This window comes from Actinia tenebrosa, unplaced genomic scaffold, assembly GCF_029948245.1.
Source record: "Actinia tenebrosa isolate PJP-AT-01 unplaced genomic scaffold, QUT_ActTen_1.0 PGA_scaffold16__25_contigs__length_10494907, whole genome shotgun sequence".
Lineage (NCBI taxonomy): Eukaryota > Metazoa > Cnidaria > Anthozoa > Actiniaria > Actiniidae > Actinia > Actinia tenebrosa.
The window spans coordinates 5,459,019-5,519,966 of NW_028292576.1; the positions used below are offsets into that span (position 1 = coordinate 5,459,019).

At 35.6% G+C, this 60,948-nt stretch overlaps 6 protein-coding genes across 8 annotated transcripts; 2 read left to right on the plus strand and 4 right to left on the minus strand.

Annotated features, from left to right (window-relative positions):
* Positions 1–7,075: 7,075 nt before the first annotated feature.
* On the minus strand, positions 7,076–14,756 carry LOC116298542 (uncharacterized). Of its 2 annotated transcripts, none has more exons than XM_031707039.2 (7): positions 14,222–14,756; positions 12,648–12,722; positions 11,735–11,957; positions 10,860–11,017; positions 10,002–10,214; positions 9,006–9,287; positions 7,076–8,558 (listed from the first exon to the last, which is right to left on the minus strand). In XM_031707039.2, exons 1-7 carry the CDS (start codon positions 14,571–14,573, stop codon positions 8,122–8,124), a joined length of 1,740 nt encoding a protein of 579 aa, XP_031562899.1. In that variant the 5' UTR covers positions 14,574–14,756; the 3' UTR covers positions 7,076–8,121. The 2 variants fall into 2 exon arrangements, with proteins under 2 accessions (XP_031562899.1, XP_031562898.1); XM_031707038.2 differs by having other exon boundaries at positions 14,168–14,756.
* Positions 14,757–15,940: 1,184 nt separating this feature from the next.
* LOC116298539 (non-selective voltage-gated ion channel VDAC2) lies at positions 15,941–24,969 on the minus strand. Its single transcript, XM_031707035.1, has 11 exons — positions 24,901–24,969; positions 22,574–22,648; positions 22,171–22,220; positions 21,837–21,921; positions 21,107–21,174; positions 20,731–20,783; positions 20,092–20,202; positions 18,889–19,005; positions 18,198–18,237; positions 17,218–17,328; positions 15,941–16,352 (listed from the first exon to the last, which is right to left on the minus strand). Exons 2-11 carry the CDS (start codon positions 22,641–22,643, stop codon positions 16,203–16,205), a joined length of 855 nt encoding a protein of 284 aa, XP_031562895.1. The 5' UTR covers positions 22,644–22,648; positions 24,901–24,969; the 3' UTR covers positions 15,941–16,202.
* Positions 24,970–25,431: 462 nt separating this feature from the next.
* Positions 25,432–31,408, plus strand: LOC116298540 (uncharacterized). Its single transcript, XM_031707036.2, has 8 exons — positions 25,432–25,541; positions 26,195–26,310; positions 26,694–26,726; positions 27,062–27,133; positions 27,965–28,023; positions 28,099–28,139; positions 29,020–29,215; positions 29,510–31,408. The coding sequence occupies exons 1-8, from the start codon at positions 25,433–25,435 to the stop codon at positions 29,535–29,537; spliced, it is 654 nt and encodes a 217-aa protein (XP_031562896.1). The 5' UTR covers position 25,432; the 3' UTR covers positions 29,538–31,408.
* Positions 30,385–43,463, minus strand: LOC116298537 (AN1-type zinc finger protein 4). The gene is made up of 12 exons (XM_089031110.1): positions 43,067–43,463; positions 40,472–40,547; positions 40,037–40,104; positions 39,402–39,456; positions 38,871–39,008; positions 37,717–37,780; positions 37,319–37,399; positions 35,963–36,030; positions 34,212–34,899; positions 32,738–32,777; positions 32,517–32,640; positions 30,385–31,788 (listed from the first exon to the last, which is right to left on the minus strand). The coding sequence occupies exons 1-12, from the start codon at positions 43,167–43,169 to the stop codon at positions 31,653–31,655; spliced, it is 1,641 nt and encodes a 546-aa protein (XP_088887236.1). The 5' UTR covers positions 43,170–43,463; the 3' UTR covers positions 30,385–31,652.
* Positions 43,464–44,326: 863 nt separating this feature from the next.
* Positions 44,327–53,999, minus strand: LOC116298541 (uncharacterized). 2 transcript variants are annotated; one of them, XM_031707037.1, is made up of 13 exons: positions 53,917–53,999; positions 52,846–52,920; positions 52,676–52,729; positions 50,655–50,733; positions 50,177–50,222; positions 49,518–49,641; positions 48,880–48,985; positions 48,343–48,411; positions 47,085–47,186; positions 46,744–46,779; positions 45,600–45,714; positions 44,656–44,742; positions 44,327–44,512 (listed from the first exon to the last, which is right to left on the minus strand). In XM_031707037.1, exons 1-13 carry the CDS (start codon positions 53,952–53,954, stop codon positions 44,388–44,390), a joined length of 1,056 nt encoding a protein of 351 aa, XP_031562897.1. In that variant the 5' UTR covers positions 53,955–53,999; the 3' UTR covers positions 44,327–44,387. The 2 variants fall into 2 exon arrangements, with proteins under 2 accessions (XP_031562897.1, XP_088887239.1); XM_089031113.1 differs by lacking the exons at positions 44,327–44,512; positions 44,656–44,742 and adding an exon at positions 44,836–44,927.
* Positions 54,000–55,137: 1,138 nt separating this feature from the next.
* Positions 55,138–60,655, plus strand: LOC116298536 (ubiquitin-conjugating enzyme E2-17 kDa). The gene is made up of 6 exons (XM_031707032.2): positions 55,138–55,271; positions 55,522–55,585; positions 55,826–55,857; positions 55,965–56,042; positions 57,597–57,702; positions 58,981–60,655. Exons 1-6 carry the CDS (start codon positions 55,248–55,250, stop codon positions 59,118–59,120), a joined length of 444 nt encoding a protein of 147 aa, XP_031562892.1. The 5' UTR covers positions 55,138–55,247; the 3' UTR covers positions 59,121–60,655.
* Positions 60,656–60,948: the final 293 nt, after the last annotated feature.

A 60,948-nucleotide genomic window follows, 5' to 3' on the forward strand; every position in this document is an offset into this window, starting at 1 on the left:
GGCTAACTTTTGGTTGAAAATCGTTTTTTCTAAAAATCTGGAAATCAGTTTATATATGGATATGTAGATATACTTGACTTTTACAAAATTTTTGCAAAGGGCTGTATATATATATATATATCATTGTAATTATCAATTCAATTTTTTTTTCTTTATTGTTTTCTTGTAGTGATGTGTGTGAAGAATAAAAACTCTAAGTTTGAAGTGTTTTATAGGGATGTAGATAACAACCAGGAGAAGAGAAAAATTCCTGGCTGTCTACTGAATTTTCCCATCTGAAAATCTACATGTAAAATAAATTAAGCTAAGCTTCATTAAAAGAAAACTGTTATTGTTCCTATTATCAGTTTTTCTTTTTATATACAATTACATATATGTTCATATATATTCTTTTTTTTATTCGTTTCACTCGTTTGTCTAATGTACCTCTCTCTCTTTTTTTTTTTTGTTCGTTTTTGTTCCATATTGCTAATTGTTTCTAAATTTTCCATGAATTTTTAAATTTCTATATGCATCCTAATTAATTTATTAGATGAGGCGGTAAGCCGTGTGGGATGGGCTCAGATATCATATAAAAACATACAAGGAGTTGCCTTATGTTGTTTTTTTTCATTTTCTATAGTCTATCCTTATATATAACTAGCTTATAAATTACTTTTTCTTTATACTGTCTATTTTTTTGTGGCATGTCTGCAAAGTAGCCTTTAGCTAAGTACACTGATTGACCATGTTAAATAAAGGTTATTATTATTATCATTATCATTATTATCATCATTATTATTATTGTTATTATTATTATTCCTATTTAAATGATATGGAATCACTTTGAATGAGTTTATTACCAAAATTAAGTAAACAGCATTTCTAAGAGGTTAGATTTTTAAAATTACTTTGAGTCCTGCCACCAAACCCTCCTAGCTAGTTGGATTTACCTTGTGGAACAATAAACATGCTTTTGGCCCATTACCCACCTATTATTGAAGTAACAATTTTCATCTGTAAAATTGTTTAGTTACATCCCTGCACACATCTTTATTTTGCAGGGGGTGGGTTGTTTGTAGTTCCTGCAGGGAAACTTGGAGTGTTTTTTTCCACCTCACTTTATACTGGGCCAGCAGAAAAAGAGCTCCTTCAAATCCAGATTTACCCCCCCCCCCCCCTCCTTTATGTTATGACCAGTCTCTTAACATTTACCCAACTTACCAGAACGTGCTCTAAAAAAAACTTGTTTGCAAGGTATTTTTTGTCTCTGTTAAGATTCAGTGATCTATCTCTTATAGATAGATGTCTAACTCATTGACTTTAAAATTGCGAATAAGCACTACTACTGAATTGCAACTTTGTCTAGAGTCATTTTGAAATCAGGCAGTTTTACAATCCAGTTGTCCCTGTGTGGAGGGATTTTAAGACTGTTCTAGCGAATTAGTAACACAGTTTTTTAGAATGGTCCTATACTAATTCTATGACTTGTAATCCCACTAAATGTAAGGAACAGTACGCTTTAATTAGTGAAAAAGGGCAATGTAGAGAACTTTGATAAATTGCTAGAATACCTCAGGTAAAGGAACTTGTTCTGTTTGGTGTCACCTTCCAGTCACACACTAGATTTACTAGTTATATGAAGAGCAAACTAACATAAGCAAACAAGTGCCTACATGTACTTAGAATACTTAGAGAAGAAGGGTACAATCAAACAGTTATTGATGATTTATTCAATACCATTGTATTACCTAATATTTTATATGGGTTCGCAGTGCATGGGGCCGCTAAAACTGAAGGTAAAACAGCGATTCAGAGTTTTTTTTGGAAAGATGCAAGAAACATAGGTACATCTCAAATAGTATTATAGACATTCATAAACTCCTTCAAAAACAATGTGTAGTTCCAAAAATAATCCATACCCCCCTCACAGAGGACTTTTTTTAAGACACCCCCCTACCCCCGGAAATTCCAATTTTCTTCCATACAAACTCAGTAATTTTTGTTCTTTCTCTGACCCCCCCCCCCCCCCCCCTCCCCTACTCATGGGAAATTCCTCTGTGGGGTGGGTATGGATGATTTCTGGAAACTGCACAAATTAGGTTACATTGTAAACAATCCCTGTGAGCAGGGTAAACTGGGATACCTGGAAGCTCTAAGAATCTAAAGGAGAAGTAAAATTAAGTCGCAAAATTTCAAATGACAGTGTTGAAAGCCGTTTGAGGCAGAGCGTTTATGCCACACTCATCAAAGTCATAGAATAACTCAACTCAATCTTGAACTCCAATTCCAGTTCTGGTCCAGATTTTGGCATACGAAAATTCGCACGGGAATTGGATGGCTCACTTTAAAATCAAAAATCTTCATTTAAAACGTAAATACATGTTAATATTTGCTCAAGACCTCTCTCATAATTGCTTTACAATTTATAATTTTATAATTTATCGATATTTTTTAATGAATCACCATTTTTTGAAGAAAAATTAAAGGAGATCATATACGCTTCAAACGGCAAAGATCAAACCATGGAATGTGCGTAGCAAATTATTTATCTTGCATCTTTAATCAAATAGAATCTTAAAATAAATATTGCTATGTACCTCATGTTCCTTCGTGAATAGACTTTGAAGCCAACAGTTAATATAGCTACATAAATATAGGCTACAAGAATATCTATATTGTCAAGTTCAATAGAATATAACGAAAATAATAAAATAAAAACTAACAATAATATAACAATAAAAACTAACTTTGGTAAGTTCTCATTAAAATTTTCAGGACCAAAAATTTGGAGTTCAATAATTAAGCAATAGAAAACTTTTTCCGTGTTTACATAGCCTGATAGCAACACGAGGGGAGGTTGGGAGAATTCGAGACAGTTATACAAACCCGAGACGTAGTCGAGGGCTTGCATAACTGTCGAGAATTCTCCCAACCCCCCGAGTGTTGCTATCAGGCTATGTAAACACAGAGAAAAAAGTTTTCTATTGCTTTTATAAAATAAATACTAAGGGAAAACATTACCACTTGCAAGAAAATAAATCTTTATTTGAATTTGATTCTCATATCAAAATACAAATTCTCCATACATCACGAACTTCGATCGTTAGCCAATCAAATTTTGTGTAATAAACGCCAAGGAGGCAAATGTGAAGCAAGAAAAAATCGCTAGCTATTTTAAACATTTATCATTCTAAAACTTTAAAACAAATACAAAGAAATGTCCAAAGATTGAATAGAAATCTTAATAAAAGATTTCAGAATTGATTATCTTTACGAAAATGATCAAAAGTGGATAACAAGTGTCACTGTGAATGGAATTCTCGGTTGAAAGAAACGTGGTTTTGCTCAATTTGCGCCAGCGAGAAAACATGGCAGCGAAGTTGATTGTTTCGTCTTGCCTCGAGAAGATATTTTGTGGAGCTGAAGAGCTATCGCTGGAAAAAGTTTGAAGCTGCTGACTGTTTCCTTGAAATACTTGTATTCTTTATCGAGCGGTGCATTTAAATCATGAGAAAGCTCGTCGCTGAACAACCGCAGCAGTTCTGACGAAGGACGTGTGTTGTAACTCCTGAGGGAATTCTCTTTGCGGTGACTAACGAGAGATCGTCATGATATTACGATCAGAAAGACCTGCATGAGACCATAGGGTTATGCCTGTGGCCCTGACACAAGTCAAAATTTGGAACTTCGTCTTCAAAATACATTTTTGGGGGCGTTTTTTCCCTCGAAAGAAACTGTAAATTTTTAATTTTTGAACTTGTACCGGGAAGACACGAAAGTTGTGACGTCACAACTGTGTTTACATATTCTCATGCAAACATGGCTATCAACCAATCACAGCGTGCGTACTATTTAATTTATTTTATAAAATTGCGAATACAAAACGGCTCTCACGATCACTGTTTTCTAAAACTTTGAAAAATAACTGTTTGGATTCATATGACTAATTCTGTATATCTCTTTCATTTTACTAAAGCAATTCGCGTATCTGTATATCATATTTAATATTGTCATTTATAAGTGAATGATGGGGAGCTGGCTTTGAAAACTTTTGTTACTTCAGCTCCCCAGCACCTCATAATTTTTTTCTCACTATCTATATTTTACGTGTTAATTTATCATCTATTTTGTTATTGTAAAGTATAAAGTATATCATGAGTGCAAATAAAGAAAGAAAGTCGTGCTGAATGAATTTGTTTCTGTTCTCCTTATTGATCTTCGCTTGTTCGTGCAGAAAATACTGCTCGAGGAGAAGAATCATTAATAGTTAACCAAAAATCGCTTCGCTATCGTCTCGGCTTGAAATCACACGACAATGATAAGGGATGATGTAATGCCACAGGAGCCCCAAAAACTCGATAACATACACAAGAACTCGACCGATCGAACTCAACCGAAACCTAAACTCGTGCCCCCCGAGCACGAGTAATAATCGATGGGTTAAATTTTGTGGTTGCTATATACGTAGCCGGCAGTCGGTGTATAAAATATAAAAGAAATATTCAAAAAACCGTGAAGAAATTTACCTACCTTTTAATAACAATAACAATGACACTGTAGTTTTCTTCTTCTCTCGTGTTTTGTTTGCCCCCAGCTGAGTGGACTGGTCAATCTCATCATCCAGCACGATCAGAGTCTTAGCAAAGTGAAAGTGAAAGGAAAAATATGAGGCCTTCTTTTCGTAAACCCTTTGAGAAAATAAACCGAAAAGAAGAAAATAATATTACTAGATATCCAGTGTGTGAAGTTACAAAGTTTGACTGGCAAGCGATAAGAGGAAGAGCGACAAACTCCAGATAAATGTATTGTTTGATGGCGATTTTGGGGTCGAAGCTTCCAGCCTTTGAGCATTTCTCACAAAGAAAAAGCATATCGAATGTGCGTTTCGCAAACAAACAAAAAAAAAAAAACAAGATTAAACAATTAAAGACAGCGGATTTCCGTGTTTCTATGCTCTAGCCGACTCTAGCTTGAATATTTTGTACGATTTTTTGATGGTAATCATAATAGGTATGAACATTCTACACTATAACTCATCGTCAAATAAATAGATCGCTTGCTCTGCAACAATTTGCACTTAATACAGACTATTGTAAACTGACAATAGCCAACAATAAATGAAAATGTAACCTTTTCGTTCACATATTTGCCTTCATCTTCTAGCAGACTGAGGAGACCTTTTCAAGAATTGCAAACTTTCAAAACGACATCCCGAAAATAACGTCACCTTCGTGTTCCCGACGGAATGATTGTCTCGATTAGTGAAGCTACCGGAAACACGTCACGAGTCGGTACACGGAACGAATCCGTCGGAACACGAAGGTGACGTCATTTTCGGGATGTCGTTTTGAGTCTTGCGAAATAGCCTCTACCGACACTGATGAAAAACGCACTGCGCATGCGTTGGGAGAAAAAACAAAATGGCGGACAATAACAATTGATCACATCTACAGGGCTATTTTTTAAATATTCGTTTTGAAATTTTACAGATATTTTTGAATTTCTTTACATAGAATCCGACTATGTGATTATCTTCAAATTAGCAATGCTGGATGTCGTCGTCGGGCCGCGAGTGGCGGCATTTTCAAATGATTATTTTTGCTTTGTATAAACAAAAGTTTTTTTGTATAAATCAGCAGTGTATCACAATCGAAATTATCTTGCTATTGCGAAAAGGACAACCTTAAGTTTTCAGTATTTTTCTTAAGTTTTGCGATTTTGTAAAATAATCAAAACACCGGCATCAAAAAATATAAGTTGCCCTTAGTTACGCTACGCCATCTCCGAGCGTGCGCAGTGCGTTTTTCACCAGTGTCGCCTCTACCCTTTAAGAAGTTCTTAGTTGCTGGCCACAGGCAGCCCAAGCTCTGTACTTCTATGCTTAATGTATGGGGACTTTTTGGATTGTATTTTATATAGATATATAACAATAAAATGCATTAACCTTAGTTTGATATCTTTATGCTTTTGGGTTTTATGCCCTGTGCCTTTTTTGTTCATTTTATCCCATTCTCTAATTTCACATCCCCATAATACTTTGCGTCTTTTTTGGGGGGGGGAGGAGGTCGGGGGTTACCAGAGGGTAAAAACGTAAAAACCCACTTATTTTGCTGAAGGCTGATCAGACAATGTTGACAATACCTTGCTTTGTATCCAAAAATAAAATGAAGTAAAAAAAAAAAAAAAAAAAAAAACAGAAAAAGATAAAAGCTTGAAGATGTTTAAGGTAAATTTAAAAAAAATTATTCTTAAGTCAATACATTTTCTGTAAGACCAAAACTCTTGATGTTCTGTACACGTAAAAATAACTTAGAATAAACTGATAGTATTGTACAGATAAAAGCAGGCATAGTATAAATTCAATTAAGAAACCTTTCGATTTGGGACAGTTTTTTGATTGGTTACCCTCCAAAGATGCAAGGCATTATGGGGATGTGAAAGTAGAGAATAAACAAAAACGATCGAAATCGCGTGGGGGAAAAAACAACATTCCAACGTCTTGTTGTGAAATTGTTTTTCACTGCCGCCAGTCAAGAGCATAAAAGGTTACCGAGTGACTTTTTTAATGACAAAAAAAATTTTGGAATGGAAACATTCCGCGTGTTTGTTTTAACTGTCTCCGCCCCCTAACAACATGCAGTTGTTTGACATTCAACTTAACAACGATACGATCAAACATCCAAAACAAACACGCAAAGGTTTTAGGGTGGTTTTTGAACGATCGTTTTTGATCACTGACACAAAATGGTAAGCCTGTGTACACGCTGTGTCAGTCAAACAATTTCAATGTTTCGAAAACTGCTTGAACCCCAAACTTCACGCAAACATACAGGGTTTGATTTTGTTCAAACAAAACATGACTAAGCTCGAAATATAGCTTAGAAAACTGAAAAATCGGTTCGAGGAGTGCAATAGCAGTGCATGTCCCTCCAATCTGCCTAGTTTACGCTAGGTTTTTGCTTCCAAAAGTCTAGTTGTAGTACCAAACCCCTTGGGTGAGGGGGAGGTGTGTGTAATGGCGTACAATTGGCTTGCGTGTTGATACTTTTAAAGCTTGTAAAACCATTACTTTTTAAGAGAAAAGCAAAACAAGTTACGCCATAGACACCTTTTTTTGCTCTTTTAGATATGATTTGGTAGTTTTAGTCTTTCAAGCGCTTCAGGATGAGACTACGCGCAGTTAAACAAAGGTTTTTCTTCTCATGAGGTCCATTGACGAATCTGTGACTACTGAGCCAAGTGTTTCACGACTTGTACTTTTGTCCATCATGACCCTTCTTGTTCAATCGGGTCCTGTTCGATCATTAACTACTCATGATAGATGTGTTGATCAGCACAGTGAATGAGCGATCTAAGCGAACGCTGTACAGAAAGACTTGAAAAAATGATTTCAAGCTTCAACGGGAATCGAACCCATGACCTCCGCGATGCCGGTGTGATGCTCATCTTTGACTATACTCATCTTTGACTACTGAGCCAGACACGAGTGAAAAACGTCTGCGCATGCTCTGATCCGTATGCAAATTAGCAAATCTCGTACCCAGAGTTCTTCGCCGCAGGCCAGAAGAAACGAAGGCTCTGGGTACGAGATTGGCAAATTAGTCAAAACATATGTAAATTTGGCTTTCAGACATGCCTGATAAATTGGACTTCACAAAATGCCAAAACTTAGTGTCCATGCTTGAAACTTAAGAATAATTATAAAATAATTGTTATGAATGTCGCGTTCTGATTCGTTTGGAGCGCGTGCTTTATGAGAGCACATTGCACACGCGCGCACTTTCCGTTGCGTCATTCCTATCTATTATTGTAATTTGTATTTTATAAAAGAAATAAAAAAACTTGCTTGCTGTGCTGTGTGCAGTCATAAAGCACTTGGGGGTTGGCAAAACACTCGAGAAGTGTCGAGAAGGCACTCCGTTACGCGTCATGTACACAGTAATACAGTATGTAATACAGTATCTTGGTCTGACAAAAGTATACTCTCGAACTTTTTAGTATACTTGGAGGAAACAAACGTTTATTTTCTCACTCAAACTCTTCAAAATTCTTAGAAAACGTGCTAAAATGCACGCATGCGCAAACGTTTTTCTCTAGTGTCACTGAGCCAAGTGATTCACAACTTGTACTTTCAATCCATCATGACCCTTCTTGTTCCATCAGGTCCTGTTCAATCGCAGAATCACGGCTCAATGAACCGACACTCTTCGATTCATCGCTCCCCACGTGTTCAAACAGGTTTCTATGACTACTTATTTTGCCCTGAAAGCTTTTCTTCCTTATATGGCTGTCCATGATCTTCACCGCGCCATACACCTTGGCTCGGTAGCACGCATCTCGTACATGGAACATCGGTAAACAAGGACACATTGTCTCTAGTTCCTCCAAGAGGGCCATTGTAGGGGAGGGACGTTTACTTAGGGACTCTATTTTGCTCGCTTCAAGGTTCTTGAAGATGTCACTGACAACAAAATGGAACTGTTCTTTTGTGGCGTTGTCTAGTTCGAAGGACAGTTGTTTGCGAGTACTGAATGGAAAATGCCATACTGTCCTTGGGTCACTTTTGGGTTCACGACCTTTGAATAAAACAAAATATCAGTTAAAAGAAATAAACCCTATTTGAATGCGCGTCTGCCAGCCCTCCCGCCAAATTCTTGAGCATGCGCAGTATCGTGGTTTTTATACGACTAAGCTTCGGCCGTCTCAGCCAACATCAGGGTTAGAGGAACGGTTAAAGTGCTACTCTGACCAAAAATGGGGTATTCTTTGTATACCTTTGAAAATTAATAAAAATACTTGTTAATTAGTTATAAATATTTTCTTCTTTTTTGTTGTACGTCTCTTAGTGTGGCCGAATGAATAAACGTTCGACTACAAGTGGTTCCAGAACATTTTCGCTTTATTTTAGCGCAGTTTTTTGACCCGAAAACTACGTTACAACTTAAAAGCTCTATGGATTCTAGTCGTGGTAGTAAATGATGTTGAACTATATCTATTTTGTAGTTAAAAATGTCTTGGCTTACCTTGTATGAGTCTGATGACATCATGTCGATCAATAGCCGACAGTTTATCGATTAGTTTTGATACTCGCGTGTCAGGATCTCTTAATGTGATGTTTTCTAAAAGAGTCATGCAAGGCGAGTGATTTCTTTCCCAGAGACGAATGTGAATCATTTTGTAACTAAACTCGGAGGCAAGATTTCTCCAGTCGTTACAAATCACCATTGGACGGTCAAGGAGTGAACACACGTCGCGTGCTTTTCCGCTAATTTCTAGGAAATCCCTAAGGAGTTGAAAAGAGCCTTCTAAAATGAGAAAAATAAAAAAAGGGAATTAGTTAAATATTTCAATAGGAAGGAAGCAAGCAAGCAAGCAGGCAGGCTATAGATAAACTCTAGGATTCTTCCACTGCATTCTTTATTTACAACATACAACACTCAACTCAAATGTTGCTTTTTACGGAGGGAAGAAAACCGGAGATCCCGGAGAAAAACCTCGTGGCAAGGGAGAAAACAAGACATCAAACAAACTCAACTCAGTCACATATGATCCAGTCTGAGCAGGGACTCAAATCCGGACCACAGCGGTGAGAGGCGAGAAGTAAACCACTAGGTCACCCATGCCACCAGCAAGCAAGAAAGGAAGGAAGAAAGGAAGCAAGAAAAGAAGGATAGAAGGAGTAAAGGTATGGGAAGGACCGGGTTGAAGCAAGGAAGAAGTACAAAAAAAGAAAAAGAAATAAATAGAAGAAAAAAAAGAAGAAGGAAGGAATGAAGCAAGCAACTGGATGAAGTTAAGCAAGCAAGAAAGAAAGGAAGCAAGGAAAGAAGAACGATGAGGGAAGATGGAATAAAGGATGTCATAGAAATAAATTATCAAAATAGAATGAAGCGAAACGATAGGCGAGAAATAAGCTATAAAAAGGGTTGACAAGTACAGAGAGAAAACGAGACGAAGTCAACCAAAAATAAATTATAAACAAAAATGATAAAAATAAAAGCAAAATAAATAATATTTACCATCATCAGATGTCTCACTTCCAAAGCTGCTTTGTCTTGAACAGATTGCAACACTTTTCGTGTTTAAAATGCTAACTCTCTTTTGGTTTGTCTCGGGATGAGCGGGACAGTTCAAGTCACGTGACATCTCCTGAAGTCTTAATGACGTCAGACTATCGACAGATCGAGAGCGTCGTCGCGATGACAACAGACTGTTGTGGTAACTTTGTTCAGCTTGAAAAAATAATTACAATTTCATATCGTAGACAGTTTTCCTTATGTTATCACAGTGGGAAAAAACGTTTTGTTTAAATGTGATAATATATGTGATGTTCGCTTTTTTTCCAAATTGTTATCATTCGTTTGATAGCTGTTCACTTTTGAGCTCGGCAATGTCATGGAAACGCCTTGATTTACGTCCACAAAAACTGGGATGACGAAAGTTAGGGCCCGGATAAAAAGAAAAAACTAAAAAGCTTTTTCGCTGTTGTATCACAGCGTGGGACAATCACAACAGAGCTAGGGCTCCAAACTAAGTGAAAGCCCAAAGATTGAATTAGAATTTAGAAGTTGATTTTTGAGGAAGGAGGAAAACCGGAGAACCCGGAAAACCCTTGAAGCACAGGAGAGAACCAATACATTTTTAGAATTTATACTGTAATGTTCTTGACCAATCAGACCTTGCATAGCTCACAGATGGAGTTAAAGTTTTGCAATTTTTCTGAAGTGCCTATGAACTCCAACTCTATATTTTCAGTATTGATTCTACATCACTCAAATTATTTAAGATTTTACCATTCAACTATTCACTTCATGTAGAATCAATAATGAAAATGTTGACTAAAGGCTTTTAGGCACTTTATACTCTTTTCTGCTAACCTTGTTTTTGGGCAATCACCAAGTCCATACAAGCATATCTGTATTCTTGCTCGTCGATCTCGACGCTGAATTCAATCTGTTCGCCCTCTGCCTGTTCCTTCAGTTCTTCTGTCACCAACACTTTTTCTAGATCCTCTCGAAGCTGACCAGTTTTGTATCTTAGATCAAAGTACCATAAAGTTAGATTGTAACTATTCTTAGCGGAAATATGGACCAAATCTACTTGATGTTTGGCCCATTTCAAACTACGTGTCATCCTCTTGAGAATAAAATTCTTTGAGTTGTATCCATATATATTCATGTTTCTTCTCATGTACAACTGTTAAATAAAGAAATGATACTCTAGGGAATGACACATGGTCTTGAGAACAATATTCTTTGAGTTGTATCTATATACATGTTTCTTCTCATGTACAACTGTTAAATAAAGAAATGATACTCTAGGGAACGACATGAAGTCTTGAGAATAAGATTCTTTGTTTGAGTTGTATCCATATACATTCATGTTTCTTCTCATGTACAACTGTTAAATAAAGGAATGATACTCTAGGGAATGACATGTGGTCTGAATTGGGTTAATAGAAGAACCGCGTCGCCACCATTCATTCATGTAAACAAAACAAAAACAAAAAATCCAAAACTCTTAAGCTTTTGCTAATGATACCATTTCAGAGATGACCATTGCCAAAGATTGTATAAATCTTCACTTGATTCACACAGGGTTCCGTGAAAACAGAACGAATTTTTTTATACAATTAAAGAGACGGCGGTTACGTGTAAACGGCCGGTACGGTGTAAACGCAGCCTTATTTATTTTGATTTTTTATCAGATGAGCTAGATAGCTGGACACACGGCTTGCTAGTTCAATATTTACCTTTTCCACAAGTCGTTCAAAGCATACAAGTCTGTTGCCCAAAGCATCATTTTGATCGACCCAGACGTCACGTAACGCACCATGACACCCGTCGGTAACACCACGCCCGTTACCATAGTAACTAATGCTTCGGGATCGTCTTTGTATCGGTTCAATAAGTAAGCACTGCCACCGAGCCAAGCTCCCGTCGTTGCTAGTCTCAAAATACACCGCAGAGCAAACTCTGAGTTCAAGGAATTACTAACGTTAAAATTACTTCACTTTTGGGTTCCCTGTGGTAACAAAAGAGTAAAAGGGACTAGAAAGAAATCCATTCTCTTTCCACTCTTTGTCCTTAAAATGTTTATTTTCCATTTTTCATACATTGGTTCACTGGTCAAACACGAAGCACTCAGTCGAGGTTGCAAGGTTCAAATTTGAATAATCCTTTGAAAGTACCTTGGCGCCTCGCTTGAGCGCTTTGTGTTTGACCAGTGAACCAATGTATGGAAAATAGTTAATTGGAAGCAAAGAGATGACGTCACACACGTGATTCGATGTCATTCATGCGTCGGTGTTCGTACGGAGCTAATCCTACATTTTTCCGCAACGGACGTATGCAGTGCAAATATGAGACTGAATACGATGAGAGTACGACCGATGGCCGACGCATTGTGCGAACACTTTATCCATGAAACAGAGCTAGAGTGAAAGTATTTAACCCGTGAAATAAAAATTATTAGTCAACGTGTAATAGTCAAATAGACACAAAAGAAAACAATGGAATTGGGGTCTACTAATGTGTATTAGTCTAATATCTATTGCACGGGTTTAATGACTTCACTCTATCTACATAATTTAAAGTAAATACTCGTAAATACGCGCATCCCATCTTGAACAGAAAAAAGTTTAATTTAATATGAGAATACCTTACCTCCTGGTTGTCTATCGCTGCCAGAGTAAGCAGATGGCTGATTCACTGAATGATAATGACTTGCTGAGTAAGATTCTAAGAAAAGAAGGATCATTAATGAAGATAATATCTCTTGCTATTACTATCAAGACGACCAACGACTAGTTTGGTGAAAAACAAATGATTACAAGTAAAGTCTTGGTGGACGTCATGTAATACAACAATGATATCAAATTTAAAATTTACTGTAATGGCCCTCTCCAGTTTGATTGACGTACACCAAAACTAAACTTATGAAAAACTCCTATGAAAAATTCTGGCCTTCGGCGAAGAACGAAGGCTCTAACATAAACCTTTTTTGACGCATGCGCAATTTTCCGGAAGTGAAATATAATCAGTGGAAATCATCCATTAAAACAGAGTTTTGTGTTTACTTCCGATCAAAATCAAAATTAGAATTGGGAACATGTTCTTTTATTTTTGGCAAGTCTTTTAACACATGCGCTCTTATACCGGAAGTCCAAGTTTTCATGGATGATGCCAGAGCCCTCATCTTCACCGCAGGCCAGAAGGAACGCAGGCTCTGGGTACGAGGTAAGGCCTTTGTAAATGGTATTCTTCTCCTAAAATTTTTGAAAAAGTACCTATGTAATAAACTAGCGATCGGGAAGACCCTTTTTTCGAAATCTTAATTAATGTTTTCCGCAGACGTCATTTCCTGTCTCGTGCGAAAGACGAAAAGAAGAGGAAAGTGGACCGATTGGTAGTCCTGCTGACTCGCTCCTAGTCAGTCTCTCTGCCCTTCTTGCTTTCCTTGACCCGCTGGTATATTAGAGATACGAGAGACAGGATTCGCGCGCTCATGCGATTAGTGCAAGATATCAAGTCACGTCATGCAAAATATCCACTTTAATTTATCTAATGATTATTCTTAATAAAAATCAAATAGTCCTAAAAAGATTTGAATAAATTGTGTGTATTAGGGTGGGAGGTACTCATCCTAGTAGTAGCTTATGGAAGAAAGAAAAAATTGAAAATAATTTGAAATAAATTAACCCGCCTTAGAGGACGAGTAGTGCTGTTTAATATGTTAATGAACCACAAAACCAACCCACTTCCACACGAGACCAAAATAAAGCATTATGGAAAGCGAGACCGACCGTTAAAAACTATATGCAAGAGGAAAAATTGCTGGAAAAAGAAAAGCCTTGTTTCACTAATACGTAATGATAACAAAAACTTTGATGCTATTACTCGCGTCCGGTGTCATGTTGAAAACGAAATTTTTGCTTGCGTCCGAGGTAGCAAATATCAACGCGTGTTTGTGCGTGTACGTCAATGATTGAAACAGGACCAAATTTATAATTCTGATAATTTATAAGCTATGATTATTAAAGAAACATAATTTAGAATAGAAGTGATTATAATATCAACAAATATAGAGCTTGTTTACCAGTTCGGATAAAAGGTGCCGTAGTCACACGAGGTCACACATCATATTACGCCTGTGAACTTAATCTTTATCTATTTTATATACTTACCGTTAAAATTGTAGTCCGTATTATGTGTGTCCTCAGAGTGTACAATTGTAGTACCAAATACTTCTCTGCTGTTGATTGTTTCCTGTGTCGGCGTCAAACTCGCTCTTTGGTGTGAACATAAACGCCTCAGATAAAAATTCCTTTGGACTTGAAACCCAGTTAACTTCAAAACAAGGTCTTCTCTTTTTAAATGCTTAAGCATGGATATTAGCCAGTCTAAATTATCGATACCCAACTTATTCTGCATTTCGAGTTCTCGAAAAAAGTGCAGTGTTCCTTTCGTGTCTTCTCTTCTACAGTCAGGAATAAAATCCACGCATAAGAATCTCATTCCTTCCAGTTCGTCTAGTCTTACTTGGTGTGAAATTTCTAGTAGCATAAATCTGTAGTCTTCTATTGAACTCATTTTTCGCTTTTTCGAGTTTCCCTGCTGTTTTTTAGCCAATTCTACTAGAAGTCTACGTGAATAAAGAGAACAAGGCCACTACGAGCCAGTAAACAAAAAGCCTAATTATTTACGAGAAGCTTGGCCCAACCTGAATCAACGAAGGATGACCGAATTATTTGATCTTACTTTTACAAGCGTGACAGACGCTCAGAAACGGAATCAGATGACACGCTAGAATTTCAAATCAAATTCATGTGGAATTTGAAATTTACGACAGGGAAGTAAAATGTACAAGCACACCTCTTGAAGCGCTGTCAAAATTATGCAAATTTTAAAAAAATTGAATCCCAAAAATTCTCTCTAAGTAAAGATAAATATGAGAATATTTCTCTATGGTGATAAGGGGTCCTTTTTTATCATCTTTGTTAGTGTTGTTTTATAAGCTAGGGGGCCTTACGGTGTTTCCAGTCTATTGAATTACGTAAAGTGTTCTAATATCTCAGCGTGGGACAATCAAGGCTCCAACTCGATTCTGATTGGACAAGAGGAGTACAATTAAATCCCAAATTGTACTCTTTAGAGTCCTAAATAAGTTGCTCAATTTTGTTGAGTGTGTTATCAACAAAAAATCGCACAATCTTCTCATACAATTTGGAATTTATAGGTCCTCGTGATGTTTTGAAAGTTCAGATTGTGCAATTTCCTATGATAGCAAAATTGCAAATTTTTGTAAAAAAAAAAAAAAAAAAAAATAGAGTGAAGGCATTTACTTTGCAAAATCACATCATGTGATGGCAGCCATGACGAAAGAAAACAATGGAATTAGGGTCTTCACCCTATAGAGGTTTTGCACCATCACGTGACGGCAGCCATGTTAGATGCCAGGAACAATATAATCATTTTACAGGAGAAAGAATTCAATTTCCAAGAGCAAAGGGATTTTATTGTTCTGCCATCTCACCACAGGCAGTCCAAGCTGTATTATTGGCAAGGGAAGGTGATGGTGAAAAACCTCTATTATCAATGTTACAAATTTGGCATTAAACTTCTTTTTCGGATACTGAAGATTACGTCTCCCATAATAAGAACCATGTAATGTAAGCGAATCAAAATGTACTACATTGTTTTCTTTGCGTGAGTATACTCTCCCATTTTGGAATTTTGTACACAACTCACCACCAGCCCCCCAGGAGCTATTTCTATTCTTGTGACTTCACTACGTAGCCACAAAGCTAGAAATTGTTTCACAGATGTATGGTGTGCACTCTAAAAAAACGTCTATTTTTTTAAAAAAGCTATCACCAGAAAGTAATGGAATATTCAAAAGTGGTGAACTTTGGTGGTTATCATTGGTAGGGTGACTAAAAATAATACCACAAAGATAATTCTATTAAGTATTTTACGCATTTATTGATTTTTCCAAATAAGAAACAACCTGGTTTGTTAAACACCACATTACACATATTATCATGGTTTAAAGCATGGTAAAGTCATGTCAACTTCCACGTCACTTTAACATACTTTAATTAACTGGTATACTTCGCCGGTACTGGAAAATTTCAAAAGCTTCTTGCTTGTTTAAGAGTAACTGATTTTTAAGAATGATCACTGTTTGCTAACACTTCTTACAAACCATTGATTGGTAGCTTAGGCTTCCATTTCCAGCCAAAGGCCAAGTTTGTGTCCTCCACTATTGAGGTTTTTGGTATCAATATGTGAAGAGAGTGTGGCCTTAATGCCATCACGCATTTTCTGTGTGTAGGCTAATCCTAGATGACTACTGTTATTCACCTTGGCCTGCGAATAGATAATAAATTTCTTCAATATTTTATCAAATTATGATAATTAATGAGGAAAAAGGCTGTCATATGTCAGATCAGGGACAAGGGTTGACCTGACAGAGGCAGCCATTCTAGTCAGACAAAAGCTTCTATCAAATATTCAGGGTCCGAAATTAACTTTTGAGCTAAGTAGTCCTTTGGACAACCATGTTGTCATTCTTAGGCGTCTAGAGATAAACTTAGGAGTCCCACTTGGACGCCATTTTGTAGAGCCTGAATGACAATGGTCAGCGGTTAGCTATAATGCAGAAGATGCAATCGAATTTGTCAGCAGTATTCAATGGCTTCTGACTAATGCATTATCTCGAATTTTTGAAAGTTTATCAGTTTACGGACCCCCTTTTTTTTTATAAAAGAAAACACCTTGGCAAAAACGTAGGTCATCAGAAGGACAACCACATTCCAAATTTAGTCATCATTTGCAAATTTTAGTCATCCCTGACGACTGGACGACTGCTAATTACAGACCATGATATTGAAAATAAAATAAAAAACCTGGGGAAAAACACCTTGATGCTATATGTGCCTGCAATATGTGCCTGTAGCCTCTATGTCAGTTACTGTCCTTTCATAGATTGGATTCACTTTTCACTCTTAATTTCTGGTTTTGAATTTTTTTTTTCAAATCTAGAGTGAGCATATTTTTTAGCATTCCATATCCTAACAGAAGAGTTTGGTCAGCATGTCTGGCCAAATGTTGCCTAGTCAACACCACTAATTTACTGGACTTTAACCTGATGTCCAGATGGCTGGTAATGGTCATCAGATTTCTTAGCAATGCCCGAAGGAAGGAGAAAGGAAAGAAACTTGAAGCTACTTACCCTTATACATGAATCCTTATCAACATCATATTTACAACCAGCCTGGAAGGAGGTGTTGCTGCTACCAGTGTTCCAGTTCAGCTGCGCAGCAACTTCAAGATTCTTATTGATCTAAAAAGAATGGAGAAGGAAACATGAAAAAATGACGACTAACCACATTATTTTGTATTTAATTTATTTATTAGCTTTACAACCAGTACTTAGAGAAAAATAAATAAAAAAAAACAGACAAACAACAAAAAATATAAATAAAAAGAACAGAAAACAAACAAGGAAAAATACGACTAACCACATTATTTTGTATTTTATTTATTTATTAGCTTAACAACCAGTACTTAGAGAAAAATAAATAAAAAAACAGACAACCAACGAAAAATATAAATAAAAAGAACAGAAAACAAACAAGGAAAAATACAACTAACCACATTTTTAACAAAACAAAAAAAAACAAACAAAAAAACTAGTTGAGGGAGAGGACAAGAGACCCATAGGTATCCATTGAAGCTGGCCGAAAGTTTGGTCCCACAAACTCAAGTCGCCCGGAGTCATGCTTCATGGATGTTTTATCAAGCTTTACTGCTGCTTAATAAGTTATATTTGTGTTACATTATTGGCTTGACATGTCCCTTAAGTAATAAACAGACTTAGATATCAGATGAATGAACCAAGTATTATGGCGGCCGAGCAATCACTTCCGAACTTCACTGTTATTTGTTCCATTATGAAGTTCCTCCAAATAAACATTTTACAAATACTAAATACTAATACTAAATATACTAATAACGAACATTAAGGGAAAATAGTGATATCTATGAAACTTAATTCAATTTTCTCAGATGCATGCTTAGTTTCAGAATTGCGCTGCTAATGCGTTGCCTCTCACCAATGTGACCCATGTTCAAATGCGCTACTACTATACCCCTGTTGATTCTTAGGATAAGCTAAGCTAATATGATTATTAATTACTGTGTGTTACAAACCTGGTGATAGATGGATCCCATAAACTTTGAAGCATCATGTCTAAACACAGCAAAAACATAAAATGAATAAAAATCTTCTGTACTTCAAACTTGTAACCACAATACCATACCTTGTACTCAGGGTTTATGCTGGATTCACAAGGAAAAGATTAAGGACTTTTCAAGGATTATTTAATTAAGGACGAGAATATGAATTTTCAAGGACATTCAAAACATTTGCCTTTAAAAGCTAAATGTATATTGCTTCGCTGCACGAATCCTGCATACTATTTAGTCAGCCATCCATTTTTCCCTTTATTCTACATTCAGTTTGAACTTGGGGCCTTAGATTTGTCTTTCAGTTTGAAGTCATTGACTAATAGACAATAGGCATTCCATGCATCTTAGTGATCATGGTTTCCTAAAGATATACCGTAAAAATGTCTTTATGATATCTTGGAAAGAAAAATAGACCAATTTTGATATCCAAATTACTGCTATGTTGCTTGATTACAAACCTATTTACTCAGGGTTAGCCTCGAATCAGTGTCTTATCATTCATAAATACCAAAGTATAGAATGCACAATTTCAACATTAGAAACACTTTGAAATTCCGCAGACTTTAACCAAAACGTGTGAAAATTCTATGCAAAATCAAAGCCGACTCTGAGCAACAGAGAACTTGAAACTGGAATATAAGAGATGACTTACACAGAAGAGTGAATCTGGAAATCACTGGATCGATAACCAAGAGAAAAGTTGTTAGCTATCAGTTTGGACTTGGAGGTGTCATAAGCTGCTTGATATCCAGCTACCCAGCCTTCGTACCTAATGATAAGAAGAAATAAAAATATTATTAATAATAATAATAATAGTCTTTATTAAATACTTTAAACAGACATTAAAGCTTAAAAAACGATAATTATATATAAATAGTGGCTGCTTTATGGTACTTTAACATCATACTGATCAATATGTGAACAGTCAAGCAGAATGACCTAAGAGTCATTTGGCCATATAAGTGCTGGACATTGTCCATTGACTGTCCATTAGCAACCTTAAGATTTGTAGAATCTACGACAGCAACATCAACCGGAAGTGAAAATAATTTCTCTTTGGGGTTCTGTTCATTGGAGATTCCATTCAAAACATTGTTAATAAAGTCAAGTCCTTCAAAGGGAAGACAACAAAACTTTGTGAAGTTATTTACGCTTCTGGTTGGTGTCGCTGTCATAGATTTTGAAAATCTTAAAGTGTATATGACACGAAAACATTCCATCATTTAAAATGTATAGTTTGTTAGTAATAATAAATATATCGTAACAAAATTTGTTTCAAAAGCTTTGTTCTTGAGATATTTGCGAAAGTTAATCCCAATTTGTGACGTCATTTTGTTGACACGTACTCTAGATTCAGTAGTAATGTACTAAATATAAATTGTAATTCATATAAATTAACAACAAAAGACATATTTTAGTCAGCTTCATTTGATAGCTTACGTAGTACTCTTCCAATGTTGGGAAATTGAAAAGTGTACTACCTGAAATTAAGATTCTACATTCAAACATATTTCATGTATTTGCAACTAAATCTGGAGACTTGTAAACAAAATGACGTCACAACTCGTGCTAAAATTTTTTGAATTTCTAGAGAAATACGTTTTTGGAACAAATTTAACCGTGATATTCTTATTAATGCCAATAAACTACACATTCTTAACATTGAAATTTTTTCGTGTCATATACACTTTAAGGTCGCTATTATTTTGAGCCCAGCAACTACAAGTGATAAATGTCGATGTTTGGTCATTATTAGGAAAAAGAAAGAAAGAACATGAAAGTAACTACACTAATACACGACACAATATGAATAAAACAACAATTTATTGCCTTAAGTTTAACTAATGTAACCTACCCAACTACTCCAGATGCTTGAACAGTAGGTCCAGCAAAATCAAAGTCTACATCAGCAGTACCATGGACGTAGTCTGACTTGTATGCACTCTTGATCTTGGCTGACTTTTTTCTATCAGTCAAGGAAATCAATAAAATATGATCAAAATTTTAACCCAAAACCCAATGATAAGTCGCCCTTCATGATCACAGGCCAAATTAGCTTAGTCATATTTCATTTCTGGATAAATGTTACTGGTCACCATGACTTGCAAGGCAAAGATTTGACAGGACAGGTCCCAGTTCTGGCCGGACATTGGACAATGTCCGGCCGTTATTCTTAAGCCTGGATTATAAGCCATGGTCATAAGGCTCGAGCTTATACTCATTTGTTCTTTTTCATCAGGTTCTTTTCATGGGATCATAATTGGTGGGCTTATGACCGAAAAGGAAAAAGAGATGAAAGAGTTATCTTATTCTCTTATTTTCCCAGTCAATCTTTTGCATCATAAATGCCGTGAATGTGAGATACCTGAGGTGGACTTATAACTGGGGGGATATTTACAATTTGCATTAGTAGATTAGTTGGCTCAAAACTGGGATTTCATGGTAGTATGAGGGGGGAAAGGTTCTTCAATTGTCAAAGCACACGTCAACTTACCCAGTATTAGGGGCAAATGTGGTGTCAAATTCCAGCTTGAGTCCTTTGGCAATCTGAAAAGATGAAGTTTGTGATGATTATCTTCTGCGTGGTCTGAATTGCTGCAATCATGGCTTACTTAAAACTTGAATACAACACATCAAAAAGGATAAAAATAATTTCTGGTCATTTCCTGGTCATAATGGCCAGCCAAATTAGTTTTAGCTTCTTTATATATCATTTCTGGCTCAATATTACTGGTCAATTTGAATAAAAAGGCAAAGATTTGACAAGACAAGTTCCAATAATAATAATAATCTGTCCAAATATTGTCAGAAGACAGGCCGTTATTTTTAGTCCAGGCTGCAACATTATAGCCCTAGTTATAGAAACATACCTGATCCTCAACGACGATGTCAGAGCTGAGAACATTATCAGTGGTCCATTTCTCAGACAAAGTGATACCTATTGACAAAGAAATACTGTCATAAATGCAGGGACCAATCTCAACCTACAACATCCCTCCCCCAGTCAGGCTCTTTTTGGGTTTGGCTTATGTTTATCGTTTTACAATAACTTACAAATTTCTCGCACGCTGATTGGTTATTTTTTATCATCAATAAGAGGACAGACAAAGCTGACGTCAACGAGCACACACTCTTTCCGTTAGTTGTTTTGATCAGTAAAAATGATAAGTTTTTATCGTTTTTGTTATTGTAAAAAAACAAATAGACATCAGTATTTTATGTGTCTGTCCTCTTATTGACAATAAATTTCGTCATCATATTGTCAAAGTAGTATGCAGATGTACTCAGCTACGCCTCGTGAATCCACACTACTTTGACAATGCGATGACGCAATTTATCATCAATAAGAGGACAGACACATAAAATACTGATGTCTATTTGTTAAATAGAACATTCCTAGAATATTTCTAGGTGCCCATGGTTTTTCAATTCGCACTACATAAGGGTCACAGTTAATAACTTTTTGATAGACAAAGACAAAAACTGAGACAATTGAAAGTTTTTAAGATGGTATAAATATGAATAGTGCTGTGAACCAGTAAGGATTTTCATCAGGGATATGAACTGATTGGCAACAATGCCTGTAGGATGACAACTCACCATAGTCATCAAACTTGTACTTGGTCTCTAAACTTCCAAACACCTTTCCAGTTTCATTGTTGGATGAGCCATTGGTTTTGAATTCCTAGAAATAAAACAAATTAATAATAAAATTAATAAATAAGCAAGCAGGCAGGCAGGCAGGCAGGCAGGCAGGTGGGCGGGTGTGCGGGCGGGCGGGCAAGATAGTAAATATCCTGCTCAAAACTCTCTTCATAATTCATGAGATACACACAATTCTAGTGGGTATTTTCTGTGTCCTTTCGTATATAATGAAAAACACTCACATGCACTATTATTGCCTAGGAATTATGTTAAAATGAAAGATCCTTACCACTCCCTTCTTTGTTTTGGTCTTGAGGTCCAACTTGACAAATCCAAAACCTGTCAGAATGAATGGCATCAATCAAAAGACAGCTGAAATAAGGCTGTTTGGTGGTATAAAAGGATTCCTTGTTTTATGAGAGAAGCGCTCATTTTTTAACCCTCTTTCTTCATAGTGCGTTTCTCTCTGAGATATTTTATAGTTATATCTGTATGCCACCCCTTATAGTTGTATATTCGGAATTCTTTATTGTAGCTTATAGCCAATTACTGTTTACTTGTTTTTCTTATTCATTGATGTAAGGGCATTTAGACTTTATAGAATGATATTTGAAAAATGCATTATTATCATCATTATTAATACAGGAGCATATGGAACGTTGGTTCTGTAGATAGGATCTCTGTCAACTTACCATAGCCCTTTCCAAAGACATCCCTAGATTCCTTGCCAAGATCATCATACTTAGGTGGTATTTTAGTCATCTTGACTACAACACAAACAAGAATAAAATCAATAGATATTTTGCACTATCATATGACTGCACATGTCATATGGCAGCAACAATACAACAACATAAGATATTCCCGATAGTAAAAGGATTTTATTGTTCTGCTATCTAGCACAGCTGTCTGTAAATGATAGAGCAAAACCTCTATTATAGCATAAAAGTAACTTATTTAAATAAATTAAAACTTGGCTCATTAAAAATAAAAAAATAAATAAAATTAATACTGCATTAGTAATAGGCAATTGAATTCAATACAAACTAATGAATGTGTAGTTCCAGAAATTATCTATTACCTCCCCCCCCCCTCCCCACAGAGTAATTTTAAATTTCTGAGGGGTAGGGGGTTCAGAGAAAGAACAAAATTACAGAGTTCGTATGGAATTAAAATTGGAATCATGGGGTAGTGGGGGAGGGGGGGTTAAAAAAATCCTCAGTGGCAGTGGGAGTATGGATAATTTCTGAAACTACACAATATGCATAAAGAACTGGCATCGAAGAAATACATTGAAAAGATAGTTTGTGATTACTTTGAAACCTGATCTAAATCTTACAACTATATTATTGTTTAAGTGTATATCAAGTGAAAATTTTTATTTTCAAAATCACTTATATGTGAATAGTGTAGTAATATGGTTGCAGTATTTTTGTATGTAAAATTTTCTTTTAGGAGATGTAAACATTTGAAATATCAATATGCAAATGAGATGACATAAATTCAAGACTAATTTATTATACAAAAATGCTGTTGTGGAAAGTACTGCTGTTTTTTCATTTGCAAAATCATCCTTATAACTGAAATATATGTCTTTTTGTACACTTTTAGGTTATTTCACTTCAGAACACTTGTCGTAAATCACACTGCAAAATGTAACCATTCTTGAATTTATGCCATCTCATTTGCATATTGATATTTCAAATGTTTATATCTCTGAAAATGTTAACGCCAATAGCAATATGTGGTTGAATAAGACATCAATACTAAATGTTTAACAACAACTAGGATTACATAATGCAGGTACAGCCAATTAAAGTAATAAATATCTAAAGACCTAAAACATATTGGAGAAAGTCTAACTTGCCACAAAATTATTTAAGAATTTTTGTTGCATTAAATGCAAGCCATTTTAAAAATTTGCAATGAATGTCGTGGAATGAAGTGGAACAGATTTAAGTAAATGCATATAAAAACTGTAAAGATTTAAATATGCCAATATTTTTTTGTTTATGGAAGAAAATGTTTGACTTTAACATCAAGGAAATTCATAAGATTCCTATAAGATTTTTCCTATGAGATTCTAAAGAAATGAAGGTACAATGCCAGTAAACACATTGAACAATATAAAATTTTAATATGAGAATGAGCAAGATACAAACTTTAAGTAAATGAAGTCATAAAATACGAATCAAGACAAAGATATATAACAAATTATTTTAAAAAGTTAATAAAAGGGAAAAAATGCGAAGTACACATTTTCTACACGTGTACAGAGATTTGATCAACCGTGAAAAATTTCAAACGAATTTCAAGAATTTCTGGAAATTCTTCATTGAATCAGAGAATTCACAGCACGAAAACAAGAAAAATAGGCTCTTTAATAAATAAATCTGGCAAATTTTAATGATTTTAAATATTCTTAACCATGATTGTACAAAGCTTTTATATCGTAGTTTGCACGACCTCGAATTGTCGCCAAAAAATTAAAAATTCTAAGCCCTGTAATTTCGATGTCCTTGGATTTCTGGTTGGAATTCTAGCACAGATGTAGGAAAACAATAAGGATGTTTGTTTAAGGAGAAAAGATTGATTAAATTTGGAATTTTTGAACTTCCTTCTAAAGATATAAGGACGCCTCCCTTCTTATTGTAAAACTTCACAATGCAATATAATCTTGAGTTACGTCAAAGGAAAATTCAAAATCTAAAGGAATTCTACGCATTATCGGCATCAAATACTATCACTCTTTATGTTAGAGTGAAGTATTGTATGGATAAAAGTTTATTTTTTGAGTAAAAGGCTTTGAAAATGGACGTTTTTGAGACAAGACTACAAACTTATACATGTAAACCGGCACGTTACAGGTTGCACAACCGCGACAAAACTGGTGACAGAAACATGATAAAATCCTTATTCAAAACCCTTTAAACTTAGCAGAAATATAGAATAAGTATTGCTAATTCAAAGTATATGAAGTATGATGGTTGAAATTAGAGATAAATGGTTGAAAACTTACTTTCTAGGGACCAATTTGCTCCTTCTTCAAGGTTCACTTCGCCTCGCTGAACTGCTGACCGAGAAAATCTCTGGGGGGACTGCGGACAAATTACAGGGGCTGGACCAGGACTACACGGTAATGAAGGCAAGGGAAAAACTAGGAACTAATCTTGATTAATTAATCATCTATAAATCTTCAATGATTGGATCAAATTTATTTATTTCATATTTAACAGAATATCACAGTACTTGCAACTTAAATATAAGTAAATTATGTGTAGATCCAATGTAAGTATTTTTAAGAAAAATTTACCTGGATAATTCGCATAGCTAAAAATACCTCTCTAAATAACTCCGGGAGGCGATAAGAAAACTCCACACATCGATATATTGACTTGAAAATAAATTTTTGAGGACATTTTTTTTTACAATTTCACGTATTTATAAAAAAAATTATATTCGGGCTGCCTGTGCCAATAATAATGGAAGTACGACTTCGTATAAATTAGTAGTCCCGTCTGGTTTCTAAGCAACGGCGTTGGTGACCAGAAATGGCACAGCTGGACATGGCGGACACAACTCGAATACGAATCCACTCTATTCCAGGATCGGACAGGTTTTATAACCCACACATAGGCAAAGGAAAAGTAGTATTTACTGGTAGGTGCCGCTATATGGTCTTATTATTAAACACAAGGGCTTTAATTCGAACCGTCGAGTCGCGCGATTTAACTAATTAGTAAAGTTCCAAATTGGTTAACTTTTGTTGTCATTTTGCCGGCGTCTTGAAGTTTGCATTTATTTTTGGTTTTGATTCACTTAAATAATAGTACTAGTGAGACATTTGCTTAGATACCGTAGTTTAATCGATTGACTGTTCTTTTCATAAAGTTTGTTCTTAGTGTTGTAAGAATGCGCGCTTTTTTATAATTTTTCTCTGTACTTGTTTCACGTGTTTTAATATGGTTTACTGCTATTGTTCTGTGAGTCACAATTATCAGAAATTAAAATATTTCATATCGCTACATAAGAACGTAGACGATAACTGGGCCAGCTACATTGAAAATGAATTATTTGAAAAAAAACTTGACATATCACTGATGGGGGAGGGTGAGAGAGGAAATACAACTTTCACTTTTCTTTTCTAATCGGTGCTGGATCTAGGAATTTAAAAGGGAAGGGGGGTATACTGCTTACACCCCCATTTGCGAACCCCTTTTCAAAAAGGAGCCGAGAGGCCGGAATGAATTCCCCTACACCCCCCTGATCTGCTACTGCTAATTCATTAATATTTGTTATACTGTATATTTTAGGACCAGATGCTATATCCAATCAGAGAGTTACGAGACTGCAGCCAACGTATGTTGGTATTGGCACCATGTCACCAGAGGGTACCAGTGATGCAGAATATCTGTGGAGACCAGGCAGGGTGAGTGGTATTGGTTCTATATATGAGTCAGTTGTATTGGTATTTGTTGGCATTGGTAGTACCATGTGACCAGAGGGTACCAGTGATGCAGAATCAGTCTGTGCTGGTTCTATGTGTGAGTCAGTTGTATAGATATTTGTTGGTAATGGTAGTACCATGTGACCAGAACCAGTGTAAGTCCATTGATGAATTAAGACCAGGCAGGACTAGGATAATGGTAATTTATAGGTCAATCAAAGATGAGAACATAACCCAGGGACAGTACACAGGGACAGTTTTAAGCCCATTCCTGTGAGGAAATTAGAGTTGGTCATTTCCCTCAAAAAATCCCAAATAGTTTGAGAATTAAGAGCAATTATTATTTTTTATTTCATGATTTTCAGAGATGGGCTTTTCCTGCACCCAAATCAGCAAGTGTAAGTACAACACGAGTCTAGACATAAACTTATAAGGTCTATTTTTTGTAATTTTTCTTTGCTCATTACATCATTATGTCATCGCAGCCATCTTGGTGGTACTGTATTGGCTATGTATATATATATTATATACTTCTCATTAGTTTCTATTACCACCAACATGGCTGTGCAAAATAGAAATTGTTGTGAGCAATTAATGGTGCATGCAGCAGCGATAGGACATGTCGCACCAGCTTGATTGATCCTGCCATCACAGATGTTACAACTAGTGCATTGTGTGCATAGTGTATATTGACCTATATGTATTAATGCACAATATCTTAAAAAATTTTAAGGTTGGAGCAATTGGATGGGGTTTAAACTTATTTCATGACATCAAGAGGTTAAAAAGTGGTCAACAGATTATGGTAAGGAAAATATTATGAAATTATATCATCATTATTCACCAAGGGCGGATCCAGGGGGGGCAAAGGGGGGCTGAAGCCCCCCTTCAGCAGAAAAAAAACTGATGCTTTTTTATATTGTTTTCCGTTGTGTTGACAGAAGAAACTCAATTAGCTCCCCCTAAACTCAATTAGCCCCTCCCCCTAAAATTTTGGCTGGATCCACCCTTGATCATTTCATTGCTGGATTTCAATCAGATATTGAATAAAGTCTCATTTTCTGTTCCAATTTGTTGGGGTATGTCCACCTGTACATTTATGCATGTACTCTCATTGTCAGAGTTAAGAATTGTATCGGAAAACTTGCAAATATGAGGGGAGGGGAGAGTAACTAATAAACCTGGGGGGGGGTACTCTGCCAGAATTTGGGTAGGGGTGTTCCGCTGGGATTCTGAAAGGGGACTACCCTGTTTATGATAAAAAAACTCAAATTTGTAGACCCTGTTTGTGATAAAAAATATAGTATATTGCACTGAGTTCCTGTTTCAATTATCATGTCATCTCGCTTATCGTTTTTTTTACGACCATAATAACCAGTTTCAGTCAATACAAAAGTAGAATCCCTGAATATGAGAGGAAACTCAGGAAGAACTTGGAACTTGAGTGAAATTGCATACCTGTTTATGACAAGAAGCTCGAAAAACCATATACCCTGTTCAGCGGATCATCCCCGTATAGTCCATATATTGGAGTACCCGCCCCCCCTGGATAATAAAAGGGACCACACATGAACTGCAGATTGAACTATATAATGACGTCACCAGATGTTTATTAACCTTCATATTTTTTAATCAGAGAGGAGAATTTAGACAAGAATGTGAAGACAGACACACTCATTTGTACCAAAATCCCTGGTGAGTTTACTTAATATCTATACTTCTGATTGTTTCTGTGGAGAATATTGATTATTTCCGATTCGAATATGACAGGTATCCTGATATGCGGGACCAGCAAGAGGAAGGACCAGCAGGTAAAGGACAGCATTAGTAACTTAACAATTTTTTTTCTAGATCCCTTGGATCAGTTTGGCATTTTGAAAGTTCTTACAGCAAAAATGAGTAAATGAATAAATTATTAACCAAATAAATTACATCTGATTCCTGGGATCAAACTCATGGCCAATTAGCAGGGGGAGAAAGCACACATGTTTACCATCTTCCCAAGTATGCAGGGGCATAGCCAGACCAAAATTTTTACTGAGAAATTAGAGGGCAAAAAGAGGAGCAACTAGAACTAGGGGGGTTGCAGGCAGGCCGCCCTAAAAAAATTGAAATTGTGTAGTTCCAAAAATTATCCATACCCCCCTCACGGAGGAATCTTTTTAAGACACCCCCCTATCCCCCGGAAATTCCAATTTTCTTCCATACAAACTCTGTAATTTTTGTTCTTTCTCTGACCCCCCCACTCTTCAGAAATTCCAAATTCCTCTATGGGGTGGGTATTATATGGATGATTTCTGGAACTACACATCGAGACCATTGGAAATGGGATTTTATAGAGTATTGAGGGGCACATCTGTGACAATTTACTGAGGCAACATAGTGACCATGACTGGCCCTGGTATACATGCATACTTCTCTGTAGAGTGTTTCACTAAGGGACTGGTTCTAGAATATTTGCATTGCTAAAAAACAACTTGTCATAATAAACCTTTCATGAATTCACTTGTGTCCACAAAACATTGACTCCAAGCCGAGGCTGGACTTGATGTGTTCATACATTTACTGTATTTTATCAAGTCCAACCCTGACTTCACAGGTACCATTGCTTCCCAGTCACCCAAGTAAATTCAGGAAAGGTCTTTTGTTGACATCATATAAAGCATCTGATTGGATGTTTTCAATCCACAGTAAATAACACGTACGACCGGCATAGTATCTATTCGAGACCAGGAACGTCACATCAGCACAGCCCTGTATTGAGGTCCAGTACCCCTACCCCTAGGGTACACTATGAGAACAGAGATAGACATTTACCACTCAGACCGAGATCATGTACACCAAGCACTCAAAGATCAAGATCTGGAACTGTCTCTAGTTCAACATCGTAAGTACACTAACCATTTTATGATATTTTCAAAACGACTCCCCCACACCCGCCCCCAACACCACAAAAAATCCTGTGGATATAATCACACGTTAAAAACAGAAATGTTCATTGTTCTGAGGGGTAGGGTGGGTCAGAGAAAGAACAAAATTACAGAGTTTGTATAGAAGAGAATTGGAATTTCCAGGGGGGGGTCTTTAAAAGAATTCCTCCATGGGGGGTACGGATAATGTCTGGAAATACACATTAAGGTAAATTTCTCACTAAATTGAATATTTCTGTAACTTATTCCAGGCATTACAGTCAGCAATACACATACTGATGTACTACTACGGGGGAGGGTGAAGAGCACTGAATACATGGGTCTCTATTATTTTTGATAGTCTAGTCTAGGATGTTTTTGTAATTGTTTTCTAAGAGTGCAATGCTAATTCTTGTATTACACCATGAATGCAATTCCATTATTGATATTTAAAAGTATTTTGATAATAATAAAAGATTCACAAACAATGAATAATAATAAATGGAAAAAATGAATGGAAAAATAAACCACCTCACTGGTGATAAAGTTAGAATGATGTACTTTTAACAATTATTTTTCACTTGTATAAAATGCAGTCTCCTCCACAGCTATTGTTAGTGTCCTTATGCAATGCTCCCTTCACACAAACATTTGTGGGGAGGGAGCGTTGCATGACAACATTAAGAAAGGCTCTGAGGAGACTATATAAAATGGGATTAAGAGTGGGATCTTACAAGACAAAGCAAATTGTGGAAAATTTTTCCTAAAAGAACATTCAAAGCCTGGTTTTTATTTGCGACAGAGTCCAAGTCAGAAGCAGTTCATGCGTGAAATTGAAAGTGAAAACTGTTTGTATAAGCGTAAGGACAAGCTAAGCAAAAGGAAACCTTCCAATTTCACTTCCGACGTGCTTCAGACTTCAGATTCCAACTCCGTTTTCTGGTTAATTTCACTTTGTCATAAGCTGATTTCAGTTCTGACTTTGTTGCAAATTAAAACGACAAAACGTAACAATTTGTTTATTTGGGAATAAAATCACACAGGGTATCCGATATTGTAAGTTTTGCACATAACATTGCTATCACAGAGGAGTTCAAATTTTTGTGGTGCAGTCCCGTGTTTGCTTTAAAACCATGACAAGATTCAATTTTAAACAGAAGATGATTTTATTATTACCAGTGGATGGCTGCCGGCATTTATTGTAATACTATGATTATACTGTCCTCTTCCTATCACAAAAAGTAGCCTAATAGACCTTTCTAATAGGCCAATCTTTATTTACTTTTTTTCCTCATTAGCATAAAAAATTTCTAGCTACAAGCAAACCAACTCCAGAAATCGAAAGAGAATGTCTTATTTAGTAACTATTGAAAATTTGAGAGTAATGTTTCATATTTTGGGAGCAAAATTTTTTTGAAAACACTATAAATTACAAAGAAATGTATGATTACACACACGACCATACATTTCTTTATAAATCATACTGGAGTTGGTTTGCTTGAAGCTTGAAATTTTTTTAATTGCTCATGAGGAAAAACGTAAATAAAGATCGGGCTATTCGCTTCACTGGTCATGAAACAATGATATCAAGTTGAGGTCAGACTTGATGAATAAAAAAATCAAGTTCAGTATCGACTTCAAACCATTGTTTCGTTGTCATCTAAGCAAATTCGGAAAAGACTATTATTCCAATTCTTTTTAACTCTCCAATACCTTAATTCAAACCCTAAGAATCAAATCCTCAAGACAATTATTAGTTAAAATTGTGTTTTAGAAATTTTGGAACCGACAGTTGACTGTGTACTGATTTTAGAAACCAGAAAAATGTAGTTGGTAGAGCACTTTTCATATGACTGTGAAAAGCTTGCAGCACAAACATGGTAGTGACACGGCAAGGCATATGCCAGACCAATCAAATTGCTTGAGAATTTACTCTCCATCCAATTGAATACCCGTAACATGGTATAACCATGGCACAGCCATACCAAGGTCATTGCACTTCCAGACCAATCACATTAAAGCCAATTAGCTAATTAAAATTCTAGAAAACATCACGGTCACTGCATGACACTTACCTTACTGAGCTTTTCACAGTCATACAAAAACTGCTCAATTGAATTTAAGACTTACTACACACCACTTGTAGACAATAAAATTTGCATAGCAAAGTGTTCATGACTAATATTTATAAAACACTCATTCACTCAGGAATTCTCTTACACTACCACTTTGATATTCTATTATACAAAATAATTGGAATTTCAATATCTAGTATCCACATAGTTGAAGAAAAAAGTGACCGACTTTTTGACCCGTTAAATAATACCATGAAAACATAGCTGGAAGTAGACAGGTGAAATATTGCAATCTTTATATTTACAAAGAGTTACTGCAATACAATAATTATATATGTTTTTAGATTTTAGGAAGTTTAGGTGCTGCGACAACTGGGTTATTTTGTTCAATTATTTTACGCCCTTCGCTTTTGTAATCATAAGTACAACCATGGACCTCAGCGTAGCGGTGAGTACCACAGAAAGTATTTCCACACCTGGAAGAAAGGGAATGATTTGATTAGTCCATACAATAAGAATTATTTTTCAATTATAATAATTTTCATAACAATTTTTATAATTTTCTTTTCTACCAGAGATTTCATTGTTATTAGTTAGTGGGGGCTGCCGTATAATATGAGGATTCAGTTCTTCCCTGGCAGCACCCTTTTTGCAACTTTTTTCTATTATTATTTGTTTGCAAATAAAGTTATTATAAATAAATAAACAAATAAATAAATTAGGTGACTCTGCCAATTCTAGTTATAAAATAGCAACTATATAACACACTTTCCAATTGGTTAAATAGCATGTGTAAGCGTGCGTCCAAAACTTGATGGAGTAGCATGGACAATGTAAAAGATTTTGGTAGAAACAAATGTGAATTATTTTTGCTACGTTAGATTCTTTAATGTACACTCCAGTTTTGATTCTCTTTTGCTCAACCTTAGCCTCAGTTGTGCATCAAAATATTCAGTCATTCAACCAAAATTATGGAATCTTAATCAACTTGTATTGTTCCGTAGTGCATACATTCCCTACTATGCAATGGGTCTTAATGAAAGAAAATAACACATTTTTACACAATCGAGGCTAAGACTGAGCAAATGCGAATTCAAAATAGGATCAGAAATGTTGCAATATCTACATCAACATATATGTGAAAATCATACCTGCAGGTGTAAATGCCATCACAGCTGCCCCCCTCCCCCCGCTAGTTTCTTACCTGCATTGGAAGGTAGTGGCTAATCCAGTCTTTTTTCCACAAAAGAAGCACCGTGTTTTCTTTTTACTTGGTACAAGTTGTGGAGGATGTGTCTTGACGGGAGGCAGATGATGGGGTGGAGCCACTGGAATATGAATCACATCAAATAATATAAAACAATTGCCCAAAATTTATTGGGATATAGAGTGGTGTGACCCATTAGAAACGAACTACATACATACCTGAGCGTTCATGGTTATGTTTATAGCTGCTTGAACCATTCTATGTGGAAAAAAGACATTATGATGAGATATTGGTACTTCAGTTATTACTTTAACAATAGACCTCATTAATTTTATTGAAGTATAATGTTTTCCCATTTCAGACCAAGTGTCATTCTTTTGAGAATAAGTGAAACCGTTAAACAAAGAAATAATGCTCTGGGGAATGACGCATGGTCTTGAGAATAAGATTCTTTGTTTGGGTTGTATCCATATTCATGTGTCTTCTCATGAGCAACTGTTAAACAAAGGAATGATGCTCTAGGGAATGTGCAACACATGGTCTGAAATGGAAAGAAATTCCACTCAAGAGGTCCAACAATGACACCTTAACGATCTTCAATGATCACCCCCTTTTTGTGTATAAATTGAGAGACATTAAACAGGTCACAAGTTATCATTGGTTAAAATAACGGCCAGTCAGTCACCAGTCATGATGCCCCGCCAAATAAAGTTATTCTTTCAAACATTATTGTTTCTAGTTGAGGCATTTGTGTCCATTCAACAATTAAAATGTATAGAGCCAAATGGTCCAGGCAGCAAGAACTTGATTATAACTTTGATAAAGATCATTAAACTTTTAATTGACATGTTGACATTGACATCCTCTGGGAAAAGCCCACTTTAAATCAACAAATTTTTTCATTTCAACCTAAAACTATCTTTATAAATGTTACCTTTGGCTGTACTATTCACTGAAATGTTTTTTTCTCACGCCTTATGTACTTAATACTATGTTAATTATTCAACTCCTTTGTTACTCTGCTCTATTTATACGTTGTGTACACTTGTATTTCTTTTTCTGAGGATGGCGTTTGACAACGTCGAAACATGTCAATTAAAAGTTTAATGATCTTTATCAAAGTTATAATAAAATGTATAGAAAATGACCCAAACGCAGAAATAGTTTGAAAGCAATGAGCGTAACTCTAATGACTCCTATTAGTTTTATCTCAGTCATACCTCGTTTCTGGCTCAGCATTACGAGTCAAAATGACCAGACAAGTTGCAATTTTGGCATCGTCTATGACTGGCTGTTATCTTTAAGGCCTGGGTTAGAGCAGTTTTCGTATGACTGTGAAAAGCTCAGTACCGTAAGCGTGACGTGCCGTGACCGTTATACTTTCTAGAAATTTTAATTGGCTGATTTTTTTCATGCGCAATATGATTGGTCTAAAAGTGCCATGATCTTGGCGTGACCGTGTCCGCGCCGTGTTTATGCCGTGTTCCGGGTATTTGATTGGATGGAGAGTAAATTCTCGTGCAATGTGATTGGTCTGGAGTATCCCTTGCTGTGTCATGACCGTGTTCGTGCCGTGAACTTTTCACAATCATACAAAACTGCACTACTCATAACTATCAATTATCACTCTCTCTAACGGCAGCAATAAATCATAAAAACACTGCCCACCTCTACAAAACCCAATGTACTTACACGAAATCCATTTTGCCGACTCTCAGGTGTATGTACTCTATTTTCCAAGCCTCGTAACCTTGTCAGTCCAGCACTAGTAGGCATCGCCTCCCCCTGGTATCCACTTTGTAAATACTCTTCTGGTATCCTAGACCTCCGTATAGTACTGCCACCAGATATATACTCTAGATTGTCCCTACTGGGGGAAACTGAAGTCCTGAGTGACGAATGATTATTTTTCGATCTCTGTAATCGTGCACTCCCTGATAAATGGTACTCAACAGAATCTCCATATTGCGGACTAGAAGTTTTATGTTTTGAAGTCACTTTAGGTTTAGATATACTTCCTAGAGGTTTTATCTCTTTTGCGTCTTTAACCAGTTCTGAAATACTCCTTCTGCCATCTTTGAATGCACTTCTTGTCAACGAACTATTTAAACTCGTTACTGGTTTAGAGTCTTGTGTGTTTGGTAAAAAGTCTGATACATCTATTTGTTTTCCTTTTTTAGTGTTGACAGGTGGTAGGTGACCTTTTTCCTTCGTTTCCTTCCCACTACCTCCCCCTCCTTCTCCCCTTTTAGCACCATTGGCTTCCATAGGGGGAGGGGGGTGGGGTAGATATGACTTCATATTAGATTTTTCTGGTTTTTTGGGGCTTATTATTTTTTGACTTGTTTGTTGCTTGTGAGAGGCATCGCTAAGACGTAACCTGATGGGAGAGAAAAAAAAAAACAACTGTTACATCAATATGTCAAGAACAAACTAATGATTTAGTAATGATAAATAACCAACCAAAGGTTAAAGAATTTGGTCCCTGGAAAACTTTAAAAACTTATGGGAAGGTAAAATAATAATAATAAAAAAAAAAGAAACTCCAGTCTGAGAAGCAATGGAGATGTGAGAAGAATGCCTGGGGGGGGGGGGGGGGGGGGGGTACTCCCCTAAATTTGGTACGTGGGCTTGCGAGGGCTTGTATGGTTTTCAGCGATTCTACTCTGGAACAGGGTATATAAAATCACGCTCTCTCCTCTCTGGAACAGGGTATCTATTTTCGCACTACCGGAAAAAATTATGGCTTTCAGAGATCTTGCCCTAGAACAGGGTATGAATTTCAGCGATTTTACTTTGGAACAGGGTCAGGGTTTTAAAGGACTCAGCGGCACATCCCTACCCTAAACGGGCAAGAGTACCCCCGGGGAAGAATGTTACTTTATAGAACAGTGTGTATGGCATGTCACTATTGTTTGACTCATCGAAAATTCAAACATTTTTTTATCTTTTATCTAATTTGCAAGACAGCATGAGATGTGCTAAGCAAAATTCAACAAAAACTTGGTAGAGCTGACCAATCAGCATCTTCGATTACCATATGTGATGTGTGATACATACACATGTACTTGTACATATATGTATTTATTGAATTTGTACATGCGTTGCAAGAAAACCTGCAGGGCTCGAAATAGTGACCTGCAAATGGCCAAATGACAAGCCAAATTTCAGGTTTGGCAGGCGATTATAAGGATGCACTGCCAAATGAATTATAAAATGACATGCGAAATTTACTGGAATGACCTCCTTTTACCATGCTCCTTTACTATGGCAGGCTAAAAAAGTTTCCTATTTCCAGCCTTGACCTGGCATACAAAGATCCTGTAACAGTCAGCAGCACAATACAAATTTTCTTAACTAAGATTGGAGTTGCCTCATAGTTGCTAGCCCTACTTTGCGTGAGAATAAATGAGTTATAAACCGTGAGGGCTAGACAATCTCACCTTCGTCGTGCACTGGGAGCAATGGTCTTAGGTTTCTCAACAGATGGTGGATGAGGAAGCATTTCAGGCTGTACAAAAGGATTAGAATAATTATAATTATTAATGAATTAATGGACAAAATTAATAAATGAATGGATGAATGAATGGATGGAATAATGAATGAATGGATGAATGAATGGATGGATGAATGGATGAATGAATGATGAATTATAATAAATGAACAAATGAATAATGAAAAAGTTAATGAATGAATGGATGGATGAATGAATAAATGAATGAACGAATAATGAAAAAGTTAATAACTAAAAGAATAAATGAATGAATGAAAGATGAATGAATGAATGAAAAAAAAAATTGAAAAGAAGAATAAATAAGTAAATAAATAATTAAATGAATGAATGAATGAATGGAAAAAGAAATGGATAAACAAATGAATGGTGAACAAGAGATGGATGAATGAACAAGTGAAAAAATGTCAGACCAACTGATTAAATCTATCCCAACATCTACCAAAAGTGAGTGGGATTTGATGTTTATGTATTGAAAAATGCAATGGTTTTGATCCTAGTTGTTAGTTGTCACAGACTATATCCACAGAGTAGAAATAAGAATGACCTGTTCACTTGCAAACACAACGATTGTTGGGGTTTCAAAGATTTCTTCAGGAAGAGCTTCTGCATTGTCATGCATCAAAATGTTGACCCGTTGAGTAGATAGCTAGCAATACCAATGATACATGAATGAATGAATGAAAAATGCATGAATGAAAGAATGAATAAATGAACTCAATGAAATGAAAGAGGAAATGGATTAATGAATAAATGAATGGATAAAAAAAACAGGAATGAATGGATGGATGAATGAACAAAGGTATGGATGAATGAAAAATGAATACACCTAATATTATTGAAAAAACGCTGTCGGGTTCAAAAAAGGTTATATCATCAAAGCTAAGACCGAAGGGGAGCATGGGAAGACAAAATACTGCACCCAAACAGCTCTCCAGCGTAAATCTTCAGAGAATGGCTTTGGCATGTTAATCTAGGTCAACCGACTTTGCTCTACTGTGCATTTTTACATGTCTATATGCAAATATAATACGAATTTCGGAGTACACAAAATCCTTTTTGGTCTTAGCTTCGATGATATGACCTTCTCGAACCCAACAATGTTTTTTCAATTAGGTGTATATGAATGAGTGAATGGACAAACGAATAAATGAGGAAATAAATGAAAGAATAAATGAACAAATGAGAATATGAAATAATAAAAAAGGGAATCAATGAATGATTGAAGTAATGAACTGCAGTTTCCAGCTTTTAATAATTAAAAAGAAAGAATAATATGAGCACATACCTTAGTAATTTTCTGTGACTGTAGTTTGTGACGCAACAGCTTCATCTTATTCATTGTCACTTTGTTTTCCTTTAATGTTTCCTGGAAATGGTGTTAGGAATCATTTAGGTGATAGGAAGTCATAATACATTCTCATGTTACTGTCCAAAAAAATACTGAAAATCTATAAGGACCAACCAACGATCAGTGAATGGGTACAACTTGCCCATTACTCACATACCCTGAAATTAGTGTGAGTGAATGAAAGCAAAATAACTGCTGATAGGCAATTTAGATTATAGTGCCATATACTACAACTCCCAGAATCCCTTGCACACTTTTTGTTTTCAGGCACACAATACACTGTGCATGTGCATTTCCATGTGCATGCAATACAGATACTTTTAAAGGGTACAAACCTGAGATACAGGCTTTTGGGACTCTTCTTCTTCTTCGTCATACAAATTATACATAGATGCTCCACTAAAAGAAAAGGTGAAACAAAATAAATAAAACTTCATTTCTAGCTTGTGAAGAGCTATCGAGCTGGCTAGATTTCGCATTTTTCGGATAACGCTTCTCAGCCAATCGTTTTGGGTAATTTCCGTAACAATGGAATCCATTGTATTTGCCAAGTGACGTCACTGGAAGAATCCACACACATTGTTTGCAGAGGAAGCCATTTTGGATTTCCGGTCACTTCATAATCAGCAGCATATTTTGATCTGTACTGATATGAGAAGCCATTGGCCATGGCGTGAGTTTAGAATTTCACAATAATATTAGCAAAAAATGTTTGTCATTTGAGAAAACATCTCAATTTTAGTAATGCTGGCAAATATTGGAGGAATTAAGAGAACCAGAGTCACCAGCTCATCAAAAGTGTCAAAAATTTACAAAGAACGTATGGTTACAGGGGACAAGTGTCCTGCATTTGTTTTTTTTTTCAAATCACCAATTGCTGAGTTTCCCTAGTCTAATGCTTCTAAGGTGTATAACACACTTCCCATTCACAACCACCACATTTACAGTCAAAACACCTCAAGCGTGAACACGTAGAGATCATTAATGACTTTATTTTTGGATTCTTGATTTCATTATTCGTTTGAACATTCATTAATGAAAACGAATCTTCAATATTCAAAAAGTAATAAAGGTTGGAAATTTGATTAACTTGGCTCATAGGCTCTCGTTTATAGTGGAAACAGAAGGTAAGCCATTAATATTACATATTCCTTGCACAAAAAGTTGCTCATGCATATCAGCTGCATATATGTTTGGCTTATGTATATGCTAGGCTTTGAAGATTCATTTTCAATAATGAATGTTCGAATCGATTAATGAAATCAAGAATCCATAAATAAAGTCATTAATGATCTCTACGTGTTCACACTTGAGGTGGTTTGACTGTAAGGCGCGATTACGTGAAGCAATATTCTCTGCAACTTGTCTCGCATCAGCGTTGCATCACAAGTTGCATGGAACATTAGCGCTAGCCGTGTAAACATGTTGCGAGACAAGCTGCAGGTGAAGGTAAATGTGAATATTGTAGACTCAGAAGATATGAACATACCTCAGTGAATCTGATAGAGGTGTCAGAGTTCCATCACCTCTGTCAACTACACGGAAAAAATTCAATTGATCACCATCTCTAAAAACGAGCAGTGTTACTTGACGGTTATCCTTGGGTAGTCTGTCCCAGATCTCATCTCTGAAATAATAAAAAAGGAAACTGTTAATTGAAGATGTGAATTATGTTTTATTGAGAAAATCTTTCAGAAAAAAAAAATTCTGAGCTCCAGGCTGGATTCAAGCAGTGACCTTCTGTTTGGTAGTCAGACGCTCCAACCAACTGAGCTATTTGGTATTTGAGCCTGGTCACCTACAACGAACGATGTTCGCTAACCTAAGTTGACAATGATTGTAAAAGATCTTGAATTCAACAATTGACATGCATGTAAATATTTTGCTGTTTTTATTTTTGGGAAATATTTTCAAGATGGGGCCTATTTTCGTCCCCTAAAACAGCCCCACAATGCATTGCAATGCCAACTGGACCCAGTTTTGTTTTCTCAAACTCAGAATGTCTGATAGGTATACTCACTGGTTGGCTTCCATGTATTCAGCCATTTCTTGTAAACTTGGATCCTCCATTGGAACTAAAAATCACATGAATAAAAGATATCAAAGCAATGAACAAATTATTTCTTCATTGGCTGCTTAAATTTATAGCAATCCCCTCCCCCAAGGATAATAGGCTACCCAAAGATAACAAAAAATTGACAAGTGAAATAGAGGTAGTGCTCATAGTCTATTTTGCGGCTGCATATTGCAATGCATTTTGAGGCTTTTTAAGAGGACTATTTTCAAGATAGCACCTCTTTTATCCCCTAAGACAGCCCCAAAATGTACATGTACTGCAATAACAGCTCGAGCCAATTATCTCAACCTGGAAATGGCTAATATTTAGTTTCCTGGAGGTATCTTAAGAAGACAACAAGTCTGTCTATCTCTAGTTAGCATCTTTTATATCAGTGAATGTGAAACAGCTGTTATCAGAACAACGTTGATATTGGATCATGCAACCTAATCTCTAGGATTATATCAAAGACGTATGGATTATGGAAGAATAACACAGACATATGATGATTTGTTAATAGACAAAAATGATGGTTCAATATCCTAGTATGGATTAAATTATAGGTTGTATTTTTTTTAAATACGAATTCTAGTCTGTACCTCTTCTAGTGTTGATTGGTCCTCCACGCATGGCAAGAACAAGTTGTAAAGTTGCTCCATCACAAATACTTGGGAAAAAAATAAAAACATTTAAGATTTGTTTTTAAAATCATTAAAAGAATAACTGCTCCATCTGAGTATAGTTTGTTTCGTTTCCAGGGGTGGATCCAGGATTTTGTTCAGGGAGGGGTGCTGCACACAAAGTTAACCCAGGGAGGGGTGCACCCCTTAGAATTGAAAGGAAAAAATAGCATTGGTTATCTTTGAAGTAGGGGCACAAAGTCGAACCAGGGAGGAGTGCACACCCCCTGCACCCCTCCCCTGGAACCGCCCCTGGTTTCGTTCTTTCCTTGATCCCCCCCCCCCCCCCAATATTTCCAATTTCCTTCATGGGTGGGGTATGGATATTTTCTGGAACTACACAGTTATACTTACTTGTAATCATGTAAGCAAAAGTCATCTACAAGTTCTACAGATCTCCAAATTAAATGTTGCTGAGAAATTGGAATACCTTAAAAAAAATGAGAAACAAAAACATGATAAATTAGTAACCAAGGATTGTTGAATACAAGCAGGAGAATGTGCTCAAAACAGCATAGGATCATAAAGAGTTCTTTTAGTAAAAATTTTATTTTGGCTGAGAGAAGGTGTAGGTAATAAATTACTCATAAAATATTATTTTTTTATCTAATCCAACGTAATCTAGGGTCACTTTCAGGTAAAAAACAATATGCCTGGCCGTAAGGTACCAATCAAAATATAGAGGTTAAATATTCTAAAAAATAAACTGGTGTTTAGGGGTTCAAGGCTAAAATTAACAGCCAGTCATCAGAATTGGAAGTTGTTCAGTCAAATCTTTGCCAGTCATTTTGACCAGTAACATTGGGCAAGAAATGAGGTATGGCCAAGCTAAGAGAAGGTATGTCTTATCTTTTATCCTTTTTTTTTGATGGGGGGGGGGGGGGGGGGGGGGGGGGGATGGTGGGGGGTGGAGGGGAGGGCTGGGACCTAGTTTGAAAGGATCCAATTGAACCTCTATTTATCAAAATGGCCAGCTTACAGTACAAGCCATGTAAAGGTCTAACATTTCTCAATATAATCCATAACATCCAACACAACAGACCAAACCTGGTGTTAGTAAGGTTATAAATATAATTGATTTTTAACCAATACATGAACAATAAATGCTTTATCCCTTCCTACATCAATAATATATTTTAAAGCTTTGTTTTGTTTGGTTTGCATACTCAAATCAGCTAACGCTACACGGATTAGACACAAGTCAAAACAATAATATTGTTGGGATCATATAATAGATTCATAGCTACAAAGGCAGCTCTGTTAGAATCTCTAACCAACTGAGATATACTTGCTTCCTATATAAGCTTAATTAAATATAGCAACATGTTAGTCATCAAGACCAATTGCTACAATGGTACAGTGTAATTTATGAAAAATATAACTAGCAGCTGAACAATTAAATCTTACATATTTATAAAGTAAATATAAAATATATGTATATATAATCATTAGGATGTAGAGTAGACCAAAACAATATTGACATTAAATATAATTAAATTTAATTTTATACATAATATTATTGAAGAACTTGGTAAATAATAACTGTAATGTTCAAACTGGTCTTAAAATTGTTTTGAAAGCATTAGTATTTATAGGAAAGAAACATTTTCTAAAAGATGGAGTATTAGAATTCATAAAAATAAATTATAATTTATGCAAAAAAAGAATTTTTTTGAGGTCACAGGTGTTTATAATGAAAATCAAATCTTAGACAAAAATCTACTACAAATAAAGTTATTATTGTGTATTTTATTATTACAAGTCATTGTTGTTTCTAGACTATTTTTTAATCACTTTTCTAAGAGTTCTCTGTTATTTCGCTGGTTGGAGATTCTAACAGAGCTGCCTTTGCCGTCGAAAACCAAGACTTCCAATACAATCTTCAAACAATCAATCATTCTCTCATCTCTTTATTTGTTAGAAAATTGGTGCATATTTTCCTATTATCATTACAAACTTTTAGTGAAGTCTATTATTTCAAATTCAGCAATTTTCGACACAAGTACAAGAAAATGCCTTTAAAAAAATATAAATTCTTATAATTCATTGCTTATTTTTAAATTTCTTAGGCCCCATCCACACTATGCCGGATAAATTTGAATCTGAATTTTTATTTATTGGGTTAGGCCTACCGTCCACACTAGTCTGGGCGAATCCAGAACAATTCTTCACCAAAAACAAATTTTCGAAATGTAACCAAATAAATAAAAATTTGGATTCAAATAGTGTGGATGGGGCCTTAGTTTGAAAATTTTTATATGAATTTTTTAGTCTAATTATTGGGTGCAAGTGAAGAAGGACGTACTGACGAAAGATGTACTGCGAAGAAAATAGAAGAAAGAGAATAGAAAAAATGGGAAAATGAAAATAGCAAATGAGCAAAAGGAGATCTCTCTCAACAGGAATATTATTATGTATAACAAACGATCACATGCACATACATGCACTCCATATTAACAGGGGAAAAATGAAAAGAGATTGAACGAAAATACAAAATTAGGAAGAAAATTTCTTAAAAATTTGATGGCAAAATTCTTCTAAAAAAACTTGCTATCCAACTAATTTTGCGATATTCAAAGTTGCTCAAAAGTAAACAGATATTATTAATTTAGCTTAACTAAGAAATTCTAAGTATTAATTGTGTGATTTTATAGACAAACTTTTTAGGTAATCTTTGTTATGTAAGTGTTTGTTTTTTCTAATCATAGTGAATAATTCATTAGTATTTATATACTTGTGAGGTGAGCTACAGAAAAAGAAAACGTAATATTAAATATATCAAGTTTATGTCATTCCTACAACTCAAACTTAGATAATTAATACTTCAAAATATAACTAGACATTTTATACTAAACATTTGATTTTAATATTTTTTTTAAAAGTCTAAGCTTTAGCGTTCAAAAAAAAATTATTCTCAAAAATAAGATTAATTTTTAGATATTGTCTTACCTTCTAAACGTTGAATTTTGGCTTTGATGCTCATGATTGTTTCGAAAGGACTTACTCTTAACTCAAAGGCAGTACCAGTAAGGGTATGTATGTATAGGTCCATCGAAAGACCTAAAAATCGCCGAATATCGGCGCCAGTTTAGTACTTCAATACCGACTTCTGAAAGCAAAACACAGCAAATCCAAACGCGAAGGTACGTCGATCGACGACAAAAAACCCCATTATTTTTTGCTAAACACCACGCTTTGTTTTACATGGTACTTTGGAGGACTCCAAGGAACACCAGATCCAAGACTTCAAGAATTTCAAGCGTTTTGAACGGTTAAAAAAACCACCAAATTCAAGAAAGTTTTCTACTTCAGCGAACAGCCATCTTAGTGTTCTTCGTCTTCAGAATTTCGCACTCTCCCGGATGTAAAATTGTTGCTATGGTAACTTTCGTAACACAATTTTCCCGCGTAAACAAAACGTAATTGACGCGAAAATTCAGCCAATGAAAAAGCTGCATTAAGGACCTAAATTAATTAAATGGAATGTGGATTTAATTCTTCTAAGAAGCTTTTGTCATTTTACAATATTTAATCCAAGCGTGTTTGTCGTAACTAAGATGGAATAAAAGATGTAAAGTTGATGTTTGTTCAGTAATTGGCGTAGCGTGGATACTTATTTATAGTGAAAATAGTTTCTAAAAATTGTTATGATAATTAATTTAACATTTTTTTCGGAATTGTGGACAGAATTGCATGCCAACAGTTTATGCATGACAGTTTTTTGATAAATTTCATAAGAACCATGACAGTAGTTTGTATAGAGCTATTTTTGTTATTTCCAATGCATGATCACCTGACACTATCAGTAGCTAGGGTGTTTAAGAGTTTATTTGCTTTTTCTTCAAGTAAAATAATCAACACAAAAAGATATTTTGAATTTACTTCTGTGAAAGGCAAATAAATCTAGGGGGTGAAATAATGGTGTGACAGTCTCAATCTGTCTCAAGGTTTTTTCTGGGCTTCCACAAAAAATTCAGAATGATCACAGAGCTCAGACTTGAAAACTTTATAAGAAAACATGAAATTGCTGAGTGCCGCACCCCAAAAATCTGCAAAACAGCATGAGCTAGCCAACAATTGGTCAAGGGGGGAAGCCGTTGGAGGGCATGAAGTTAGACTAATCTGTGTAGGGATGGGTGGGGGGAGGGGAGGGATTGAGTGGGACAGTGGTGATGTGTGATAACGAAAATTAAACCACACAGTCAACACTTTAATGTTTTTCGTAGAGATTTTATTTGATACCAGATGATACTATTGATCCATCAAAAAGTTACTGAAAGTCAGGCTTATGGTTAAGACATACTCCAGATTGCTTGATGATATAGTTGGCTGCCCAGTGTCCACAACGAACACAGTCATCAGGATGTGTTTCTTGCACCAATTGACTTATGAAACCTTGAAAGGAATGAATGGAAAGTCAGTTATTGTTACAGCTATTGTACAGTACAAGATTATTTTATATTTACACAATGTAACAGCCTTAAACAAAGGAAATACATTATTGGAGGCTAAATAATAACAGAAAAAGTAAGAAATACCTCCAACGAAAGCATCTCCAGCACCATTGGTATCGATAATGTCATCATCTTGGATAGGAATAACTGGAAATTCCTTCACCTCTCCATCTAAATATTACATTCAAGTGATTAAATTATAGGCATGGTTACATTTATGATGAAGTCACCTATGCCAGCTCTGATTGGTCAAGGGCTGTGCCATACTAAATATTACATTCAAGTGATTAAATTATTGGTATCGATAATGTCATCATCTTGGATAGGAATAACTGGAAATTCCTTCACCTCTCCATCTAAATATTACATTCAAGTGATTAAATTATAGGCATGGTTACATTTATGATGAAGTCACCTATGCCAGCTCTGATTGGTCAAGGGCTGTGCCATACTAAATATTACATTCAAGTGATTAAATTATAGGCATGGTTATATTTATGATGTAGTCACATATCTGAGCTCTGATTGGTCAAGGGCTGTGCCATACTAAATATTACATTCAAGTGATTAAATTATAGGCATGGTTATATTTATGATGTAGTCACGTATGCAAGGTCTGATTGGTCAAGGGCTATGCCATACTAAATATTACATTCCAGTGATTAAATTATAGGCATGGTTATTATTTATGATGTAGTTACCTATGCAAGGTCTGATTGGTCAAGAATATTCCAGTATAAATTCGGCCAATGTGGTCTGATTGGTCAAATGCGGCCCAGGTTCGAGTCCTGCCAGGTTCGGTGTCATATGTCAGTAGAGTTGTTTGTTGGTTCTCTTTTATGCTTCAAGGGTTTTTCTCTGGGTTCTCCGGTTTTCCTCCCTCCACAAAAATCAACTTCTCAATTCTAATTCTATCTTTGGGCTTTCACCTAGTTTGGAGCCTAGCTCTGTTGTGATTGTCCCACGCTGTGATATAACAGCGAAACCTTTGTAGATTTTTTTTTATAGTGGTGTATAAGTGTACTTACTCTGGACAACTATGGTTGGTTCTTTTCCATGAGTGATTACTACTATACGTTGTCTTTTGTCATTCACTTTCGGCAAAGCTGCAATTTTCTTGCCTATTTCTTTTAAATCTTCTGTCTGTAAATGTAAAATAATTAAATTTAAATTATAATTTATTTAGCACTAATTATACAATAAAATTAGCATAATTTAGCACTATTTAGTACTTAAAAACTCATTAATAATTCATGAAGGAAACACAATAGAAATCATGACCGTGAAGGAGGTCTTATATCAGATATAGAATCGTCTTCATATGCATAAACTTTAACTTGGATTTTCTCTTTCAAACTTAGTTCATTTCATAAAAAAATTGGTACAATATGAGAACTCACAAAATAAAGGTTTTTAAGCTGTTTAATAAACTCGCAGATCGTGTTTTATCGGGTATAAAACCACTCGGCTACGCCATGTGTTTTATACCTGATAAAACACTCCTGCTCTTTTATTAAACAGTACTAAAGTTATTTACTGGCCCAAAGTCGGTCAGGAAAAACTTTGCCCTTGGTCTTGAAAACAGACCTTGACTTTAGTCCATACAATTAAGACCTTTAGCATCAGGTTCACTGTTAACTCAGTGCTAACTATTAGGAATAAGACCAAGAAACATGGAGAAACACTCAGCTTCTCTTAAATTCAATATGGCAGCTCTTCCAGCAACAACTTTGCCTTGCTAAATGTGAAGATGAAAATATGTGGACCGCGTAGCACTTATGAAATACAAGATTTAGAAATATAGATAAGTTATAGCGCTTGGGAACGGGGTTATTTTGGGTGAAAGACCCTTGGAAATAAATACGGAAAAATTAATTTCCGACCTCGCTGGGAATTGAACCCATGACTTTCGGAATTGTACTACCGATGCTCTACCAGCTGAGCTAGAGGTCAGACTGAGAGCAGGCCGGGGTGAAATAGATGTTTTTGAAAAAAAAAAATGTGGAAAGTTTGATGGAAAATGCCTGACGTTGAACTGCAGTTTAAGGTTTGTAGTACCTAGCAAGAACATCATGCTAAAGGTTTCTATTCAAGACCTTGGCAACAGTCTGTTGTTCCCCATCTCGGCATCCTGGCCAGTAAATAACATGTATGGAATCAGTATTTACTTACTCCAAAGTCATGCTCTTTAGAAAAGACCCTCATTTCCTACATAAAAAGTAAATAAATAAAAATTTGTCAAGTTAAAAAATGATATTTTTACCAAGATGTGATAAACAATTATTGTAGCTGCATGCACTCTCGACCCCAGAGCCCTGTCCTTATTGCAAATGCTCAACAAAATGCCAGAAACTCTGGGAAACACTAGTACATAGTAGCCAGACAAGTGGTGACCTGGTATGCAATGCACATGCCAAAATTTCAATTATAGCTTGAGCTTGGCTCCCTTAATCGATGTTTTTTTATTGCCTGACAGCTGTACTGATAACTAATAATTAATTACTTTTGCTTACAGTTTCATTTCCAAACAGAATATCAATGTAAGGCATGGCTTTCATCATTTGTTCTTTGAAAAACTGGCACAAAAATGGTGCTGATAGATTCATCATGAACATCTGGAAAACAAGAAAAAAAACCAGTGTTATTCGTATTTTATTATTGAGGGTTAATAACAGTGGAAATTTAATAGCAAGTTACACATAGAGCCGACTACCCATCACTTACAAACCACCTACTCACCACTTACAAACCACCTACCCACCACTTACAAACCACCTACTCACCACTTACAAACCACCTACCCACCACTTACAAACCACCTACCCACCACTTACAAACCACCTACCCACCACTTACAAACCACCTACCCACCACTTACAAACCACCTACCCACCACTTACAAACCACCTACCCACCACTTACAAACCACCCACCCACCACTTACAAACCACCTACCCACCACTTACAAACCACCTACCCACCACTTACAAACCACCTACCCACCACTTACAAACCACCTACCCACCACTTACAAACCACCTACCCACCACTTACAAACCACCTATACACCACCACTTACAAACCACCTACCCACCACCACTTACAAACCACCTACCCACCACTTACAAACCACCTACCCACCACTTACAAACCACCTACCCACCACCTACAAACCACCTACCCACCACCACTTACAAACCACCTACCACCCACCACCACTTACAAACCACCTACCCACCACTTACGAACCACCTACCCACCACTTACAAACCACCTACCCACCACTTACGAACCACCTACCCACCACTTACGAACCACCTACCCACCACTTACGAACCACCTACTCACCACTTACAAACCACCTACTCACCACTTACAAACCACCTACCCACCACTTACGAACCACCTACCAACCACTTACAAACCACCTACCCACCACTTACAAACCACCTACTGTACCCACCACTTACAAACCACCTACCCACCACTTACAAACCACCTACCCACCACTTACAAACCACCTATACACCACCACTTACAAACCACCTACTCACCACTTACAAACCACCTACCCACCACTTACGAACCACCTACCCACCACTTACAAACCACCTACCCACCACTTACAAACCACCTACCCACCACTTACAAACCACCTATACACCACTTATGTTATCAACTACAATCCAACCAACACCTTAACATATCTATTCTTATAATATTTTATAGTTATATAATATTACTATAATATGTAATATGTTGTATAAATACCTTATTATTTTCTGCCGCATGCTTGCCAACTGCTACAATTGAATCAACTGAAACAGTCAAGAAAAAACCCTGAAATTGAAACAACATTGAAAGTTAGTTTATTTGTATGTGGTAAAGGCATTAAAGTCATAAGCACAGATTAGATACATCGCCTGATCAAATGATTCAGTGTTAACCACATGCACAGGACCAATTATTTTTAAACTCTTACTCATACTCTTAATCTCGTTGTAGGATCTAAAGGTCACAACTATAACAAGCAGAACTGTAGAAAACAAAGCTTGTTTTCAATGTTCTTATTAGAGTGGCTAATTAAACAATATTAAGCAACTTATTTTACTTCGATAACATGGGAAGTGGTTGCCCAATCTCCTCTTCCTTGGGCTCATGTTAAAAGTGCTGGACAACACCACATATTACATATACAAAATAATAATTAATAATTATGAAAACTATACTTAGAATAAATAAATATAACTTGTGTTGCATGTTGCTCATATTTGCCTTTAGGACAAAGTTAGCAAAGAACATACTTACAGCAATATAAAAGAAATCAGCTTTTTCTACTAAAGCCCAGTTTTCTGGTATATCAAGATGATCCTTTGTGTAATGATTGGCTGCGGCCAGATTAGCAACAAGTGACCTGAAAACCATTAATATTAGAATGGAGAGAATAAGAGAAAAATATCTAATGCCCTTGGCGGGAATTGAACACACGTCTTTGGTATTCTAGTCCGATGTGTTAACCACTCTACAAGGACCAACCACACTGGTAACACAGCCAGAATATGAAATGTAGGGTACTCATGAGGATCCCAGAGCGATATTTTAAATATTAGATTGTATAAGTACACAATGTTTATACAGGTAGCTCTCATCACCAAGGCATTTTTCAGAAACTCCTGCAAAGTGATGATGGTGGGCGTGATGATGGTGGTGATGATGATGGTGATAATAATTATGGCAGGTGTTGGTGGTGATATTGAGAATGATTGTCGTGATGATGGTGGTTGTGATGATGATGATAACGATGATGCCAGTAGTACCAGTGCTGCTGGTAATGTATGATGTCGAAAGTAGTGTTAGTAGTAGTGATGATGATGTTGGTAGTGATGAAGATGATAGAGGTGGTGATGGTAGTCATGTTGATTATGTTATGATGTTAATTACTTTACCTGTTTTTACCAGTGATACACACAGCACATGTTCCAGTGGGTACTTCAGGATTACTTAAGTAGTTCACATGAACATTTGCATCCTCCATAATTTTGGTCAGAGTTTTTCCAAATTCATCTTGCCCTACATTAAGAAACGAAAGCATGAGTGACGACTTGAAGAGTCTAACAACAATGAAAGCCGTACAGCTAATGCTGTTAGCTGTCTAGATGTAAGATGCTGCTTACAATTATTGCAATAGACCTAATCCCTGTCGTATGTAAATTGCCCATGTGATGTTGACATGATGTTCTCTGTAGAAATGTTTTCATATCCACATGAATATAAATGAATAAATTTCAGAAAGATAAAGGAACAATTATCTAGAGAACATCATGTAAATATCATGCGGTTTGAAATGGGCAATTCACATATGAAGATAATTAGGTCTACTGTGACTAAAACAATAGTGTGAAAAAGGCTTAATTGTTATGAGATTAGAGTAAGGAAAAGTTTGGAAAGCAGAGTGAGGAAAAGTTTGGAAAGCAGAGTAAGGAGCACCGATGAAAGAGTAATGAAATCCATTCAGCTGTGGAAAATCAGATTTTCAACAAAGAAAAAAATGAAGAAAAAAAAAAGGCAAAAAGCTATTGAGAAGAAAGAAGTTGAAGAAACGTACCAATACATCCCATGTAAGATGTGGCTTTCTTGGTATCTAAAAGCCACTATAACAATGATATATATAACAATTATTAATAACTGTCCCCAGTTATATCAGTGAAATGAATATGGATAAGTAGGTCTATGAATGGATGGATGGATGGAGGGAGGGAGGGAGGGATGGGATGGATGGATGGTGGATGGGTGGATGGGTGGATGGGTGGATGGATGGATGGATGGATGGATGGATGGATGGATGGATGGGTAGCTGGGGGGGGGGATGGATGGATGGGTGGGTGTATGGGTGATGGAATATTTAATATATGAAATGAACTGATAAGTAATAAATCTAGTGCCGTCAGAAATTTGATTGACAGAACCCAAGAACCCTGCATCTTGAAATATAACATGTTATTATATCTAAGTCACTAATTAAGAAATTGGGTACAAGTAGCTTTAAGCATTCTAAAGGGGAGGAGAGCAGTAAACATTCCTACCTGAGCCACACGTAAACTATTTTGAGTTGCTCCACCAGGAAGATATTCTACTTTGAAATTATCAACCAAGTCTTGGTATCTGGTTTAGCAAATTAAAAAAAAAATCACATGAGATAATTCAACCAATTTTTTTTTATCTGGAACACAACAAGATATCAAAAAATGAAAAATGCCGTCACAGGGTATAAATTGTTTTAGATTGTGTTACGGTCACCAAAACGTTCGGACATTGTTTTTGAATTTCCGTACAAATGTACTGACTCTAAATGAGCTATCTACTTGGTTTGTTTAGTTAGTTCTCTAAATACAAGTAAATAATCATTTTTCTAGCTTGATTGAAGCTTTTCTTACTGCTGTTAAGAGAGCTAACTAAAGAAATCTACCTAAATTTTCTCTTTAAAGTCAGTGAATTTGTATGGAAATCTGAGAACGATGTCCGAACTTTTTGGTGACCGTAACAATCCAAGCTAGCGCCAAAAAGGTGAATTGATAAAATAAAGATTGGATAGGCAAATTTTTCACTGCATAGCCAAGTTGTTATGTCGTACTAATTTTATTTATTTTATTTAAAAAAAACAAAGGCATTTTACGACTGGGCTGCCCCTGCAACCCAGTAAAAAACAAAAAACAAAGACAATTTACGACTGGGCTGCCACAGGCAACCCAATAAAACGTTTTGAATTTTCACCTTTTGAGAGGCCATGGATAATCTTAATGCATAGAAAAAACATGCCAAACTTCTAAAACTTGTTTTCCTCTTCTAGATGTCCAAATTTTGAGTGTTTTTTAATTTTGGAAAATCCGGAACCATACATAGATGGAATGGACTGGACTTTGGTTGGTTGGATCATACGGAATTTAGACGCTTCTTTAATGTCAAATTTCCAGCTTTTATCCTATGATTTTTATTTTATAACAAATAACTAGTGATTCTATTGCAAAATTATGCAAAAAAAAAAAAAAAAAAAAAAAAGCAAAAAGATGCTCTTGAAGTTGTACTATGCATTTTTCTTTTAGAACTTGTGAACATTTTTTTTCACATCAAATTTATTCAAAAGGGTACGCCTTTTAAATGTGTTTTATTTTAATAAAAATGTACCGCTTTTGTGTATCTTTTAACCAGTGAAGTGGAATGACACTCGATTAGTAAAACTATACAGATGCGGTTTTGTAAGCGAAGAAAACAGTGTTGCGTTACTGACGTCCCTAAGTTTTAATAGCCTCCATCTAAAATTACACTGACGGCAACTAAAATTGACCTAAAGAGCTGATGAAATAATCATATGTATTTCAAGATACATAGCCAAATAAACGATATTAATTTGTTTAGAAATATGATTAAATGGTTATTCGTTTTTCACTAACTGTTTTGAAGTTCTCAATCTCTCCATTATTGATCACATTTTTCTAATATTGTCTTTTTAAATATACAAACCAGTGAAGTGGAACTGTGAAACTCAGTTAGTAAAAGGATTCAAAACTTAGAGAAAAGTATTTAATTACCAGCTCTATTACCGCATAGTACTTAACGATATATTTATGTATATGCCTTCAACATCAACTATAGACTGAAAGCCGTATTTTCCTTTAGGCTCTGCTAATCCACGCGATTGAAGCCAGAATACTGCTGACTGAGTAGCTGTATTAATTCTAATAAATATCGGAATTACAATCCTAGAAAGTCTTCTTTAACTGCTCCATTATATTACTTCTAAAGCCCAGAATTACATCCTCAGCAGCTAGGCCAATCTATGAGCCATTTATCTATGAACATGTCATTCAAATCCATATAGCCACTACACTATCCTTTTATGACCCCGGAGCACAGCTCTAGCCAGCTTGACAAAAATTAGGGTTAGTTCGAGAGGAGAGGGGAAAAACAAAAGCTAGAAAAACCCTCAGAGTCAGAGAAGCAAAAATTCTGGTTAATCTTGGGCAGTACAGTTAATATGGTAAGAGCAACCCCCTTGAAACCATCCTGGATCTGCAACTAAAAGCATGGATGTCAGTCATTAACTTACATTGGTTTATGCTTCTCGTCGGCAAGGATAGCATTGTTTGCCTCAAGTTCATATCTAAAGAAAGAAAAATAACAGAGTTTAGTTTTTGAAGTATGTAACGCCCAATGTTATTCCTTAAACATATTTACGACAATAAAATGAAATCAAAATTTAAACCCTTGTCAACTTACTTTTTGAGAACATCATGGTCCACAGTTGCAGAGATATCCAATAGTGGATTTCCCATTCCAAGAATGAGGCCTTCCCTGATATTTGAAGAGAGAAAATTAAAAGTCTGAATGTCAAAAGGTGGGGACTGACATTACTACTTAGAGGAGTTGGATTTGAGGGTGGTATAAGTGACGTGGCATGTGCATGTACAGCACTGCCAGTTCTTCCAGACAACGATATTATCAGATTAGATTTTACCACAGTGTTGCTATGAGGCAGCATGTTTATCTTCAACAACAAATGTGACAGCAGTCTTCAAAACTGTATTAAGTGATAGTTATTTGGTAAGAGTAGTTTTGCTGTAATTTAACATATTTCTTTACTTATAAATCAAGATTATGTTATGTAACCAGTGAAGGGAATATAAGGTGTATATACAGTCAATTCAAGAAATACTGATGTCGATCAATTCAAGCCAACGCCACTGGACCAAAAGAGTCTCAGGGTAGAAAACATGAAACGGTTGACTACATACGAACTGAAGGGGAAAATCTTTGTTTCCAAGCACCAGTACAATCACCGGCATCTTGTGATGCATGTTACTTCGTAGCAGCCATATGATTGATGATAACAAAGCATTCCTCATTAGCTTTTCTTGTTAGATCAACCAACATGGTGGCTGTTTCATTGCTATTTAAATCTCAAGGGATTTTGATACGTGGTTGCAACCCAAGAAATACGCCCCTTGGTTTAAAATTTTAGACAGCTATTCATGTCTGCCTCTATATTTTATGCCTAAATATTTTTGTACAAAAAGCGAACAAATTTCACTCACAGAATGGTCTGTCTTTACATTTCTACATATAGCTCAAACCTTACATCTACTTAATGCATTTTTTCGAATCAACTTGCATATTGCAAAACTGTAAAACAATGCTCAATAATCTTCAACTCCCGCTGCAGGAGCTATCAGAACAATTTTTTTGTTTTTAAAATAAATAATTTCAAATTCTGAATAACTAAAAGCATTCATATTCTTCAAAAGGTGATAACTGCGCATTTTTTGAAATTCTAGTCATAAGTTAACCTACCTAATTATGGGTTTACTTCGCTTAGATTCGGGCGCCATGTTGGTTGTGCAAGAGAGACAAGAAGAAGAATCGATCTAGTATTACACGTGGAATTCCCTTGGGATCCCTAGACCGGAGGTATTTGTACTTACCCCTACCCGGACGAAACATTTTGGACACATTACAATGACTTGGCGAAATACTTTGAATTTTTGTGTTCGTCAAAATAATAATAAAACTACACCATTGATTGAGCAATAAACTATATGTAAAAATATAATCAATTAAATTTCATAACCAAATTAAATTTCAATTCTGACTCTTTTGATAACTTATTTTTTGAATTAAAGTTAAAGGAACTTGATGCAGATGCTAAAAAAAGTCCATTGAAGTTTTGAAAAAAAATTTTTGTCCTACCCTTTTTTTGCATTATTTCCTGGTATAATGAAATCAAATATATTTTTACAAAGAAAAAGAGAGCTTTTTAAGATAAAGAGTTTCAGCAAGCCTATTTTTGTGGTGGTTTGCTCCCCTCCTTTCCGTACGTCGTTACTTTGATCCAGTATTTAGCCACTTCCTTCTAAAAACTTTAAACTCTGGCCCTAGATAAAGAAATAAGAAGATATTTTTACAACAACAAACAAAAAAATACTTAACTAGACATTTTTTATGGACCCTTCCTCTTTTTTCTCAAGTTATTTTAACCCAATATCTAGCCCCTCCCTTCAATAAAAACTATAAAGTACGGTCCTAGTGTAACGAAATAAGAAGAGATTTTTGCGAAGAAAGAAATAATTTGTTATTTAGTCAATATTGTTTTTTCGGAACGCCTATCCAACTGGGGGTGCCTTGGGGTAGTAAGCCCTCCCTTTCATCGTTACATTAATCCAGTATCTGGATCCTCCTATCTAAAAACTATACATATGGCCCTAGCATAAATCATGGTCATAACAATATAAAAAGATAAAAAGAAAGAAATATTGTTTATGATATTTTTTTCACGCACGCCTATCCATTTTGGGGTGACCTGGGATAGTACCACGTAAACCAGTATCTAGATCCTCCTATCTAAAAACTCTACATCCGGCCCTAGCATAAGATATGGTCGTATAACGAAATAAAAAGATAAAAAGAAAGAAAAGGGAGAGATATTTCTAATGGGATTTTTTTCACGCCTATCCATTTTGGGGTGGCCTGGATAGTACCACGTGATATGGGCCGCCGGTAGATGGTCAAAGCGCGTGCGTATTGTGTCCGCCATTTTGCAAGGAACGCAACAGGAAGTTTGGCAGGAGTGAGTGAATTCTGCTTTTTTGTGGAGTTCTTCTTGATCCCCAAGAACAAAATAAAAGATGGCCCTCAAAAGAATCAACAAAGTAAGGGAATCACTTATTCTTTGGATGTTTTTTCGTGGTGAGAAGCCCTTGGCTTGGCTGGAAAAACGTGTTCACGGGCTTGTGACTTGCAGTGGATAAAGGATGGTGACCCGACAAGAATTCCATCAACTTTCGTTTGCTCTCGTTTTTACCTCGAAGAATTGACCGAAGAACCCAACTAAGCTCTTGTTTTATACCCAGTTGAGTTGCTTAGGCTTTGGAGGATAATATTTGTGTTATTTTACGCTAGGAACTTCAAGATCTTGGTCGAGATCCTCCAGCACAATGCTCAGCCGGACCAGTGGGCGAAGATCGTAAGTGAAAATTCCATACAGTACTTCGTCTTTTAATGCAAACCTTCCTAATAAAAGCATTATTTACTCTCCCTACTGACATTTATACTATCTATAACATTTAACAGGATTTTCGATCCAAAATCAAGCCTAAACACTGAATTCTACTAGATTTTTCCAACCACTTTTCACTTCTAGACTGACACATAGTTACAAACTCTTCTCTCATATTTTGTCTTTTATTCTCCATTTTTTTCCTAGTATTTCATTGGCAGGCAACTATTATGGGGCCGGTGAGTTGAATTTTATATGATACTTCTGTTTTTATTCAGCATTTCGATAAAAATTGGGTTTATTTTTTGGGTATTATTGATGTTAAAACTTTCTATTCTTGTTTTAGCCCGACAGTCCTTACCAAGGAGGAGTTTTCTTCCTTACAATTCATTTTCCAACCGATTACCCTTTCAAACCACCAAAGGTATGTTAAATTTTATTTAAAATATCCAAGATCTTCAATCAATATTCCCTTATTTAACTAATGAAATCCTATATATTTTTTTTAAATGAAGTTTCCTCATATGTGGTGCAACTTGAGAGACGAAAATCTTGATACCGGCCACTTTCAACCTAAAATAAAACCAAAAAAAGGTGTTAGCTTAAATCTTTATATCTTTTTATCATCACACTTGGGAAATTCATACCCGTGTTGAGTTATACCAAACGTTATTTTTTGAAAAGGGAACATTTCGACAAGTTTTATCGTTAGTTTTTGTACAATATGATAGACAATTGTTCATGTACAATTCATGTAGTACGATTTGTGTTGTTGTCGCGATCTGGTCGAAATTTTCTTTAACACTCAAAGGTTCTGTTAAATAGCACTCAAAAAAGAGTAAACTGATGTCTTAGCTTTTAAAATGTTTATAAAAACTGATCATGATGGAAAATTATTTATTTGATACGATAAATTTATCTGATTTGGACTGAATATATAGGAGTGCATTTCGCAATGTTTCTTAGAAATTCACTTCTGGCTAATCGTAGTCTTTGATTTTCAAGGATTTTATTCGCTACTGATCGTTCTTAGCACCTTTAGTTTTGATTTCTAATGGTATATAGTTTATTTTTAGTAGATTATGCTTTTTACGAAGTTCCCAAAATGCATGACAACACTCCATAACAAACATAACGTCAGTAATATGACTCAACTAATTTGTATCCTACCTTGCCGGCGAACACAAGGGGTTTCCCTGCTCAACCTCACGAAATTTGAACAAAACGATGCATCTAATCCTTTTACATCTGTTAGTAACATTAGATTTGTCTTTGGAAGGCAATTTTTAATTATTAATACATAATTTAATTTACAATGTATTAAGAAGTTTGAGTGAAATTTGTTATAAGATATTGCTAACTGGAGTTATTGTGAAGCTCAGCTTGTTATAGACGTTATTGTATAGGTGTCTGTCTGTGTGTATGTTTAGTGCATTGATGTCAAAGACGCATTACAATTTGATCAAGAAATTGAAATTATTCATCAAACCATTGAAAAAAGCTTTTCCAGCAATGCTTCAAGTTTATAACAATGTAATGCACATGTCACGCTAGTGCTATACTGTTTTCGAGTTATTCCACATTTATCATTACCAATCAAGCTTTGGAGTGGTTCCCTTAATAGAGGAAAGCAGTAACCTTAACAAGAGAGGCTGTTGCCGACTGTTTTAACTTCTTTTGATCACTAAAAGAAACCTTTCTTTGTTCTCTGCAACAGTTATTACTAAATTCTATGCCTGTCACATATTTTGATCAATTGTAATGCGTCGTTGTGTATGATTCAGCTATTAGTTTTTAGATTAAACAGGCATAAACCCAATATAAAGAGTACAAAATATTTAGAGTGTAATGCTCTGACATAAGCACAACACCTAACTTTGTTTTCTTGATTTTCTAAGATCCTTGTTGTAGCAAATGGAATCATTTGTTTTACTTAAGTTCACATCAAAGCTAACCTTATGAATTGTTTTCTATGCAGCTCGCATTTACCACCAAAATATATCACCCTAACATCAATAGTAATGGAAGTATTTGTCTGGATATACTAAGATCTCAGTGGAGTCCTGCATTAACTATTTCAAAAGGTTTGTAATTTGTCTTATTGGAGGCGAAGCCACTTTTATACTAGACAGAGTGAAACCCTAATTTGGAATCATGTTGATTTTGTAAAAATAGGGCTAATTTGTTCGTTAAGAGCATTGTTTAACAAGTAAAGGGTATGGGGGTAAAGTAGGGAGCATCTTTGAGTGCCTTATATACACGAGCCCCTGGCTTGGAAGAATAAGCCTGAAGCGAGATGATGTTTTACCCGTCTCTAGACCATAATCCTTTTCACATTGCTTTTGTTCTTTAATTATGACTATTGTTCCTGTATTCTCTAAGGAATCAAAAATTTTAATATGAAAGAATTTTAAAAACTATTATGGTATAGAGTCGGGGGTAAAACGTCATCTCACTTCAGGCTTACCACTACTGGGAAACCACTACTGGCATTAAAAAAGTAAATTAAATTATCTTTATCTTTTAAATTTGCCCTAACAAGACTAGACTTTACAAAGAATTCTGTATTCAATATTCATGACATTAGTGAATTCGTATATATTCACAGCTTTACATGCTATCAAGTGTTTATTCCCACTTTAATGAGTTTTTCTAATATTCTAATGAGCTGTGTGGAGCAGACTAAATAGAAATACTGCAAGAGACAGAACTTGCAATAACAATCAAAACAAGAAAATGAATACCTCATTACTTGCAAAACTGGCACAACTGGTTAACATGAGGGAATTTAAGTGATTATTTGAATTATGCAAAGTAAGCAAAAAAGCTTAGTTATCCTCACAGGATTCTTACACAACACTTATTTTGCTAGCAGGCATATCCACAAGTAGGTTTGGAAATAATTATCAAAGCAGTTTTCACAGGATTTCTTTACGACCACTAAATGCAGCTCATTAGAAATAATATTCGTATGATACTATTTTAATATTGAAGGTAGAGTGTAAACCATAATATGGTTATATATTATATCCGTGAAATGGCACAAAAACTAAATAGCACTAAACATATCTATTTCTTTTGACTTCAATTATTTCATTGATGCTAGAGTGACCACAGTAAATCCGTGAAACACTAATTACTAAATAGTACAAAATAGTGCTAGTTAAACAATAGAAAACAAGTGAATTTGCATGAAATTGTGCTATCTAGTATTACTAAAGTTTCACGGATTTACTGTGGTCACTCTATTTTGTACTTATTAGTTAGTACTATTTCACGGATATAATATGGTTTGCACTCTAACAACATAATTTCAAACTATTTTATAATAATTATCTGATGGTCATCGCTTTTGTTTTCAGTTCTCCTATCTATTTGCTCACTATTGTGTGATCCCAATCCAGATGACCCACTTGTACCTGACATTGCACGTTTGTACAAGACCGACAGATCTAAATACACTGAATTGGCCAAAGAATGGACAAAGAAGTATGCTATGTGACACTAGCAATGTTTCATAAATGTGCCGTGACTTATTTGATTGATGTATTTACAGACAGTTTGTCAGCTTTTCTGAGCATCGTGTTAGCTAACTGTTTGTACCACTGTGCCTTAATGTCTTTGTATTTCATATTAATATTATTGTTTTGATGTATCGGTGTCTATGTTATAACAGGATCACATAATACTAGTCTGTCAACAGAGATAGTGGATCAAATATACATGTAAAAACAAGTGTCTTTAGCTAACACATTCTATCTTTGAAACGAGCTCCAGCACGTAGAAGCTGTCACATTGCTAGTTTTGATTCCTTTTTTGGTATGAGAATATTAGATTTCAATGTATAAAGGATGTAATAACCGTCACGTATACAGAAGTGAAAAATCATATACATGTATGACCAAAAATGAGACTACACTTTCATAGTTCTATAGTGTCTCTGATACGTGTATTGCACAAAAGCTTATCAATACCTATGCAAGGCAACAATAATCACCTTTATTATAGTATACTCTAATATTTCACGGGAATAATACATCCATGTCTTGTTGTACAAAGGTTATTATTGTTGTCTTATATTTTTTCTTTTTGCTCTGAGATAACAAATGTGCTGGATCAAGATAATACGAGTACAACATAACCATCCTTGTTTAATTGTCATTGAAATAGAAGAATCCATATTGAAAAAGGCTCAGCTGCATTTAACCTCAATACTTCCTAAGCAAATGGGAAGTTTGCACCCCCATCTAGTGAACATTTTAAATATTAAGACCAACAAAATATGATTTGAAAGATCATCATAACAACATCCCTGGTTACATCCTATTTCTGTGACCTAACCAACTCCCAACATTTGGAGCCGTTTGGCTCCTGCCAATCAAGTTGACCATGGGCTAAGTAGATTCCAAAAGTAAACGATAAATATTCCTGCTACTCAACAGCCAATTTTGCTTGTGATCAGTATGCACTTTGCCTTTGGTAAATTTTTTTGGCAGTAGCCAAAATGACAAAAAACTCCAAGCATCTGGAGTGGTTTAGGTTACAGAAACATGAAATGGGCTGTAATGTCAGTAAAAGGGAAGAGTTTGAAGAATATTATTAAAATATGACTAAGGTAAGATGTTATCTACCAACATACAAATCCATACAAAATGTGCAATTTTTTGGACTTCAATAAGTTTTTTTTATGTTACCTAGATGTATCTCAAACTTTCAACTTTTACTAACTTTAACATGGTCTTTCCAAACATATTTTTGTTAGTGTTGAATTAATATTTAAAATGTTACACTAGAGGTACAATCTCCCCATTCCACCGAAACAAAGACTGAAAACTTACAAAAGCATCTCTGTTGAGGTGGTTATTTGAATTTTTCTTTATTGGAAGAATTGTGGTTAAATGCATTAGATGCAAACATTTTTCATTATTGCCGATTTGTAAAAATTAATGTCAATCCAATAAGTTCTTATTTGTTGAGTCAGATGTAGGTCCAATACTATCAATCCAGTAATAATTTTCAATAAACATGTGAATGTGTGATTGTAGTAATACTTATCTTTAAATAATGAATACATTTTTTATGGGATGTCAAGGGTTTTCATATGGCTCTGTACAACTTTAGGGGGCGCATGGCACAAACATGCACAATATCGCAACTTGCAATTTTTTAAATGTTGATGACATAACATGCTTTTCTCTTTTTAAACTTTTATTTACTATTTCTTTCTTTTATTTTATGATTTAGTTTTGTGAGGGTCATATAATAAAATGCTTATTGACCGAGTTAGGTCGGGCCGTACGGGAAAAAATTTGGCTCTCGGTCATTGTATG

Excerpts from the sequence above, each read along its gene's own strand:
- LOC116298542 (XM_031707038.2), bottom strand. The coding sequence starts at position 14,573 with ATGAGTTCAATAGAAGACTACAGATTTATGCTACTAGAAATTTCACAC. Across the intron at positions 10,215-10,859 it reads GGTGATTGCCCAAAAACAAG|CTGAACAAAGTTACCACAAC; the intron begins GTTAGCAGAAAA and ends TATTTTTTCAAG. Across the intron at positions 8,559-9,005 it reads TGTCATCAGACTCATACAAG|GTCGTGAACCCAAAAGTGAC; the intron begins GTAAGCCAAGAC and ends TTTTATTCAAAG.
- LOC116298539 (XM_031707035.1), bottom strand. The coding sequence starts at position 22,643 with ATGACTAAAATACCACCTAAGTATGATGATCTTGGCAAGGAATCTAGG. Across the intron at positions 21,922-22,170 it reads CCAAAACAAAGAAGGGAGTG|GAATTCAAAACCAATGGCTC; the intron begins GTAAGGATCTTT and ends TTTTATTTCTAG. Across the intron at positions 20,203-20,730 it reads ACATTTGCCCCTAATACTGG|AAAAAAGTCAGCCAAGATCA; the intron begins GTAAGTTGACGT and ends CTTGACTGATAG.
- LOC116298540 (XM_031707036.2), top strand. The coding sequence starts at position 25,433 with ATGGCACAGCTGGACATGGCGGACACAACTCGAATACGAATCCACTCT. Across the intron at positions 25,542-26,194 it reads AGGAAAAGTAGTATTTACTG|GACCAGATGCTATATCCAAT; the intron begins GTAGGTGCCGCT and ends TGTATATTTTAG. Across the intron at positions 28,024-28,098 it reads CATTTGTACCAAAATCCCTG|GTATCCTGATATGCGGGACC; the intron begins GTGAGTTTACTT and ends CGAATATGACAG.
- LOC116298537 (XM_089031110.1), bottom strand. The coding sequence starts at position 43,169 with ATGGACCTATACATACATACCCTTACTGGTACTGCCTTTGAGTTAAGA. Across the intron at positions 40,548-43,066 it reads CAAAATTCAACGTTTAGAAG|GTATTCCAATTTCTCAGCAA; the intron begins GTAAGACAATAT and ends ATTTTTTTTAAG. Across the intron at positions 37,400-37,716 it reads CCCAAAAGCCTGTATCTCAG|GAAACATTAAAGGAAAACAA; the intron begins GTTTGTACCCTT and ends CACCATTTCCAG.
- LOC116298541 (XM_031707037.1), bottom strand. The coding sequence starts at position 53,954 with ATGGCGCCCGAATCTAAGCGAAGTAAACCCATAATTAG. Across the intron at positions 47,187-48,342 it reads ATGCGGCAGAAAATAATAAG|ATGTTCATGATGAATCTATC; the intron begins GTATTTATACAA and ends CTTGTTTTCCAG. Across the intron at positions 44,513-44,655 it reads TGGAGATGCTTTCGTTGGAG|GTTTCATAAGTCAATTGGTG; the intron begins GTATTTCTTACT and ends ATTCCTTTCAAG.
- LOC116298536 (XM_031707032.2), top strand. The coding sequence starts at position 55,248 with ATGGCCCTCAAAAGAATCAACAAA. Across the intron at positions 55,858-55,964 it reads AGGCAACTATTATGGGGCCG|CCCGACAGTCCTTACCAAGG; the intron begins GTGAGTTGAATT and ends TTCTTGTTTTAG. Across the intron at positions 57,703-58,980 it reads TGCATTAACTATTTCAAAAG|TTCTCCTATCTATTTGCTCA; the intron begins GTTTGTAATTTG and ends TTTTGTTTTCAG.